Below are 52,458 nucleotides of genomic sequence, written 5' to 3' on the forward strand. Positions count from 1 at the left end.
TTTGAAAGTAAAACACAAATTATACTTGGAGAGCATATTGCTGTATTGTTTTCTCTTCGATTTTTTTTTTAAATTTTATTTAATTGGTCTTAAAAAGGTCTTAAAAAAGTCTTAAATTTACTCTCATAAAACCTGCAGAAACCCTGGTCACTGAACACATTTGTTGCGGGAGAGAGGAAATAGGAGTTGCCGCTTTAAGACGGCTATTTACGGGAGTTGTAGTCCAAAAGCAAGATGCATTGTATGTAATGTAGTCCAGTGACATGTGCGGGGTGACGAGCAATCTCACTGTGTGCTGTGCAGGTGAAAACGGAAAAAAAGTTCGTATTCTGTTTTACTTTATGTTCACTCAAGTCAGTCCACCCGGAAGCTGTTTGCACTGTGAATCTGACAACACGAAACAGAGTAAAAAAGGCATGCATCGGCAACTTCGTCCGTCTCATCTTTTGCACGAACATGAATTGACGAGCTGTTACGCTGCCGCCGAGAATCACTGAAGCGGAGAAAGTAACACATTTCACTGTAACTTCCACTACCGTTAGCTCATCTTTACACATGTTCAAAAACATGTTATTAGGATGTACATCCAATTTAACCATTTACTGGGATACCCTAGTTTTCACCAGTCTCTGTACTGAGCTGGATACAAGCTGGAAAATGCATATGTGGCAACCCGAGAGGGCTCCCAAAGGAAAATAAATAAATAAATAAATAAATAAAGGGGAAACCACCCCATATAACCTAATCACAATAACACATGCAATAGAAATAAATCCCAAATCTTTATTTGAGAAACTATACAATTATTCAGGATGGTACGGTTTCAATCAGGGGCAGCAATTTCTCGATGGGTTCATCCAGAAAGAAAACAAAACCGAGCTATCTATCAGGGGTGGATCTAGAAAATAATTTTTAGGGTGGCAAAGGGGTGGCATGGGGTCTATGAGGGGTGGCAACTCCAAAGAAAGCCCCCATGCGTAGTTTTTATGGATTTATAGTCTGACATACACAGTTGTGTTCACAAATATTACATTACCATTAAGTAATCATCTATTAAAATTTAAAATGAAAAATAAATAACATTTCAATGTCCATCATGGCAAGTCAATAAACAATATTAAAAAAAAAAAAAAACCTTCAACAGGTTATACAGTAAATGTTTCTGAGCTTGATTCACTAAAGAAGACATGCAATTCTATTAAATTACTACTTAGATGATATAAATCATGTTTTAGTGCAAATTTAAGACGTTAATGTCAATGATTTAATGTTAATTTCCTATCAAATCACTGAAACTAGATCAGTTTTGGAAACAATGTTTGATTTTCTGTTATTAACAGAGGTGGGAATGTCTGTAATCACTCATGACACACAATCAACCATATAATCTAGCAACACCCCAACAACTGCATAGCAAGAGCCTAGCAACCACCCAGAATATCCTAGCAACCAACTAGCAACACTTTAGCAAACATCTAGAACATGTAACTGACCAAACTGTTTTTAAACAAGTCTTAAGACAAGCCAGCATACATTTGTTTTTCAAACGTCTTAATCTAGTTATTACAGGTATTCTTAAATGATTACACACAATTCAAATACAACAATGACTTTCCTGCCCAGTGAACACTCATGAGATCAATAACACTAACAAAAAAAAGTCTTATTAGGAATTAATTTGCAACTCAATGTCTATTACAGTATACAACATAAATTAAATTACTAATTCTAATTCTAAATTGCTAATTCAGCAATTAACTTTCGGGGAAAAAAAAATCATTTTACTACTGTAAAGTAATCTTGCAGTAGATAGAAAGCATTAGAAAAGTTCAAATAACAAAGAACTGTATATGAACTTGGTATGCACCACAATACAGTACAGTAAAAAAATAAGATTAAAAATTAAATTTAGCATCCTCTGCACATTTGGCTAAATTTCATTAGAGTCTACAGTACTATTTGGTTTCCTGACACAAGACTATATCTCTAGGTAGTCATTTCTCAGTTCTGCAAAAATGCAGTAGACTACACAAAATGGTTACAAATAGAATTTGACAGTCACACTTCTGAAGGTGTACAACATGTACTACAGTTTACTGTACGTATAGAATAGTGAAAATTTCCATAATCTAATATACTGGTACTGTACTATAATTATATATTGTATGTGTAAATGATTTGTTCATTTCTCTCTTCTCTCCGTTGTTGCATGCAGAGATTCTGATTGGTGTGTCATCAGTTTTGCTGAATGAATGAATGAATGAATGAATGAATGAAAACTGCAATACGACCAGATGCTTACCTAACTCTGCCATTAGTTTCTGTGATCGGCATCTTCATATTGATTTCATGCTATTATTGTTTCGTCAGATACGGCAAAAAGGCCTCTATCCATGATGAATGTGGTGCGAGCGGTCAGAGAATCGGATCACCAAACAAGTACGCGATGAATCTCCAAACCGCACCTCCACTTGCAAACTTGAGTGGCCTGGCTTGAGTGAGATTTGGTAACTCATTGTCCTGTTTTCACAGGCAAGGCCTAGTCTCACTTAAATGCATGTTTGAGCTGTTTTAGCTGAAAACCGATTGCAATAACATATCTTTTTTTTTTTTTTTTTGGACACCAGTAAGTATTTAAATTAGTCATAATGCTTTATTATATGCTTTTTTATTCTCTGCACAGTGTGGCAAAACGAATATAGTATTTATTATAATATACAATGCACCTCGTTTGTCTACAGTTTCTAATTCAGAAAGGCATTTTTAACTCTGTCAGCTCTCTACTTCAAAAGTCAGGGCACTGGTCAGTGGATTGGCCATTTTAAGGTATCAATGTTCTCAATCACAAAACCATTTCACTGCATGGAAATGTTTACTCCACAATGCAGTGTGAAAACATAGGGAATATTGATGTAAAATTGTTGTGAGGTTTTGTTGGGCAGTCTAATAATGTGAGACAAAGCCAAATGTGTGAGTTGGCAACCCTGCTTATGTACATGTTTTCAGGTGTTTCTTTAGTACTGAACTATGCTTGCTACCCCCGTATAGTTGTATCTGCACGCAATAATGTTCAGACTGAAAGTACAGCTAACTCATCAGAAAGTAAGTCATTTAATATAATTACTGATACATCCATAAAGTTTCATTCATTGGTATTTGCCTCTCCTGAGATATTAAACAGTATTTTGTCACTTAGCTTGTAAGTGCTGGGGTATAAAAAGTATTAACATGTTGACATGTAACATATGTTAGGGTCTCTTAACTAGTTGCTTATTGGCATGCACTTGAATATTAGCTATTTATTAGACTAAATAAGCACATATTGTTGGCATATCTACATAAACTTATGCTACATCCCTAATCCTACCCAATACCTAAACTTAACAACTACCTTAACTACTAACCAGCTAATTAGGAATTTGAGGGAAAAGTTGTAATGAAATGTTCCTTATTATAAAGTGTTGCCGCATTAAAGTGTACTAAAGTGAAAGTATACGTATGTCACACCCCTGGACTTTCTAGTTGGTTTCTCCCATCATCTCCCCTGCAGTTCTGTGTATTTTGGTTTCTCCCTCATTGTCAACACCTGTGTCTGTAATCAGTCTGTGTTTATATATAGTAGTGTTTCTTAACGGGGGCGGTACCGCCCCCCAGGGGTCGTTCGGACAGCATCGGGGGGCGTTGGAAGCAATATTTTTGAAAGGGGGGCGTTGAGCTGTTCCTGGGGGGCGTTTGGTCAAGACAAGTTTACTCCAAAGATGTATGAGCTGAAACTTGCAAAAGAAAATGGTCTGCCACATCCTAACGCTGTCTTTACTGGATACGTAAACGCACTTTCTATATCTATTTTTCAACTTGTCGGTAGCGCAGGCGTGTGGAATCGCGCAGGCAGAAATAGAACGCGGTATCCGTTTATTGTAGCGCTCGTGCTCAGTTGTTACTGAACGACTGATTATAACGGGATCTATGTGTTTTAACACAACGCGTCGCGCTGTTCGCGGCCAGTGTAGTAGTGGTGTTCGCTGCTAGTTTACACCAGTACTCCCGCTCCTAGACTTGACGGTGTATCATTTCCTTAGCAGCGACTTCAGTACTTTAGTGTTTGCTTGACTTTCTGTAGCGCAGCTGCTGCGTCAAAACAATAACAAGCATTTAGACACGATAAAGCAAGAGATGTTTTTTCTTGTTTAGAAAAATTAATATTAATACTTTGCTGATTGGCTGCGGTTGATTTGAATACCAAATTTCTAAAGAGTTTATTTAAAGCTCACAATTATAGCCTAATTTATATCCACGTGGCTTTTTTGCTCCTTTTTTGCTTCTAATGATAATGATACTTCAAATGATAAATCAAAAATGTGATGAATGTCATGTGCCATTCAGTGACATTAAAAAAATAAATACAATTATGTATGAGCTGTTTTGGGGGTTAAGATACATGCTTTCAAAGAGGGCCTATATAAAATATAGTCTATAATATACACTACCATTAAAAAAGGTCAGTATGATTTGTTAATGGGTTCATAAAAAAGGTTGCATTTGTTTGTTTAAAAAAAAAACAGCCTACAGTAAAAACAGTAAATCTACCATTTGAAAAAAAAAAAAAAAAAAAAAAAAAGCTTTCTATTTGAATGTATTTTAAAATGTGTTTTCTTCTCATGCTAAGCTACAGTATATTACTACAGCTTTCAGTGTCACATGATCTTTCATAAATTATGCTGATTGTTGCTTAAGAAACATTTCTTATTATTATTATAGCTGGCACAACACACTGACAGAAAAAGCAAGATTTGAAATTTAATTGACTATAACAAATATATAAATCAGGACAGCACTAAAATAGTAACTATTTTGAAAATGAGGAGCATATGTTTCCCATCTTTCTACAACCCCAATTAAAAGCTGGGCGTTTTGTGAAATGCCATAAAATTAAGAATATGTCATTCGTTCTCTTTAGCCTTTATTTAATTGACTTAAGTACAAAGAAAAAATCCAATATTTTCACTGGCCAACTTAGTTTTATTTTGTTAATATAAAAAAAAAAAATCGAGCCATGATCCAGCTTTGCTTGCAAAGACTGAGAAGCTCCATTTATAGCCAAACATGATACTCTCACCTATTACCAATTCACCTGCTTGCTGTGTTTCAAAGCCGTTTATTTGGTTATTCTATAACCTTTTCACTTTTATTTTGCCTCTGTCCCAACTTTTTTGGAGTGGGATGCATACTTCAAATAAATAAATAAATAAATATTTTATGAATAAATATGTTTATATTTACAAAATACATTTAAGTTGGTCAGTGAAAACTTTGGAAATCTTTTCTTTGTACTTTTGTCAATTCAATAAAAGTTAAATAGAATGAACAAATCACAGATTTTATCATTTTACAAAATGTCCCAACTTTTCTAGAATTAGGGTTGTACTTAGTTTTTTTTAAGTAAACTTTGAAATATTCTCACAAAATCTATGAAATATAGTAAAGTAGGGTTTACATTTCTTCCATTTGCATGAGTAAATGTGGTATTTACTCACCAAAATAACAATGTCCACTGTGTCATTTTTATTTAGTTTTTTTAAATTTGGGGCAACAAAATATATCTGCATCTCAACAACACTGAAGCTGTAGCAGTGAAAACCACCAATATGCTTAAAAACTCTGTAAATGAATGTTATTACACTTATTTTAAAATAATTTACTGTAAAAAAGTACTTGACTGTCTTTTTTGATCAATTCAATGCATCCTTGAAATAAAGTAATTTCCTTTAATAATAATCAAAAATAATAATAATCAACTTTAATATTCAGTGAGGACAATTAGACTATGATTTTTCTGATGGGGGGTGGTGAGGGACCTGGATAATGGGTAGGGGGGCGCTGGGCCAAAAAAGGTTGAGAACCACTGATATATAGCGTGTGTTTCCCCTCTTGCTTTGTTGGACGTTAATGTTACTACCCTGTGTTCCTGTGTCTCCTGTGTTCCCTGTTGGATTTATTAAATACCTTTCGTTTATTTACGTCGTTGTTCGTGTGCTTCGTCTGAGCGTGACAACGTACTGTGTGCACACATTTTCTAAATAAATTACATTTTGATTATATATTTTGGTTTTGCAAAAAAAAAAAAACCTAGATGTGCTCTAATAACTGTGGTATTTGTAGCTATTTTCCATTACAAATATCAACATGAATAGTATAAATATTATGTAAATACACAGGTCAGTTTGCATAAAGACAAAGTAAAATGTAGGGCTTTTATCTTTACAATGAAAAAAAAATAAATAAATGACTGGTTATGAGGATTGAAAACCGTTGGCTTCTGACATAAGCTATTCTTCCCTATACAGAAATTAAGTTAATCGAAATGCCGGTTTCATGCCAACTTTAAAACAAACTGTTTCTTTGTTCAGCTGCTGTATTTGATGTTTTGTTGTTGTTGTTGTTGGTTTCAGGACTTCAGCCTGCAATACAGCAAACCAGTGAAACAAGAGGTTTGTTTGTACCCTTTTCTACGTTGCTATGCAAGAAATATGTAAACATTACAGAAAAAAAATGGGAAAAGATAATTGCTGGATTGAAATGTTAATTTAGATATTTCATTTGTGTAATTTGGTTCACAGAAATGTGGCTGTTAATGTGTAGGGTGTCAATTATGTATTTTGACTTAGGCCTAATTCAAGTAGGCCACATTTTTCTTATTCTGCTTTCAGCCAAGTTGCATGTTTCTGATTTCTCTTTTATTAGGTGCACCCACTTTGCAGATTGCTCTTGACAAAGCAAAACTAACAATAGAGATGCAAAAGCAAATGATTCTTCATCTTCAGGAAAAATGGACTCCCTGACAGATGAAAAAAAAATTTCTCAGAGCAAGATTGAAGGATGGTGAGTATTAGGGTCATGAACTTTCTTTAAGAACAATTCTGGCAGTCTGTAAGTTACAACGTGTAATTAGAAGTAATTTTATTTAAATTAAGTAACTTATTCCTAAATTAAGTGTGGTTAAAAAAAATGCCAAGTCTTTACCTGTAGTTTTGTTCTACACTTATTTTGTTTTTTGTCATAGCACTTCTGAGGCATGAAGCCGTAATGTCTCCTGGACGGGCACTGACTGCATCTTCATCCACTGCTGCTGCATCCAAGGAGAAGGTGTCCAGTGATTAAAAGGTATAGTTCAACCAGAAGTGAAAATTAAGGCTTTAAAGGCACAATATGTAAGATTTAAATAAATAAATAAATAAATATCCCAAAAACACTAGAGCAGTGTTTTATATTTTGTTCAGATGAGTACTTCCAATATCTCAAATGTTTCCAACTATTTGTAAATAAGAAAACCGAACTGTCAGTGGCGTCATATCCGCCTTGTAGTCGGTTTATGGCTTTTACGACTATAGAAACGACAACACTGGTAACTATGGTAATGTTGCTCCAAGACTGCTGCCGCCTCCACTGTACAAAATGCTTACACTATGAGAGAAAGCAGTAGCTGTGCAGCAATTTCACAGCTCGCTACCTCCCTTATGAAAGGTTTTTAATCTTTAACACTTGGATTCTTTACACGTAAAGTTTATGTAAGTACAGGGTTATTGCATTTGGTTTGTGATAAGTTTATTGACACTTCTTAACATGTCTGATGAAGTCTATGGCTATGTAAATTAACACAGTATATGTTATAGATAATTAAACAGTTTTTTGCAAATTATGTGGGTATGTTCAAATGTACTTTTACTATTATTGCTTTGAAAATGTAAACCTGCACAGCATTATCACACCATTGAATAAGAAATTCGGTAAGATCTATGACCCATTTATTATTCAACCTCACATTACTTCCAGCTAATACATTATAATGAGAGAAAACCATGCTCCTTCTCAGCATCAGCACACTCCACCATTGTTGTTGTTTTCAATGTGCGTCCTCTAGCAGCGAAAATGACTTACTGTGCCTTAGGGCGGCCGTACACGGTGCGAATTCGGACAGTCGGAAGACCGTATGGCCACGCACACGTCACGAGTGACTTTGTTTACGGACGCAGTGGTACATGGCACGATTTTAAAACCTGCCGATTTCCAAGGCAATCACATTCACGAAGTTCCGCGCCAAAAACATGGACTCCGAGGAAGAGATCCTTCTCAGTAAAATTTAACAGTAAAATGTTAAATCATGCAGTGTGTCTCTGTATATTTAGGGTGATCAGATTGTTTGCCCATGAAATCTGAGAGAAAGGCTGTGTATAATATACTGTGTATGTACTGTTAAATTCAACTGCTCTCTGTCTATCTCATAACTGCATATAAAAAATATGAGCCGTGACTCTTTGCTACACATGCAGGAATCGTCTGATCACCCTTGCGTGTGTACACTGGTTGCAAACTTGACAAAACTTCACCTCTACAGCAGTGCTAACAAGCATATGCATTAAAGACATTGGAACTGCAATGCTACAGCACTGTACAGTATTGTAATGTATGTTTTAACGTAATATTATGTACGTCGAGGGGGCTAGTTGGACACCACTATAGCTAAATTTCCAGTTTGCTCAACAAATTGGCTCGTTCAACAGCACACACGTCACGCTTTCAATCCGACAGCTCCTGAAGTTTTTTGACACGTTTAAAAATGATCGTGAGGTCAGGAAGTGCTCGTAAGGCACTCTGCTCGTCTCGTAATTTCTCACACACCATACGAGCCCCGACCATACGAGAAGAGACGATTTCCTCCGATAACCAAAAAAATCGCATGCGAGCTTGTACGACCTCAAAAATCACACCGTGTACGCCCGCCTTTAATGAAAAGTCTCTAATATACTTACACAATGGTTTTGTAAAACAACACCCTTTTTACCTTGCCAAAATCAGCTCTGCAAAAATCATCTCATTCTAAGGGGTTGTTCCTTTAAATGCAAATGAGCTCTGCTCAACCCGCCCCTCTCGTCTCTCTGTGGAAAGACGGTCTTGTTTACATTAGCCGCAATTAGCCGCGTTTAGCCGCTAAACTTCCTAACTACCACATTATAAGGAAAGGCGATCAAAAAGATTCATTAAAAAAAAACGCTTATACTCACTTCTGCTGTACGTTATGCTGGATCATGAATGATTCGCGCAAACATAGACGGATATATGTAGATCGGTAGAGGTGCATTCCCTTCACAAACAAACATAATCCACTGCATCTTCAGCGGCTCAGATGTCGGGAGTAAATGACGACCACTTTGTTCATTATTACATCCAGCAACACAACACCTCAATCGCTCAATCGGAGATATTCTTGTCTAACTTACATCCCTGCTCCGGCATCAAAACATGGAAAGTTACTGGGCTGTGACAGCTGGTCTAAGGTAAGAGCTCATGTCAATCAACTATCGTGGGAGCGGCCTCTGTGGGTGTGACGACACACCAACAGGCATCTGAGAACGGCTCGATTTGAAAAAGGGGATATTATTTTTACAGATTAATAAAAAACCACTGCATGGATTTTTATCATTATAAGGTAGATTTGTACATACACTGCCAACACACATTAATGTTTAAACAACATGAAAAAGTCAATTTAGCATCCGATGACCCCTTTAAGGGTAATCTGCTAACCTATCTAGTGGTTAGGGGCCAAGCAGCGAAGCTGTGTTTTATTGTTGGCCTTCTATTCAAGTTTAATATCCAAATGTTAGTGAGAAAAAAAAAAAAAAAAAAAAAAAAAACTTTTAGATATCATAATGCATATGTGATAAACATTGTTTATGCTCAATTTTTACTAGCTCCTTGCACAATATTTAATAAAGAACATACAAATGACCTTAACTGGAAGTGATGCAATCTGTTTTACAACAGAATTACATTCGTTGTCATAACCACATTTTGGTTTTATAGTCTGTTCTTAAAGCAATAGCACACACCAAAATTCTAATTCTCATTATTAAAATAATTCTCACCTTTGTTATATGGGACTTGTACAACATTATTCTTTCTTCTTCCCCTCCAGTAAAAAAAGCCCTGAAGACTCCATCAAACGCTACCACAAAGTGTTACATCTGGTAAATGATGGCTTCACTAAAGCTGAAGCGTACAACAAAATGAATGTTGACAGAAACACAACTGTCATGCAAGCCCCCATTGCTGAGTTGGCAGTTGCAAATCCTGAAGAGTACAAAGCAGTGAGAGCCACCGTTAAAATGGGAGAAAGCATCCAACAAATTTCTGATGTTTGTCTTGCAAGGTGCCTGGCTCAGCCTAATGTAGACATGATAAAAAAAAAAAAAAAAACAGAGGCACTGCCCTTCTTGATATATACTTGTTGCTTAAAGGGATAGTACACCCAAAAATGAAAATTGTCATTTACTCACCCTCAAGTAGTTCCAAACCTGTATGAGGTTTTTCTTCTGCTGAACACTAAGGAAGCTATTTGGAAGAATGTTTGCAACCAAGCAGATCTTGGGCACCACTGACTGCCATAGTAGGAAAAAATGCTATGGTAGTCAGTGTAGGCCGATATCTGCTTGGTTGCTAACATCTTCCAAATAGCTTCATCTGTGTTCAGCAGAAGGAAAAAGAAATCATTCAGGTTTGAAACTACTTGAGGGTGAGTAAATGACAAGTTTAATTTTTGGGTTAAACTATTCCCTCAATAGTCTAACAATGTTTTGTTAATATAAATCATAAAAAAAAAAAAAAAAAAATGTTGTAATGCATAGTTGTAAAGTTATGTATAATGTTACTGTTATTAGTGACCATTCTCAAACAGTTTTAAATATTGATTTTAGTTTTGCATAATATCTTTTAGGTTGAGTTTTATGTAAATAATATACAACTTGCCTGTTGATTTAAGGTGTGCTGATATTTAAACCTTTGTTAAATAAAAGGTGTGTTTTACCTTTTCATTTCTGTGTTTTTTTTTTTTTTTTTTTTTTTTTTTTTTTTACATGCTGATGAGTATGTAACTTAAACTAATCATCTTGGAAATACTGTTGCAAAATAAGGCACATTATTGCTAACTCAATATTAATTACTTATAAAGTAACATGAATTCATGACTTGTTAATGTATCATTATGTCATGACTTAATGACTAACCCTAACCTAACTCTGACATCTTTAAAAAATTATCAATTACATATGTTTTATAAGCTCATCTAAATAAGATTTGTGGTGCCTTTTGGTGGTTTGTAAAGAAGTAGAAGAGCAGAGGTTCCCATTGTGGATAGTTTTCTGTATATGTGTTTCTGTGCCTTTGTTATGCCATGTGAGCTCCGGTGCTGCCACTGCCTGATTGGACTGTGTTTTTCCCCTTGTGTGTAATTTTTGTATTTGTTTATTTTTGAACTCTAATATAAATCCAATTAACCTCTACATTCTTGAGTCCTCCTCCTTCCTCTGCCTCATCTGACCATGAATAACATATATTCAAAATGCAAGTTACATTAGAATATCCCATACATTTATCATAAACATATTTTACATACATTTCATTTTTCTTACTAATTAATTCATAATAAAACACTGACACACATTAATGACATATATGCCACATGTACATAATTTTTACATGACTCATACAAAGATATTTGTTGTATTAATGATTATGAGACATTATGTCAAAATGTATTATACATATAAACATTTATATTATATGCTACAAATGTTTGTCAATATATGAAATTAATATATATTAATAGTAATATGTTTCATAAATGGCTGTGCAAATACTCACCTCAGAATCTTCATATAATTGATTCAAGATGCCGCCGACCAGTGCAGTGGCTTGCCGTCGCTCCTCTCTGTTTTTTAGTTTGTTTGTGTTTTATGTTTTCTTCTACGTTTTAATTCATTCATGTCAGTCACTGAGGATTTATGACTCCACTACCCTGCTGCAGATTCGATCTCAAGTTGCATATTTGGCGATCAGTGATGTGAACAAGTGCGCTTTTCTTTATCACACACTGCCGCCGTATCTACGGCGCTCTCCGAATGGATGTGTGTGCTGCAGGCGTAAGTGGCGCCGGCGACGACGAGGGAGACGTGCTGGCGCTCATGTGAGGCAGAGATTCCGGCGGGGGTTTTCTGTTGAGGTGCAGTTTGCAGATGATGCCGGCAATATGGATAGGGCTGCGGATCTTCGGGGCTGGCGATGTTCTTTTTTGAGGCCTGTGCATCCAGATGGAGGTTCGTCAGGGGTGCGGTTTCTTCAGGATACGAAGATTTCATCACACCGAAGAGGTGTATGCTTGAGCAACTTGAGCTGTCCTAAGACGGTAAAGTTGGGCGCTATCACAGCAGCCCCCACGGTCTTGCACACGCTACAGATGGCGCTTGTAAATGCGCGCTCGATCCTAAATAAGACCTTTATACTAAATGATTTTATACTGCACAATGCTTTGGATTTCCTATTTATCACTGAGACTTGGATAAATGGGGATGAGTGGAGTCCCTGTGTGGATATCTGCCCACCTGACTATATTTTAAATAATACCCCGAGACAAATGGGTCGTGGTGGGGGTTTAGCTACTGTTAGTAAGCAGCAGTATAAATGCCACCGCTTATCGACCACATGTTACTCGAGTTTTGAGGTTCAGCTCTTAAGGCTTGAGTTTCACAAGCCTGTTTTGGCAATTGTTGTTTATCGACCCCCAAAGTACTCTCCAGCGTTCATTCAAGAATTTTCTGAGTTTTTATCCACCATGTTATTATTGTCCGATTATATTTTACTTGTTGGGGATTTTAATATTCACATATGTTGCCCTGGGAAGCCTTTGGTAAAGGTTTTTTCGGACCTAATGGACTCGTTTAATTTTAAACAACATGTACTTGGGCCCACTCATGAGAAAGGACATACACTGGACCTTGTTTTTTCCTTAGGTGTTTCTGTCTGTGATGTTGTTGTAATGGATGCCTGCTTTTCAGATCATATGCCTGTCACATTTAATTTAAATATGCAATTTGAACGGGTGGAGCGCCAGCCTTCTGGTTTACGCTCCCGTATAATTACTCAGTCTACACCGCAGGCGTTTGGTGATACTTTTAGCTCAATTTTAGATGTATCCTGGCTGGAGTCTGCATCTACTAAGGCTGACCCTGATGAATTACTTTCTGCTTTTAATTCGGTGTGTTCCGGAATTTTAGATACTGTTGCCCCATATAAGACTAGGTCTAGTAAAGTCAATTTCCAGCCCTGGTTGAATGATCATACTCGTACGCTTAGACAGCAGTGTAGGCGAGCAGAACGGGCATGGAAAAAGGACAAACTTATGATCTCGCAGCAGATTTTAGTAGATTCACGCAAGGGATATCAGAAGGCTGTGAAGGAGGCTAAATCAGCCTTCTTTTCAAAAATTATATTGCAGCACTCAGATTCACCAAAAACCTTGTTTCAATCTATTAATAGGTTTTTAAACTCTCACACTGCGTCATTACCATCATCTACAGAATGTTGTGAAAAGTTTTTGAATATATTTTCAGAAAAAGTTAATACAATCAATCAGAGCTAGTTTTAGTGCTTTGAAGGGCTCGACAGGAGGTATTTTAATAAGTGTTAATAATTTTGATCAATTTGATATGGTTACTACTGAGGATATTAAACTGATCATTGACAAATTGAAATGACCCGCTGCAAGTTGGGATGTTTTGCCTTCTGACTTGTTGTCCGCGACGTTTGATTATACTGGGTCTTGTATTACTGCTATTGTTAATTGCAGTCTTTATACAGGCATTTTTCCTCTTAGTTTTAAGCAGGCGGTTATTCAGCCCCTTCTTAAAAAGCCTAACCTTGATCCTTTGGATTTTAATAATTACCGGCCCATTTCTAAGCTGCCTTGTATTTCCAAAGTATTGAAAAAGGTAGTTTTAACACAGTTAAGTTCGTTTCTGGCCAATCACGAGTTGTTAGATGCTTTTCAGTCTGGTTTTAGAGTAGGACACAGTACTGAATCTGCTTTACTGCGAGTTTCAAATGACATGCTACTCATTGCAGACTCAGGGACTAGAGGAGCTTTAATTATGTTAGATCTGAGTGCAGCCTTTGATTTAATCGATCACAATATTCTTATTGATCGGTTGGAACATGTAGTGGGGCTGAGAGGGACGGTTCTAAAATGGTTCTCCTCATATCTAAAAGGGCGTTCCTGTTGTGTTAGGGTTGGGGATTTTTCCTCCAAGTCAATTGTTTTGGAGTGTGGAGTACCACAAGGTTCAATATTGGGACCTATTCTCTTTTCTTTGTTTCTTTTGCCCTTGGGCATCATTTTTAAGAAACATGGTATCTCATACCATTTATATGCAGATGACATTCAGATATATTTACCGATCAGTCCTGGCGTCCCAAGCACTAATCAATCCTTGGTATTATGTCTAGAGGTGGTGATTACCTGGTTAGAGCAAAACGGCCTGAAGTTAAATGCCAGTAAATCTGAAGTTTTGGTTTTCGGGGCAAACAATGACGACAGGGACTTAGGGGGCCTTCTTGGCTCTTGGGAAACATATGTTCAACACAAAATAAGAAATTTAGGGGTAATTTTTGACTGTGCTCTTATGTTCGATCATCAGGTCAAAAATGTGGTAAAAAATTGCTACTACCAATTACGGACAATTGCTAAAATGAAGTCTTTTCTGTCTGTTCCTGACTTAGAAAAAGTGATTCATGCATTCATCACCTCTCATTTGGATTATTGTAATGCTCTTTATGTTGGTATCAGTCAATCTCTTATTTGGAAGCTGCAGATGGTACAAAATGCTGCTGCAAGGCTCCTTACTGGTGTCAAGAAAAGGGAGCGCATTACTCCGGTTCTAGAAAGACTTCATTGGCTTCCTGTGAAACAGCGAATTCATTACAAGGTTTTGTTGTACGTTTATAAAGCTGTGCATGAGTTGGCCCCGGAATATATTAAGGACTTGGTGTGTATGAACTCTTGTAGAGCACAAAGGTACTCCAATTGTCTTCAGTTGTTTGTACCGAGAACTCGCTTAAAAACAAAAGGGGATCGAGCTTTTTCAGTTGTTGGTCCTAGACTGTGGAATGCACTTCCCCCTGATGTAAGGTCTGCATCCTCAGTTGCGGTCTTTAAATCTTGTGTCAAAACGTATCTTTATTCTGTCACTTTTAATTCCTGATCTTGTTATTGTATGTCATGTATTTTATGTTTTTATTTTATTTCATTTTACAATCGCTTGGATGTTCAGTCCTTTGGCCTACAAAGTAGCATAAAGGGCTATATAAATAAATGAGACTTGAGACTTGAGACTTGAATTAGAAAGAACAACAGATAAACTTAACACTTAAATATTAATTTCTTTTACTTTTGAGAAAAGAGGGAACACTTAACAAAATGAGTGTCATTACATGAATAATGCAAACCATTCCACTCTCCCAGACTGTATAATAATTGAGATTTTTTGTGACGGCGTGAACCAGCCCCTCCGTGCACGACTGAGACGCGAGGGCCCGCGCTCGTCACTGGAGGCTTTTTTGAACTTTGCACTGTTGTGTGTGGGTTCGCCGTGCACCGTGGGGGTCGCGCAGAGGGAACGCGACGCGCGTCCCGCTCGTAAATTGGCGGTCATGCCGGAGCACGGTCCCACAAACACGTTTTCCGCCTGGATCGCTCGTGAAATGGCGGCCATGTCGGAGCACGCTTGAGCAATGGCGGCGACAGCGGTGCCCGTTCACAAAATGGTGGCGACTGCGGTGCCCGTTCACAAGATGGCGGCAGCGCCGGCGCGCACTCACAAGATGGCGGCGACGGCGGAGTCCGTTCACAAGATGGCGGCGAGAACAGAGCTCCGTCACGTCACAGCCGCCATACCAGAGCCAAGTCAAGTTGCCAGTGTGTTTTCCGAGTCAAGTCATGTTTCCAAGTCAAGTCAAGTTGCAGCTGTGTTTCCCGAGTCAAGTCAAGATTCCAAGTCAAGTCAAGTTGCAGCTGCATTTCCCGAGTCAAGTCAAGTTTCCAAGTCAAGTCAAATTGCAGCTGTTTCCTGTGTCAAGTCAGAGCTATCGCTCCTGTCTCAAGTCAAGTTACAGCCATCTTTCCTGAGCCGCTGCACAAGATGGCCGCCGTCTCCAAGCCACTGCACAAGATGGCCGCCATTCCAGAACCTGTGGTCAGCACCCGGACGCCACCTGTGGTCATGATGGCCCACGTGCTGGACACACCCCTAATGACGGTATGGGCAGCTAAAGTGGCGCTCCTTCATGTCGCGGCGGCTACCCCTGAGTCAAGTCAAGACACAGAATCAAGTCAAGACACAGAGTCAAGTCAAGACACAGCTGCCGTTCTCCACGAGTCAAGCCAGGTCACAGCTGTTCTCCACGAGTCAAGCCAGGTCACAGCTGTTCCCCACGAGTCAAGCCAAGTCACAGCTGTTCCCCACGAGTCAAGCCAAGTCACGCCTGTTCTCCACGAGTCAAGTCACATTACAGCGGCTGTTCATACTAGGTGAAGTCAAGTTACAGCTGTGTCTCCTGAGCCAGGTCAAGCTACAACTGTTGTTCCAGAGTCAAGTCAAGCCAAAGCTGTAGCTTCCAAGTCCAGTCAAGCTTCCAAGTCCAGTCAAGCTTCCAAGTCCAACAACGTCAAGGCGGTCGTTCCTGCGTCAAGCAACGTTAAGGCGGTCGTTCCTGCATCAAGCAACGTCAAGGCGGTGGTTCCTGAGTCAAGCAACGTCACAGCCGTGGTTCTTGAGTCAAGTAAAGTCATTGATCTTCACAAGCTAGTTCAAGTCACCGCTGGGCTTCACGTGTCAGATCAAGTCACTGCTGATCTCCATGAGCCAAGTCAAGTCACGGTTGATCTCCATGAGTCAAATCAGGTCACCGCTGATCTTCACGAGCCAAGTCAAGTCACCGCTGATCTCCAAGAGTCAAGTCAGTTCACTACTGATCTTCACGAATCAAGTCAAGTCACAGCCAATCTCCACGAACCAAGTCACGTCCTGCTCGACGGCTCAGAGCCCCATCACGCCTCGTCTGACCGCCCAGAGTCAAGTCACGCCCCGTCTGACCCTCCAGAGCCCCGTCACATCTCGTCTATCTGTCTAGAGCCTCACCATGTCTCGTCTGACTGCCCAGAGTCAAGCCACATCCCGCCTGACCGCTCTGAGTCAAGTCACGTCCCGCCTGACGGCCCAGAGTCAAGTCACGTCCCGCCCGACGGCCCAAAGTCAAGTCACGTCCCGCCTGACGGCCCAGAGCCTCTCCATGTTTCATCAGACCTCCCAGTGCCTCGTCATGTCTCATCTATTTGTCTAGAGCCAAGTCACGTCTCGTCAGACCTTCCAGAGCCGTGCCATGCCTTGTCTGACATCCCAAGATCACGGCCTATCAGGATGGCCGGCGTGCTGGACCCACCACTAGCAGTGAACATCCCAGTGGCATCAATATCTTCTAGACCCACCTTTAAAGAGGTCCTGCCACCCGCCACTGCTCTTCCCGTAATGGCGGTTGCCATTTGGTGTGTGTGGTCTGCACACTGTGCTTCTGAGGTCACATCTGTTCACAAGTCAGCTCCTGAGGTCACGTCTGTTCATAAGTCCGCCCCTGAGATCACGTCTGTTCTCAAGCCTGCTCTAGTGCTCCCGCCTGGTCACAAGTCTGCTCCAGAGCTCCCGTCTGATCTCAAGTCTGCTCCGGAGGTCCCGTCTGATCTCAAGCCTGCTCCAGATGTCCCGTCTGGTCTCAAATCCGCTCCAGAGGCCTCCCCCGTCGGAGAAGCTGTGCCAATGCCTCCAGAGGTGTCAGCGCCGGCTGTAGAACCTCTTATGGAGGGAGCGTTAACCTCAAAACTCTCTGCTTCTCCCTTTCTCCTGTCTGCCTCCTCTGTCCCTGTTCTCCCCAGGTCCCAGTCCATTATGCGGGTTCCTGCTCAGCCCTGGAGGGCCCTGGCGCCTCCTGTTCCGCCCTGGAGGGCCTTGGCGCCTCCTGCTCTGCCTCCGGTTCCGTCCTGGAAGGTCCCGGTGCCTCCTGCTCTGCCCTGGAGGGCTCCTGCCCCTCCTGCTCTTCTTCTATCCCTGCTCTCCCCAGGTCCCAGCTCATGACGCAGGTCCCTGCTCTGCCCTGGAGGGCCCCGGCGCCTCCTGCTCTGCCTCCTGCTCTGCCCTGGAGGGCCCCGGCGCCTCCTGCTCTGCCTCCTGTTCCACCCTGGAGGGCTCCTGCGCCTTCTGCTCCGCCTCCTGCTCCGCCCTGGAGGGCTCCTGCTCTGCCTCCTGCTCGGCCTCCAGCTCCGCCCTGGAGGGCTCCTGTGCCTCCTGCTCGGCCTCCGGCTCCGCCCTGGAGGGCTCCTGTGCCTCCTGCTCCGCCCTGGAGGGCTCTTGCACCTCCGGCCCCGCCCTGGAGGTCTCCTGCTCTGCCTCCGGCTCCGCCCTGGAGGGCTCTTGCTCCGCCTTCGGCCCCGCCCTGGAGGGTATCTGCTCTGTCGGTCCTGCCTCAATCACCGGGCCCCCCACATGGACCTGGCCCTCCAGCCCTCGCCCTGTCTCGCTCCCGCCCCACCGCTTCCCTGGACTGTTGTTTCCTTCGAGCGTCTGGAAGCCGCTCCTTGGGGGGGGGGCTATGTCATGAATCTGGTCGGTGTCCCGCTGTCCGCTCACCACCAGATGTCACTCTCGCCCCATCATCACACTCTGACTCTTGTACCACACCCCGGACTACATCTCCCGTCATGCATCACGCTGATTGCGTCAGCACATGTGACCAATCAGCAGCACCATAAAAGCCCCGGTCTTTCCCCATGCTAGTCACGGATTGTTGTTGTATTGTTAGCGTTTCCTAGTTTCTTGTTCCGAGTTCCTAGTTCCCAGTGTTTTGTTTTTCCCGCCTGGTTATCTCGTTTGGACTGTCTAGCCGCCTGCCTTTTGGACTATCGCTTGTATTGGATTATTCTCTACGATTGCCTGTGATATTCCTGTCTGCTCCTGCTTCACCCTGCCTGTACGACCATGTCTTTGTCTCGCCCCTGTAATAAAAGCTCGCGTATGGATCCGCTCGCCTCTCGTCTCTCATTGCCTGTTACATTGAGTTTGTCAGTTTCAGGATGGCTGTTCCAGTGCTGATCTCCTCCAGACTGAACTGCTCCAGATCTCACTGTGTGTTCACAGTCCTCCTCTGATGTCCCGTTCACTGGAGCCCAGTTCTGATAGCACATGGCCTCTCCACTCACCCAGAACCAGATGCCCACAGTGCAGGAGTGACGTAAACCCAACCACACCACCGCAGTAGATGCCTGTTTAACCACATTCATCACACGACGCTGAATCTCTTCTGAATGAACCGAGACCAGATCCACATGATTCTGTCTGCAGTATCTCAGAGCTTCAAGCCATGTCAGATTCTCTGTGATCACAATCAGTTTTTCTGGAAATGAAACAAACCACAAACAGAAACCAGAGAGAGACTGATCAAAAACAACATGCAGAACAAACACTGTGGACGAATTTGTCATGTCAGACATGCAGCGGTGGACGAAGTACACAAGTCAAGTACTTGAGTAAAAGTACAGATACGTATAATAAAATATTACTCCAGTGAAAGTAAAAGTGCTCCTCTTTCAATTTTACTCGAGTAAAAGTAAAAAAGTACTTAGATTTATTTTGCAATTTTATACAGGCTACTTAATTGAATTTTATAATAGCACATATTTTTTCTATAATCCTACTGCTCAAAATACCTGGGATTTTCCCAAAATAACCACTATATGGAGTAAAAATACATTTTTGTTGTTGATATGGACTATGTTGACGAGAGTGATGTAGTAATATTCAATATGAAGCTTACACTGCAATGTCCCTAAGAGAAAACAGATTTGACCATCTAATTTTCACCAATAAGAAAAAAGTGTTTTAAAGCTTGTTGTTTGCATAACATCACAGTTATATATGACATGAGAATAAGGCCTGAAGTTAGCAAGAACATTTTAAGGAAAAAAAAAAATTATATTTTATAATTGATTTTTTCCATTCAAATATTGTCTGTGTAAAAACACCCCTGGCCAAATGCCCCCAGAGGGCATCACTTCCCACTATAATAATTACTGTAGTTACTATGATCTGAACATCACATCCTTTCTTTTTCCATCAGATGTAATCTATCTAGGTTGTTGAATAAACATATTTGGACTTTATATCTAAAAGCTACCTCAACTTAGCACCAGCAAGCTTGTTAGCTAGACAGTTAGCATCAGCTAACAACATATACTTATTTTCAGTATGGTTATGAATAAACATTCATATCCGTCTATTCTAGTTGATCCAAACAATATAAAAATGTATACTGTTGCTAAACAACATAAACAGTTAAACATAACAGTTAAACATAACAGACGTCACGTAGGGTTACATGCGTAGCATTTTAATAAAACTGCTAACGTTACATTTTTCGTTTTTGACCTAAAACAGAGACACTGATGTTGATGGGTCTGAATTCAAGCATTTCAGAAACTGATCACCCTTTACAGCAGATGTAATTCATAAACAACGGACAGCTTTGAAGTAAATATGATTTTCAGTTATAATAATTAATCCTAAAATTCGACATTAGTAACTTACTTTTCGCAGCATCAGTCGTGCGCGCACAAGATCTCCTTGTGAATTACTTGTGAATTCAGTTGACTGGAGACTCGCTCTAAACGGATCATTTGAATCAATGAGTTGTCGACTCGAGAACAGCTACAATCGGATCATTCTAATTCGTGAATGAATTGTTTGGTGCGATTGGTGAATCAATTTAACAGGTTCATTGAAAAGAATCAATTTGTTCATGAATCAGACACCGCTTCTGCGTCTCAGAGCACGTAGCAAAGGAGTAACGATATGTTTTATAAAATGTAGTGAAGTAAAAAGTACGATCTTACGCTTTGGAATGCAGTGAAGTAAAAGTGAAAGTTACTCAAAATAAAACTACTCCAGTAAAGTACAGATACTTGAAAAATGTACTTAAGTACAGTAACGAAGTACAACTACTTCGTTACTGCCCACCACTGCAGACACGTAGTGTGAAATTTAAGAGATCTGGAGGTGATGGATAGATTGTGTGTGTTTTGTGAGGATCTACTCACCTTCATGCCACACAAAAGGAAACTGGTTGGTGCAAGAGATGTCATTCCATCGTCCCTGAACGTTCAGTTCAGCAGCTGTACAGTCTTCACTACGATTATAATCATCAGGTTGACCAGACCTCCAGTATCTGAATGAGGAGTTACTCTGATCTGACCACTGCCATGAGTCTCTGAACAGACCGATCCAGATCCATGATCCAGATGAGTGTCTATCACTAATGAACTGCTCAACCTGTTTATTCTCATTCTGGTTTCTCACACTAAGCATCTGTCCAATTCATCTCCTGATTTCCAAGGATGAGTCCTGTGTTTGCTTTAAGAAAAACAAAAGCAATGCTTAAGTATCTCTCAAACACTTTATAAATGGATCCTTTAATACAAATGTGCTGAGTTTATAGTTGAGTTTATAACTGTCAGCTTTAATAGCAAGTAATTTGTACAGTACAGTTTGTAATATGGACACATGCTGAATAAAAGCAGACAAAAGTGAGAAGTGTGACCGTGAGGTTGTGTTGTTCTTGTGTATCTCACTTGCATAAATCTAAATATATATGCAAAGCATGAAAGAGAGAAGAAAAAATGTGTTTAAGAGTAAAATAAAAAGAGGTAATGAGAAATTAAAAGAACATTAAAGGAACCGTATGTAGGATTGTGGCCAAAACTGGTACTGCAATCACTTTCAAAATACTGTAGAACGGCGTATCCCCTCCCCCTCCCCCTCCCCCCTGACTCGAGGTTGCCAGCTAAGCTGCAGGATTCCGCAGGAACGTAGGCTGCTACAGGGAGCTTCCAATGGCAAGTGACGAGTCCTACACAATAAGTTTTTTTTTTCTTCTGTTACTTATGTTTATGCTTCACGAGAGATGTTTTGCGAAGTAATTATGTGTCGCAAAAATTTACTAAAGGCGATTAGCCAAATATTTTGTAAGGATGTCGGAACATAATAAGCCGCTTTTCCACTATCGGGCTGAACGGTTCTTAGAACGGTCAGGTCCGGTTCCAGTTGTGTTTCCACATGAGCCTGGTACGGCACGATTACAAACCGTTCTCGGCCCGGAATTCTCGGCACGGTTAGACAAACGTGCCAAACCGTGCTGATAGAATGTATGTGCTAAGCGAAAGCGCGCTGTATGATCAAACAGCCAAGTAAACATCTGTTACGCTGCGTTCATAGCTCATGCATTAATACTGTCAATAAATGTGTTAGTTTTCAGAAAGGTTTTACCTTCTGTGTCCGTGTCTGTCTCCGTTGGCATGCATATCCCCTCAGCATTTGTTGGTAACGTTATACCTGTCGTCGCCTTCTGTTTATTTTATTTTTTGCGTTGTTTATAGTTGTGTCCTTTTTTTCCCAAAAACAGAAATATCTGATCATATCGCTGTTTACATTATAATTGCGTTACCAAGGCAATGACTAACACATTTGTATTTACATTCCAAAGAGTTCCGTTATCAGCACCACAGTGGAAAATGAAACCGTATCCGTGCTGACTGGCCCTGATCGGCACGGAACGGAACGGTTAAGCGAAGAGAACGGTTCGGCCCGATAGTGGAAAAGCGGCTTTTCATACCGTGCTAGTGGTGCGATATAAACCTTTTTATGAACGCATTTAGCACGGGCGACCGTGGAAAATCCACTGTGTACGGAAGCACGTCTCCATCTGTCAAAGGCATCTCCTATACAAATCCTTGTTTTATTTCGGACTTTGTCACGACGTACTTAGGATTCATAACGAGGTCTTTTAGGTTTCGTAACTTTATACATGTTTTATCCGACACGTTCGTAGCTGCAGCTGTAACTAGAGCAGAGCTGGCAACCCGGATGACGAAACTCTACTGACTTCGTGATTGGTAGATAGCTGGAGGGTGGCGCCTCAGACCAAAACACAACATGACAACATCAACATCAGTTGAGGGCTGCAACTTTCACTTTTAAATGACAATATCCTGGCCGGACCACTGTTGTCAGTGATATAAGTATTTGAAATGAACATTTCTTAAGTGACATGTCAGGGCCATTTTATGATTAACTGAAATAAATTTCTTACATACGGTTCCTTTAAATAAATGAATGAATGATATTTATATTGTGAAAATGATTGTAACTTTTATTTAAAGAATCATCAGAACTTGTAAAAAATGTTTTAGTGGATTACAAATGAAATTCAAGATATGAAATATGTTTAAATATGTCACAGAAGTTATTTCCTCACTCAGCTTCTTAGTGTGTTTGATTTGGATTTATTTCACTGCTACACTGTCATAATTATGATATCTTACATCTGGAGCTGGTAGATTATAATTAGATCTCCTTTTATTTCTGTTTATTTTTAGTTAACAATAGCTTGTCAGATATGTCTGCCCCAACATTACAAAGAAGATAATAATAATAATAATAAATAATAATAATAATAATAATTATTATTATTATTATTATTATTATTATTATTATTATTATATTAATGTTTATTACATTAGGTGTTTGTACTCACTGTTGTTGCAGATAAAATGTCGGTTATTACTACATGGCAAATCATGAAATTGTCCATTTAACATCATAGCACAATCATCTTTGCCTTCTGGTTGTTTATCTCCCCAGTTCAGATAGAGCGCAGGTTCACCTGAACACCACTGCCATTTATCACGACCCGTCTTCTGCAGCCCAATCCAGACATACTCAACACTTCTATCATTCACACTCTTCTTCAGCTCGTTCATGTCGTTCATGTCGTCAACGGTGGCCAGATCTGTGTATTTCTCTCTGCAGTAACTCTGAGCTTCAGTCCAGGTCTTGTTCTCATTTATAAAGTGATACTGACGCTGAACACATTCAGAGACGGAGCAGAGAGCTGTGAAAGAGAGGCTTTGCTTTAATACTTTTAAATAACAGGATCAAACCAAATGAAACTAGAAACCACAAACACACTCACCAATGAGAAGAAGAATGAAATACAGATTTTGAGCCATTTCTGAAGAGGAAAGATATAAATAAACTCAAATATCAAACATGCCTATAGTTTCATTTTGGTGAAACATGATTTCAGTCACGGATCGCGTAACGAACCAAAATGGGGCCCAGGGGGTAGGGGGGATTCGCAGGTCTACATTTTAATATTAGAAACAGTAAGCTAATAATAGTATTAGTTAGATGCCAGATATTAGCCTATGTATTTTATTTAATTTATTTTTTAAAGCTATGACTCTTGATAATTGATTTTTAGAATATAGATCATGGTTCTCCCACAATTCTAAAAACAAAACATTAGTAAAGTAATTAGCAAAACAAAATAATATGTAGGCTAATTTACTTGTGTCTGACAAAATGTTTTATTTAATGTTATAAATGAGTCTGTTTATAAATATCCAAAATGTTATGAATGATTCAGACATCAAATAGGTGCAAAAAAATTAAAATATTGAGAAAATCACCTTTGAAGTTGTCCAAATAAAAATCTTAACATTAATCGGCTGTCAGTGAACATGTCAAACTAACGATCAGATAGTGGCCAAAATCATGTAGTGTGAGCCCAGCTTTAACAGGAACATAAATGCACCACACACAATCAATAAAACAATATACCTCAAGTCTTATTCTAGATAAAGAATGAACATGAGTTGTTCTTACCTTAGAGTTTGTGTGTTTCCGTCCTGACTCTGATGTTTCTGTCTGCAGCTTCAAACTATGTGATTATTATATCTGCTCTCTCCTCATTCAGCACGTCACATCATTTGTTTATTACTCAAAAACAAAAGGCTTTTTCATTTTTCTTCCTCTTTCACATATATGTCAGCATATTTCTTTGTGATGGTCACTGTGGCTGTAATTCTTTGGAAGTGTGTTAATTTGAATGTGGTTGAGACTGGAGCAGGGTCGGTGCCGAGAGGGGGAGATTCAAGGGTCTGTATGTTCCATAATGAAGTATTGCATTTCCACAATGGCTTAGCAGGAAAAATCCACCTCAACATTTGCATTTTCTCCCATGTTTTTTTTTTTTGGCACCTTTTTGGAAACCAACAGCATGTGTGTGTGTGTATATTTACTTATTTATTTAGTTTGTTGTTACTTTGTCACTTTGTATATTGGGTTTTTTAGTGATTACACTGTATATATTTGTTCGTGTCATCACTCATGGGCTTTTGTATACGTCTTCGGGGCTGATAAATTACACCTTGCATGTAAGTGCTATTGTCAGTAGAGCAAGCATTTTTGCATGACATCACACTATATTGTACATTTACAAGTAAACTACCACTACATCTATATTAGTATACTGCATACATACTGAACTTCACTCAAGTATATTCATAAAATCAACTTGAGTTTCCTTGAATCACATTTTCTTAAATCTTTTTTTTCACTCAAAGATTATCTTTTAAGACTTGAATTGATTGCCTTTCGCAATGAGTAATGGTTCTGATGTCATACCTGCATCACTCTATTAGTTTCGCTTTTGAAAGCTTTATGTCAGATTCAACCAATGAGAGTGTTTGGGGCGGGCCATCTGTGTTTGAAGTGTTTGGAAGACCTGGAGCTGTAATGCTGTTTGCAGCACATCTGTACAAATTAAGTACTACAGATAATTAATCAATCAACCAATCAATCAATAAAAGACAAATGTGTTAATAGCCATCACTGGGGCAGTACCCCAAAGTACAAAACCTAATAGGTATATCTTTGTACTTTATTCCCTAAATGGTACATATTAGTTCCTAAAGAGAAACCGCTGCTTTGTATATGCAAATGTACAAAAATAGCACACATTATTACTGCATGTTTACAAGCAAATATCAACATTAGGCTTTTGCTCAGAAAAACAGTGTAACTGTGTTGTTTATAAACTAACCTTGGCTTCAGAAATAAATGTTCTGAAAGGAAGAGACTTATCTGATATATTTCCAAAAAAAAAAAAAAAAAAAAAAGGTGTAGCACCATACATACACAGTACATTTACATTTAATAATTTTGCAGTTTTATCCAAAGTGACTTACAAATGAAGGCAATGGAAGCAATCAAACCAACAAGAGAGCAACAATATACTAGCAGTAAAGGCACAACTCTGTTCTGAAAAGGGGGCGGGGAGCAGCAGCTCATTAGCATTTAAAGAGACATGCATTAAAACAGTGTTTTTGAGACATCTGAGACTAATATTACATCTTGTAAAAAGAGGCATAATAGGTGCCCTTTAAAACACTTGTTTGGATTAAAAATATGTTGTTATTTGCATAAAGTGTTGTACCTGGATGCTGTATGAATTGTATGAACAAATGGTAATGTATCATTATTTCCATAGTAATAGCGATTACTACAAGGCATTATTATACAGAACAGCAAACTTAGGCGGATTAAACTTTGTAAACATTTCCAGCGCGAGCACTTATGCTAGCGGGCTAACGCGGCTGTTTAACGGTGTAATCACGCTCAAAAAGATCGCTTAATGTCATCATTTATAATCAACATCAGGATTACATACATAATCACCATCAACACTTTGTCATTTTTAAGTAAGTAAACTTACAGCTTCACAAACGTTCTCTTGCACATCAACACGGCATGAATGACAGCGTGACTGCGCTCTGACTGCGCTGTTGACGTGATGCTGGCGGAAATAAGAACGTTACACATTTAACAACTTATTCTTAAAGGAAGAGAATAGTAGTAAACTAAACTAGTAGTGGAAAATCTGATATCATGACTGTCCTAATTTAGATAATGCTTTCTTTATTAGCAACAATATCAAAGTGAATTAAATCAAAAACATTACAGTGTGAGTCAACAAAAACTGGTTCTCGGAGTTCAATCACTTGTTTCCACAGGCGTTTTATGGATTGAGGTTATGGCGAATGGACAAGAAGGTAAGAACCATCCAGTTTTTTGAGATGTTTGTTCTGTTTTGTCTGTTTGAACTGATAAATATACAATTACTTGGAAATGTACCCCTTTAGTAAAGCTCTGTTGGAGTTTGATTTTATTATTATTAGGAAAAAAAAAAAAAGCCTTTAAGAAACATTCATTCATTCAGTCATGACTGATACGGGAGACTCAAATGCAGGGCAAAAATGGGTTTATTGAAGGAAAAAAAAAAAACACACAATATTCACAGAAAATAGTCCTCCCAGCGCTCCTCCCTGGAGGTGATCTGGGGAAAGCAAAAAAAAAAAAAAAAAAAAAAAAAAAAAAAAAAAAAACTCAGTCCAAAAACGCACGGGGAGGAACCTCGACCCGTTAGGCAAAACTCACGGAGGATGACGAGGCACGGGGAGAGAATCTCGACCCAGCGTTGAACAATCACAGCAGTAACAAATGGAGAATCCTCGGGGAGCGATCTCGACCCGGCACGAGGAATCACACTGAGGATGACACGGCACAGAATGCAGAGCTGCAACACCATCAAGCTGACAAAGCGGAATGCCAGCGGGTACTATGGGCAAAGAGCAAAAAATAACAAAAGCCAAAGGCGCGGCGAAAAATAGCAGAGAATAAACAGGCCTAGACTAGACTTGGCAAGAGATCAAAACAGGCTGACACAGGACAGAGGGGACGAGAGTTTAAATAGAGAGGAAGAAATTAGCAGAGAACGAAAACAGGTGTGAATGTGAAAATGGGAAACGAGAAACAGCTGGAGGGAGACACGGGGCGGGGAGAGTGACATAGTCACAGCGCACGTGGCGAGATGACAACATAAACACAAACAGACACACAGGCAGGAAAAACCCCAACAGAGCCAGGATCACGACACATTCATAAAGCACACTGTGCATGTATTTACATAAAATAATTCAAATCAATTTTCTGGACAAATGCTTGGTTAGAATGCATTTTAAAGTTTGCATGAAGTCAAATTTCACCCTGACTCTTTTCTAAATGCATGTTAGAGGTCTTCACAGAATTAGATTCGATTACACAATTCACCCATGTGCACTGTCAGGGGTTTGGACTTGTTTTGCTTTGTGTTTCCCATCTTTGTTTCTGTGTTTCCTTTTATGGTCATTTTCCTGTTTTCATTAGTTAATCACGTCATTAATTAGATTCCTTACACCTGTGTTTAATTATTCCAGTGTATATTAGTTCCTGTTGAGTTTGAAAGGTCCCACCCACTGGCCCAAAAAGTGAAGTCCAGGAGTCTGGGTGAGGTGTTCTGCATGTATGTCTTTCCTGGTGCTTCTGTAAAAAGTAACTTGATTTATTAAGGCTTTGACTTCTATTTTAACTCTGACTCCTTCCTCATTTAAATCTGACTCAAATTTTAAGTGTTTACAAATTGCGATAGTAATTTTAGGTGCTGATCATAATATTAGTTGTGTCATAATTTAGATATCTGATTATTTCGGACTCACTATACTTTCAATTATGCGTTCATTGGGGACCTAATGCCTCTTTTGAGTCTGGCGTCGGCCAATTGCGCCGATCTCATGATCACAAAAACGCCAGTCTGATGCTGAGTCAGAGGTATGTAGGTGACTAATACCCTTTTTGACAGCTGCCAACTTCTTGCCTTCACAAAAAGTGCAGTTTAATTTAGTCTTCTCCCGTACAACTTGCTAACATCAGTGATAGACAGAAATCAGGAGGTCACAGGTGAAGTGCCAACTGCTCAATTCAGTCCTGAGCCTGCAGTTTGCTCTATCCTGGTTCTAATTTGCGGTAGCAAAAGCCTCCTCGCAATCTACTAGTAATAATGATTTCAGAAAAGTCTAAAATGAATCAAGAAATAACATTTTATTTTGCCAGGCATAGAAAAACATCAGTAAAAGATAGTAAATTCAATCAATCGATGGAGCAAATACATCAATTAAAAAGAATGCATTAACATTTAGTTGCACAACTGATCAGCATAAAACGTAAAATAAGAAATAATTTCAAAGAGTCAGCATACCGGGCAAATATAGAGACACACGGCAGTCGTGTGGGAAGTTCTGCTTACAGATGCTTCCCTGACTGTTTCGCCAATCCTCTTTAAATACCCAAATCATAACAAAACAATCATAAATTTAGCATAATAAAGACTTCACAGGACTTTGCTGGGACAGGAGGTGACCTGAAAGCCATATTTTACCTGGGGTAAAAAAAAGTAACATCTGGCAAAGACCTTATCAGAGGCACAACCCACACCAGTGGAACCGAGTTCTCCTCAGATTTGAGATCTTTATTTTTGGTCTGTTCTACTGATGTGGGACTGAGATCATATTTCCAACTGCAATGAGACCATAAAAATGATTCCAAACATGAAAAAGTTATGATCATGGATTTTGAAGAAAGAGTAAATGCATTATGCAAGTGTCTCCCAACACTTCTAAGCCACCTTTTAGTGACCTGGGCCATATGCCCAGGGGGCAAGGAGGGGGCTTAAGGATGGGTGAAGGGACAGATGAACAAATGGTCTTTCTTCCAGATCTTCCTGTCAGATTAGAAAGTTTGTTTTGTTGCATGGCATGTGTTGTGAGAACTTCTTGAGTTTTAGCTTCACGAAGAGATCAAGGCACCCTTTCAAGTTCTCCTTCTTCTTGTCTACAAGTTACATACGTTTGTTTTGCCTGCTCCTGGATTTTGGTTTCATTTGTGTCTTTATTCAATTCTATTTTCATTTATCTCCACGTCTTCTGTGTCTCTCTTCCAACATGCACTTTTTTTATTTTATTTTTTATTTATTTATTTTTTTTTTTATCTTGCAACAACAGACTTGTTCTCTTTGGTGATGTCCTGTATCTTCGGATCATTCAGTGCATCTAAATGTTGTTGGTTTAGACACAGTAATGAGTTTATTTAACTCTTCCTGTCCTATAGCGGTAAAGTACTGCAGTTTTTCTTTGGGTGCGACAAAAGAAGTTGACACATTAGACGCAGTAGAATCTACATTGGTTATTGTATTTCTGATGTTATCTATTTTATCAGTGAAGAAATTCATAAAGTCATTACTATTAAACTGTAAAGGAATATTTTAGATCGAGTGGCGTCTGGTTATTTGTTAATCTAGCCACTGTGCTAAATAAAAACCTTGAATTGTTTTGGTTGTTTTCTATGAGTTTGTGGATATGTTCAGCCCTAGCAGCTTAAAAGTCTTCTGTATCTGGACATACTGTTTTTCCATGCAATTCTAAAAACTTCCAAGTTAGTTTTTCTCCATTTGCGCTCAAGATTACGAGTTTCTTTTTTGAGAGAATGGGTAATTGTCACATTCATGTCATTGGTTTCTCCCATTGTCTCCCCCCGTCGTTCTGCTTACTTTGGTTTAGTCCTCATTATCGTCATCACCTTCACCTGTCTGTAATTATCTATCGCCCTTTATAAGTCTGTCTGAATCTTGAGTTCTCTGTCGGTCTTTGATGTTGTTTTGTGTGCGTGGATGTATCGCCCTGTTCCTGCCTGTTCCTGCCTGTTCCTGCCTGTTCCTGCCTGTTCCTGCCTGTTCCTGCCTGTTCCTGCCTGTTCCTGCCTGTTCCTGCCTGTTCCTGCCTGTTCCTGCCTGTTCCTGCCTGTTCCTGCCTGTTCCATATGAAGATTTATATTAAAGTAATTGTTTGTATCGTATCTTGTTTCCCGTCTCGTCCATCCAGCACTACGCGTAACAGTAATACTGTTGTACCATGGCGCAGTACGTTTTTCTTTAACTTTTTTTCAATTTGATGGGGGCAACAGCTTCTAACGTATTGGAGAAGATGGTGCCCATGTTGCTAGTCATTTTGTCTAGATCCTGTGTATTAATGGGTACACAGAGCAGTTGTGATAAATCAGGCAGGTTATTTGTGAATCTATCTTTGGTGGCTGGAACAATAGTTCTGCCGATTTCAAATGAATTAAATCTGTACCCTGTTTTCTGAGTAACATTGAGAATATCACTATATATTGTTGCAACACCACCACCACGACCACTCTGACGGGGCTCATTCTTATAACAGTAGTTTGGTGGAGTAGACCCATTTAGACCAATATAATCATTAGGTTTTAGCCAGGTTTCAGTTAAGCAGAGTACATCAAAACTATGATCTGTGATAATTTCATTCACAATAACTGCTTTGGGTGCAAGTGATCTAATGTTTAGAAGCCCAAGCTTTAAAAATGGTTTATGTTCATTTATTTTGCATTTTTCTGGTTTAATTACGATCAGATTTTTCTAGATCCTGCATTAAATTTGTCACTATTCAAGGAACAGACACAGTCTTTATAGATTGGACAGTGCAAGTACTATCATTTAAGCGTTCAGAACAAAAGCCATCATAGCAGTTATTTGAGAATTCGCTTACTAGTCAAATGGAGCACAGAAAAGCCTAGGACGTTCCCAGAAAAGATTCCATTTATTAACAATTATTCCAGTTCCAATTATTGTTTCTGTGTGCTCTACTGTCTACTGTATTAAACCATGCCCCTCTTGTTACCTGAACTGGTTGATCTATAGTGTCATATACATATCTATGTATACAGTCTTATACATATATAAACATATATATTATATGCTACAAATGAATATATGAAATTGTCCCAATTTCTAATATGTTTCATAAATGGCTGTGCAAATACTCACCTCAGAATCTTCATATAGTTATAAAGAACACCAGATAGACTTAACACTGAAATATTCATTTCTTCATTAATTACTTTGCTTTCTGGTCTTGAGAAAAAGGGGAAACTTTACAAAATTAGTGTCATTACATAAAAGTAACTGCACACAATTAGTGTTGCTTAAACTATGTTTATGCATAAACCTATTGAATAATTAATAATTTTGGGTTATTCAGGACAATGTGGTTTTAAATAATAGTGTTGCTGCATGTAAAGAACCTTTAAAAAAAAAAAAAAAAAAAACATTTTAGAGTGTAGCTATTTATATTATGTGAGCATTAAAGGGTCCAAATAGCAAAGGAATCTCTTTGTTTAGAGTTTTTTTTTTTTTTCTGATCTAAAAGTGTCCAAACATCAGAAACAGTAAAGCAGAATCAGATGAGTGTACAGACACCTGCATGACTCTAGGTGGCGCCATAATACAGTACACTCATTTACATTTATCTGTATAAGAACACCAGCTCTCCTTACACAATGTTATACCTCACTTATCTTCACTTCTGCCATTTGAAGAATAAATCAGATTTATTTCTGCTGAGACACAAAGAATATTCTTCTCAAGAGCTGCTGCTCACAGAATCACATTCAACCATTTCCAAAGATGATTATAATACATTAAAGTCTTCAAACATAAGAGAGAGAAGTAGCCACACCAGCATACAGAGATTCTTAAAACACACATTATTGAAATTTTTTTTTAATAAAAAGCAAAAACAAAATCATTTTTCAGTTACATTAATGAATTTAATTGTACATGATAAGAGCACATTATCATGATGAAACTGAAAGGAAAAAAAAAAACAGTATAAAGATTTTTTTTGTTTGTTTCCTCCTAATGATAAGTAAATATGATGCCCATATGAATCCTCATAAAATTAAATTGGTACACAAATGTCTCATAATTCTGAAGTTATTAAATAACAGAAAGTACATTTTGAAAGTGTCTGTAAAAGCAGTTCTGACTGATGAGGCTCTTAAAATGGAGCAAAGAGATCAACAGAATATCAACAGGAAACACAAGCATTTGTTATATTAAATGTAAGTATATCCATTCACTCTTAATATCTGCTGCAGATGAAGTTGAGTTTGTCAGTTTTAGGACAGCTGATCCAGTGCTGATCTCCTCCAGACTGAACTGCTCCAGATCTCACTGTGTGTTCACAGTCCTCCTCTGATGTGCCGTTCCCTGGAGCCCAGTTCTGATAGCACACGGTCTCTCCACTCACCCAGAACCAGATGCCCACAGTGCAGGAGTGACGTAAACCCAACCACACCGCCGCAGTAGACGCCCGTTTAACCACATTCATCACCTGCTGCTGAATCTCTTCTGAATGAACCGAGACCAGATCCACATGATTCTGTCTGCAGTATCTCAGAGCTTCAGACCACGTCAGATTCTCTGTGATCACAATCAGTTTATCTGGAAACAAAACAAACCACAAGCAGAAACTAGAGAGAGACTGATCAAAAACAACATGCAGAACAAACACTGTGGATGAATTTGTCATGTCGGACATGTAGCGTGAACTTTAAGAGATCTGGAGGTGATGGATGGATTGTGTGTGTTTTGTGAGGATCTACTCACCTTCATGACACACAAAAGGATAATGATTGGTGCAAGAGATGTCATTCCATCGTCCCTGTGTGTTCAGTTCAACAGCTGTACAGTCTTCAGCACGATTATAATTATCAGGTTGACCAGACCTCCAGTATCTGAATGAGGAGTTACTCTGATCTGACCACTGCCATGAGTCTCTGAACAGACCGATCCAGACATGTGATCCAGATAACTGTCTATCACTAATGAACTGCTCAACCTGTTGATTCTCATTCTGGTTTCTCACACTGACCAGATCAATGTGATTCTGTCTGCAGTAACTCTGAGCATCTGTCCAATTCATCGTCTGATTTCCAAGGACGAGTCCTGTGTTTGCTTTAAGAAAAACAAAAGCAATGCTTAAGTATCTTTCAAACACTTTAAAAATGGATCATTTAATGCAAATGTGCTGAGCTTATAGTTGAGTTTATAACTGACAGCTTTAATGGCAAGTAATTTGTACCATTACAGTTTGTAATATGGACACATGCTGAATAAAAGCAGATAAAAGTGAGAAGTGTGGCTGTGAGGTTGTGTTGTACATGTGTATCTCTATCTTGTATAAATCTAAATATATATGTAAAGCATGAGAGGTTGAAGAAAAATGAGTTTAAAGGAGAATGAAAAATAAAAAGAAATAAATAAATGAATGAATAATATTTATATTGTGCAAATGATTTTAACCTTTATTTAAAGAATCATCAAAACTTGTAAGAAATGTTTTCAGTGGATTACAAATGAAATTCAAGATATCAAATATGATTAAATATGTCACAGAAGTTATTTCTCACTCAGCTCCTTAGTGCGTTTGATTTGGATTTATTTCACATTCTACACTGTAATATTATGAAATCTGACATCTAGACCTGGTAGATTATAATTTGATCTCCTTTATTTCTGTTTATTTTTAGTTAACAATAGCTTGTCAGATATGTCTGCCCCAACATTAACATTATTATAATAATAATATATTATTATTATTATTATTATTATTATTAATTATTTTAATTTATAGCATTCACATTTTTTTTTATTATTATTATTTATTGTTTCATATGAAGTATATTTTGTTAAATTAATGTTTATTACATTAGGTGTTTGTACTCACTGTTGTTGCAGATGAAATGTCGGTTATCACTACATGGCAAATCATGCCATTGTCCATTTAACATCATAGCACAATCATCTCTGCCTTCTGGTTGTCCAGTAGCCCAGTTCAGATAGAGCGCAGGTTCACCTGAAGACCACTGCCATTTATCACGACCCGTCTTCTGCAGCCCAATCCAGACATACTGAACACTTCTATCATTCACACTCTTCTTCAGTTCGTTCATGTCACTCATGTTGTCAACAGTGGCCAGATCTGTGTATTTCTCTCTGCAGTATCTCTGAGCTTCAGTCCAGTTCTTCTTCTCATTTATAAAGTGATACTGACGCTGAACACATTCAGATACGGAGCAGAGAGCTGTGAAAGAGAGGCTTTGCTTTAATGCTTTTCATAACAGGATCAAACCAAATGAAACTAGAAACTATAAATAAAACCACAAACACACTCACCAATGAGAAGAAGAATGAAATATAGAGTTTGAGCCATTTCTGAAGAGGAAAGATATAGATAAACTCAAATATCAAACATGCCTAGTTTCATTTTGGTGAAACATGATTTCAGTCACGGATTACAAGCGTAATGAACCATGGTGGGGCCCAGGGGGTAGGGGGATTCGCAGAACTACATTTTAATTTTAGAAACAATTGGCTACTAATAGTATTAGTTAGATGCCAGATATTAGCCTATGTATTTTATTTTATTTATTTTTTAAAGCTATGACTCTTGATAATTGATTTTTAGAATAATCGATCACGGTTCTCCCACAATTCTAAAAACAAAACATTAGTAAAGTAATTAGCAAAACAAAATAATATGTAGGCTAATTTACTTGTGTCTGACAAAATGTTTTATTTAATGTTATAAATGAGTCTGTTTATAAATGTCCAAAATGTTATGAATGATTCAGACATCAAATACATTTTAACAGTCACTGGTCTGTATTTGCAGAGTAACATTAGTTTCAAAGGTCGTTAACACTTTACAATACGTATGCACAAATATACATTAATTCATGCTTAATTAATGCACAGATAATCACGAGTTAATGTATAAATCATGAAGAACTAAATCGTTTATTAATGATTACTACATCAGCAACTAATGAACATTCTATATGAATCATAGATTAAGTAATCAATAAATTGTTATTAGTTAAATGTGTCATGATGCATTAATTCCCTAATAACTCATTTTATTAACTAATAATGTAAATTCATATGTTAATTACCACAGTGGTCAAACCTATTTATTTCATCTTCCAGTTGTCTGCTTTAAATACTCATTAGTTAATGATTTGCAAATGTATCATTATGTTGTGACTTTACTTGTTGAGGCACAGAACTATTAACTAATTGTTAAGTAATATGTGACCCTGGACCACAAAATCAGTCATAAGGGTACATTTTTCCATTGATGTTTATTGATTTGCGTGATTTGGGTGAGATACAACTATTTGAAAATGATTGAGGGTGCAAAAAAATTAAAATATTGAAAAATATTTGGCTGAACATTACTACAACAAAAATATTTTTTTGTATATTTAAATCTGAAATCTTCTGGTGCAAAAAAAAATAATAAATAAATAAAAAATGAAAATATTATTTTTGGCTATTGCTACAAATATACCTCACCTTTGACTGGTTTGTCCAAATAAAATATAGAATTAGTCAGTTAGTCATTACATATTGCTAATTTCAAAAATTAATGTTTTGATAAAGATATTATTTTACAGTTGAGGCACATGACTAACTAACTAATTCTAAATCCATAACCACAATTTACATAAAAATTAATTAATAGTTTGGAACAACAAGAAAGTCTTTACTTATTTTAATACAAATAAAACCCAAAAACATGATTTTTGGTAACCACAAATTAACCATAGTTTAACCCATAGTTTAACCATGGCATTTGTAGTAAAACTATGGTTATAGAAATGATAATTAATGTGCCAAAAAAAACATGGTTACTACACTTTTACTATAATAAAACCATGGGTAATTTTCATGCTTCCAAGGGGAAGCCTGCTTTGAATTTGAATATATCATGCAAACTTTATGACAAATGTCAAGAAAAAAAAAAAAAATATTTGTTGCAGAATGCTGAACATGATCATGATCGTGGCTTGTCTTGGAAAAACAAAGACAGTTTGATGTTCATTTTAGGAGAAGTCAGACTGCAGGACATGTGCCAAATCGGAGGTCAAATTTAATCACAGCGGTCATTAATCAGCTGTCAGTGAACATTTCAAACTAACGATCAAAGACTACAGATTTTAGTCTAGAATCTGAAGAATCTTTTAGGATTTGCAAAATTGGTCTCAGACGGCCAGATAGTGGCCAGAATCTTGCAGTGTGAGCCCAGCTTTAACAGGAAAATATATGCACCACACACAATCAATAAAACAATATACCTCAAGTCATATTCTAGATAAAGAATGAACATGAGTTGTTCTTACCTTAGAGTTTGTGTGTTTCCGTCCTGACTCTGATGTTTCTGTCTGCAGCTTCAAACTATGTGATTATTAGATCTGCTCTGTCCTCATTCAGCACGTCACATCATTTTTTTATTGCTCAAAAACAAAAGGCTTTTTCATTTTTCTTCCTCTTTCACGTATATGTCAGCATATTTATTTGCATTGTTCATTGTGGCTGTAATTCTATGAAAGTGTGTTAATTTGAATGTGGTTGAGACTGGAGCAGGGTCGGCACCAAGATGGGGAGATTCAAGGGTCTGTATGTTCCATAATGAAGTATTGCATTTCCATAGCGGCTTCACAGGAAAAATCCACCTCAACATTTGCATTTTCTCCCATGGTGTTTTTTTGGCACCTTGGAAAACGACAGCATGTATGTGTGTATATTTATTTAGTTAGTTTGTTGTTACTTTGTCACTTTGTATTTTCGGGTTTTTAGTGATTACACTGTATATATTTGTTCACGTCATCACTCATGGGCTTTTGTATACGTCTTCGGGGCTGATAAATTACACCTTGCATGTAAGTGCTATTGTCGGTAGAGCAATCATTTTTGCATGACGTCACACAATATTGTACATTTACAAGTAAACTACCACTACATCTATATTAGTATACATACTGCATACATACTGAACTTCACTCAAGTATATTCATAAAATCAACTTGAGTATCCTTGAATCACATTTTCTTAAATCTTTTTTCCTTCACTTAAAGATCATCCTTTTAGACTTGAATTCATTGCCTTTCACACTGAGTAATGGTTCTGACGTCATACCTGCATCACTCTACTACTTTTGCTTTTGAAAGCTGTATGTCAGATTCAACCAATGAGAGTGTTTGGGACGGGCCGTCTGTGTTTGGAAGACCTGGAGCCGTAAAGCTGTTTGCAGCACATCTGTACAAATTAAGTACTGCAGATAATTAATCAGTCAACCAATCAATCAATAAAAGACAAATGTGTTAATAGCCATCACTGGGGCAGTACCCCAAGGTACAAAAGCTAATAGGTATATCTTTGTACTTTATTCCCTAAATGGTACATATTAGTACCTAAAAAGAAACCGCTGCTTTGTATATGCAAATGTACAAAAATAGCACACATTATTACTGCATGTTTATTACAAGCAAATATCAACATTAGGCTTTTGCTCAGAAAAACAGTGTGATTGTGTTGTTTATAAACTAACCTTGGCTTCAGAAATAAATGTCCTGAAAGGAAGAGACTTAAGATCCAGTTATGTGTGATTGTTAACTAACATGTGTAACTTAAACTACTATATTCTCTGTGTTTGTAAAAGAAAACACAGCAGGTGCAGTGAAGAGAGAGATGGGTGAGTGTGATATAGAAGGATGGGAGGAGAGACAATGTGTGTCTCATGTGATGTGCATTTAAATGAGCCGTCCGCTGTAAAATGTATAAAACTCAGTCTTCATCCTAAAAAAAAATGAGTGTATGTATGTAAATGGTTTGTTTGTGTATGTAAATGGTTTGACAGTCTTTATGTGTCAGGTATGTGTTTCCACAGAAATATGACCTTATCTGATATATTTCCAAAAAAAAAAAAAAATTTAAAAGAAAAGTATTAAAAGGTTTAGCAACATACTATACACAGTACATTTACATTTAATAATTTAGCAAAACACTTTTATCCAAAGTGACTTACAAATGAGGGCAATGGAAGCAATCAAAACAACAAAGAGCAACAATATACTAGCAGTAAAGGCACAGCTCATGTTCTGGAAAAAGTGGCGGATTGAGCTTTGTCATTAGCATTTAAAGAGACATGCATGAAAACAGTGTGTTTTCTACTTTACTTAAAATAGGCTTTTTTAAAAAAATATATAAAATAAATGATCTGTGGGTTTTTTTGAGCTGAATAATTTTAGGGACATCTGAGACTTATATTACATCCTGTAAAAAGAGGCATAATAGGTGCCCTTTGAAACACTCGTTTGGAGTAAAAATATGTTGTTATTCGCATAAAGTGTTGTACTTGGATGCTGTAGTAAACTAAATTTGTAGTGCAAAAAACTGATATCATGACAATGATATAATTTAATTTAGATGATGCTTTCTTTATTAGCAACAATATCAAAGTGAATTAAATCAAAAACATATTACAGTCATTCAACAAAACCTGGTTCTCTGAAAATGAATTCAATCACTTGTTTCCACAGGGGTTTTATGGATTGAGGTTATGGCAAATGGACAAGAAGGTAAGAATCATTCAATTTTTTGAGATGTTTGTTCTGTTTTGTCTGTTTGAACTGATAAATATAAAATTACTTGGAAATTTACCCCTTTAGTAAAGCTCTGTTGCAGTTTGATGTTACAGTCCCTGAGACCATTTATTATTATTATTATTATTATTATTAACAGCCAATATTTCCCTTGAAAAAAAGGTCTCTAAGAAATATTTATTTATTCATTCATTCATTCATTCATTCAAACCTCATAAAGCACATTGTGCATCCATTTACAAAATAATTCAAATCAGTTTTCTGGACAAATGCTCTGTTAGAATGCATTTTAAAGTTTGCATGAAATGAAATTTGACTCACTGTGTTTTGCATGCATGTTACAGGTCTTGACAGAATTAAATTCAATTACACAATTCATCCATGTGCACATTCTTTTTTTTTTTTTTTTGATCTTGTATTGTTTGATCAAAATGTCAAAACTGGTTCTTCAGGTGAAACAACAGACTTGTTCTCTCTGGTGATGTACTGTATATAGATCCTCCGATCATTTAGTGCACCTAAATTTCCACCCCTGCAAGCTTGTATTTAGATCCACCTCCACTTGCCCAAATGTAAACATCCAGTCAACACCTGATTGTATGCATTGTACCAAGTCCCTATATTCATTCTTTGTCAATAATCTGTTTCACTCAAATGTACATCACAACAGAAAAGAAAAGACATGTCACTTCCAGTTCATTGCAACTTTAAATTCTTGTCCAGTCCTTATATCAGATTATAATGGCAATCACAAACCAATCAGGGCTTGATTAGATTATAATTATATGAAATAACAAATGTTGGATATCTGATCAAATAAACAATGCTCATTGTAGGATCATTCCTTTGATCCATTCTTCATTGGCATTTGTTTGCAATTCTTAATTTCTAAACCTGTGGTAGACATGTTGCTGATGAGGAATAATAAAGATGAATTCAGTAAAAGCTTTCTGCAAACTCTAACGCTTGATGACAATAAAAAGATGGTGATTCTTACTGGCCATTATCTCTGAAACATTTTCCAGAGAACGCAGCACTGTGGGGCAAAACTAGTCAGTCATCAATTTACTTAGACTCTATACCTGAATTGGCTCTTGATGGATTGTTAAACTCCTGGACCCACACTAACTCTGAGACCGACCCGTGGTGGAGAGTGGATCTGCTGAAGGTTTACAGAGTGAACAGAGTCACCATCACTAACAGACCGACTAATGGCTTGAGGATTAACAGGGCGGTGATTCGTATCGGGAACTTCCTTGACATTTACAACAACACTGTGTGAGGATATTTCTTTGACTGTCTTGGTTAATATGACTGCAGGTGAACAGAAACATATAACTGATGATCTTTCTGTCTGTAGATGTGCTACAATTTCTACTCTTGCGGACGGTGCTACAGACACTTTCTCATGCGGTGGGATGAAGGGACGTTATATGATTGTTCATATTCCTGGAGATCAGAAGATTCTTAGTCTTACTGAAGTTGGAGTCTACGGGTATTTGGCAGGTAATTGAATGCTGTAGAGAACTTTTTAACATTGAATGTAATAAATACTTTTTAAAAATGTCTAATAAAGACATAGTTTGCCAAATCTAAATAGCCATACTTTATTCATGCTCATGTCCTTGCAAATTATGACATTTATTAAACTACGTCAGTACTAATCCCTTTCATTGTACTTATGTTGTACCAAGATTATCATGACAAACAAAACGTGTCAGAATCATAAACATTTGTTGGTTTTTTTATAAAATGTGAGCATATACCATGACCAACAAAAAGCATGGAAAAAGCAATGTAGGAAGTAAAAAAAATGCATCAACTGTGTTAAATTTGCATAAATTACGATTTCCCAACACAAAACACAGTTTTCATTCCAAATGAATGTTTTGAAGATGAGAGATGGGTGTTGTAAAAGAGGGTTTTAGTTTTCTGACAGGTTGTTGAGGTACAAAGAAGTAATTATTGTGAATATAGTTGTGAGGGCATCGTTAGACACAACGTAATTGTGTTTATAATTTTGTTGACAGTAGTTGATGTAGAAATGACTCACTTCACCTCAAGTCATTTTTATATTCTTCACAACCACTGCAAAGTTTGTGAATTAAGATGTGTCATGTTTTGACACACGTGTCATGCTATTTCTCATAAATTTTATTAGGAAATGTGGCAGTGGATGGAGCCGCTACACAGTCATCAACATTTATGAGCTGGTTTGCTGAAAAGGCCATTGATAGTAATCGAGGTCTCCAGCAGTATCCGTTATGCTCATCAACCCTTAATGAGACTAACCCGTGGTGGAGGCTGGATCTGCGTGATGTGTACAAAATTAGTAAAGTGGTCGTCACTAACAGAAACGACTGCTGTGCAGAACAAATAAACGGAGCGGAGATTCACATCGGAAACTCTTTGGAGAACAACGGCAGTGACAATCCCATGTGAGAAACTTGAGTTTGACAGAATGAGAGACATTGAGCACAAATGTGAAGGATTAATGCAGATATGACAGTATTTCTATATTCTTTCTCTCTGTCTGTAGATGTGCTGTTATTCCTGCTATTCCAGCAGGTGAGTCCTACAACTACTCATGCGGTGGGATGGAGGGACGTTATGTGAATCTGATCATTCCTGGAGACATGAAGATACTCACTCTGTGTGAGGTGGAGGTTTATGGACAAGGTGTAACACTGCCACATATTTTGTCAACAAAACAGTAAGAAGCATTAATATGTTTTAATAAAAGCAACCTTCACTAAATCATACTACATGTATCTGTGTATCTTTGTTTAGGTCCAGTTTTAAAGAGATCATTTGTAAAGATGCAGTTTAACTCCAGAGTTGATTTAACTGACCCTTCAGTGAGAGAAAATGTTCTGAAAAAAACAAAAAAAAAAAAAAAATTCAACTGTTGTGAGTAAAATATCAGCAGCTCTCATTTGGTTTCCCTCTTTTGAAAAACAGACACTCATAGTCCTGAAGTTGAGATGCACTTGAAATTAAGTGAAGTGCTTACATGACTTTGTAGACATTTTAAGTCTTGTTGTGTGTTTGGAGATTTACATGAAACCTTCATTATTAGTGAAGATTTTACTGATCGTATATAAAATTAAAGTTGTTTCAGGAAAATCACCAAATACTTTAATAATAAATCGCTCCAGAGCTGCTTCATGAGGGATATAATGGCATTGTTTTAATCAGGGTTTACAGTGGTACGATAAAAGTCTCTATGAAGATTTGAGTGTATTGTTATATTTCAATCTAATCAGTTTAGTATGAATATGTTATTTTCAGTTGGGATCTGTTCTGGCTGACAAAGGATTCACAAACGTGACTCTACGTTGGTCTCAAACCCCTAAACGGGTGATCCAGAAGGTGAATGCTGATAAAAGTGAGTCTGTTCTCATAATTGTACAATAACATATGAAATAAGCTGCACAAATAGGAATGATTTTATAGGAAATAATTTATTTACAGGTCATTGTGGCAATGGAAAATAACACACTGGAAATCATCACTGTTTGTATTTCAGTAAATTTCTGTTTGTTAAAGACATTAATTCTGATTCTAAATGCATTGCCTGGAATTTCTTTATAATTATGATTACAATGAAATGATTCACTTTTACTTGCTTTCTTTTTAGTGTTGATTCACATATTTCAGAATTATAAAGCATCTTGTATAACTGTTTATTGTAAATAAAAATTTACAAAAAATAATTAAATAAATATTACATTTACATTCACACAACCCACAAGTGTAATTAATTTTAATATGTTAGTTGTGTATTCACTGTTGCCCCAGTGATATAAAAAGGCTGAAGACAGTTTATTCTATGGGAAAACGGTCAACATGTAACTTTATGTGTTTTGAAGAAAACTGGAGAACAGCAGGAAAATAAGGTGGCTTTACATGATGTGATAATTTTTCTCTGTCGTTTAAAATGTAAAAAAAAATAAATGCAACAAATCTAAAAAAAAAAAAAAAAAAAAAAAGACAAAGCAGAACAGATGCCGATTGATAACAAAAAAAAATTCAAGTATAAAATTACTGGATAAATGCATCTAGATGATTAAATCAAATGTACAGAATTTTTACATTTCCCTGGTTAATGTGGTTAATGAGTCTGTTCATAAAATCATCGACAGTAAAAGTGAATCTCAAACTGTAGTAGATGTAACACAACCGTCAAATATATAGTTCATTTGAAACACTGTCTAATGCAATCAGGTTATTTTTCCTGATTTATTTTCTAGATATTGTGTTATTTCCATTACTCTAATAAATGTCTGCAGTATCTCAGAGTTTCAGGCCACATCAGAGTCTCTGTGATCGGAATCAGTTTATCTGGAAACAAAACAAAATACAATTTGAAACTAGAGAGAGACTGATCAAACACAACATGCAGAACAAACACTGTGGATGAATTTGTCATGTCAGACATATAGAGTGAACTTTTAGAGATCTGGAGGTGATGGATGGATTGTGTGTGTTTTGTGAGGATCTACTCATCCACACAAAAGGAAACTGATTGTTGTAAGACCTGATGATAAATTTCTTTTCACTAATGAATTGCTTAACCTGTTGATTGTCATTCTGGATCCTCACACTGACCAGATCAATGTGATTCTGTCTGCAGTAACTCTGAGCATCATTTGAGCGGAGTAAATGAACCAAATCTTAAGGTTAATCAGTGTAATGCCAAAATCACTAAATAGAAATAAAGCTCATCTCCAAAATACAAACATATACAGCAAAGATAAATTATTATCAATCAATTAAACATAAATCAGACACAAAACAAAATTCAACAATTGAACAGTTTCTCAACCTTTAAAATAAGCAACCAGTCAACTGCAAACTCTGAAAAAAATCAGTCTTACAAATAAACCAAACCAATTAATAATAAAAGCTGATATAATTTAGCAAATGTACAGACAAACTATCTTGATAAGGAATCTCAATGTCAAAACATGTATAAACATCCAACAAGGTCTGTCAATTCCTGTAGTAAAGTGAAGGCGCTAAGTGTATGAATAGTAATTTTATAATTATCCCATAATTTTATACATTGTATAATAATCCCATACAGAAAAGTAATATATGACATTTATGTCATGAGCATCATATGTTGCCCTGAGTATTTAAACAAGGACAAATAAAAATTGCCCCCCATATTTTTTGATTTTGAATAATGACTGTAATTTGGGAACAATAAACATTATTTACAGATTCATTAGTATCACTGGTCTCACTATCAATGTTTTGAGGAAATTACCCTTGTTCAGCTCAGGTTCGTCAGCAGGGGGCACCCAAACTTTACACTACGCGTCAGTAGTTGATTTACAGAACGGAAGTAGTAGTTTGTACGTGATGAGTTTCAGTGTATACAGCGAGAAATGCTCCTTGTCTAAACCTGTGTTTTCACATCTTTCACAGGTGAGTTGACAATATTTATTGCTGTAGTGGTGCTCGGCGGTGGTGTATTCTTATAGAGCTAAAATTTATGCCTGAGATGTTAAGAAATGTCGACTTTGACCATGGTTTAGAGTGTCGTATCTAAAATGGCGGATGAGAACGTTGTCAATTCCACTGGATGCTAGTGGTTTTCAGTGTGATAAAAATGAAAAATGAATGCCTTAAATACATATAGTTAAGAATGCAAGACAAAGAATGATGAACTAAATATATGTATGGACATTGATTTGGTTGTGTAGTGACGTGCAGTCTTAGTTAAGAAAACATGTGTCTGTGATTACTCCTTAATGTCACAACCTCATTTGGCATCATTGTGTGAAATTGTTATGAATAAAACAGTAATTGTTTTTGGTGCATCTGGTATGTGGAAAAAACATAATAATGCAGCTTAATGCACTTACCAAAGTTGGAGCATACTTAATAGTCATTTACATGGTTATATTTATGCATGACTCGCTCATGTTAAAGGAGTTTGCAACACCGTAATGAAGTTATTTGTCATACTTTTCTTACCATACCACGTGAGAGTGGGCACCAAACACGTTCAGATCCATTTTGTTACAGTGTTTATGGATTTGCGTCAGGTATTTCTTGAGCGCTGAATGTGATACGAAGATAAGATGTTATTGTTTGTAGTACTGTGTTAAGATATCTGACATTAACAGAACAGAAGTAGTAGTTTGTACTTGATGAGTTTCAGTTTATATGCAGCGAGAAATGCTCCTTGTCTAAACCTATGTTTTCACATCTTTAACAGAAATAAATGTGTTAGCCCAAGAACGGACATCATCCTTAAAGGCGTAACACACTATGTTGTCTTATAGGACAATATATTATTATTATATACATCCTCAGGATATGAAATTATAAGTTCACACCATATATTAAACACTCATTACAATTATTTTAAATGCATATATTAAAAATATTTATTTGATGAATTTTTATATTGTTGTCACAGCCTCACCGGGCTCTTCCATCACTTGGAGCACTCAATCACCCCAATACTAATCAGCCACACCTGTCATGGATCACCTCATCACCCAGCCCAGACTATAAGAGCACACACTTCCCACCATTGGCGTAGGAAGCAAAATGAATGTGGGTGGGTCCTTCCCCTAAAAAGTTCATGTGACAACACTGCAAAGGACGGTTATTTAAACATGGTTCCAGTGGTGTAAATGGTAAAACAAATAATTAGTTTGTTTTGACGCAAACGACCCGAGTTCGCGTCCACCTTTTGCCAAAATTGGTCTTCTGCCTTTTCACATCTTATTTTACATCGGAAAGGCATTTGTTTTTAATAAAAATAAAAATAAAGGAAATAATCGAAAAGTTTGAATAAAGTGTCGGGTAGGTGTATCTGAGCAGCAGATACGCTCAGATGCTTTGTTTACTTTGCTGTGTTTTGGGAGTGCAGCAGGCACGAATAACTAGTGAAAACACAAAATGGAGTTTAATTAACATGCAGTGGTATAATGCAGGGTACTCTAAGTATACCCACTTCTTTATCAGTCGGCTTTGCGTATACCCATATCTAAATCCCCTCTGATGCGCATCATACAGTTGTATCCTGTATTAGCCAAAATCATGACAGTCCACCAGTAGCTAATCAAATCGCATGTGAATAAATGCAAATATTCCGTAAACACACCAAGACAGCGATGCTGTCTTTGAAATTGAAATCCTTTGAAATTATGTTTGAAGATTGCGCCTGATGCGCCCGCGCCCCTCTCCGTCTGCTCCTCGACCCCAGATGCTGCCTATTCATATGCGTGAGCATAGAGCTTAATCTATTATCGCATTTGTTATGTGGAATGGATTGGACTGATGGCGCTCTAAAATGTGCACAGACATATTCGCTGAATTAGAGACGGTAAAAGTGGGTGGGTCTGATATCATTGGTCTTCAAAAGTGGGTCCTGTCCCACCCACAATCAATGGTTCTGACGCCCATGCTTCCCACACTCTCATTCTTTGTGGTCTCCCATGTGAATTAAAGATTCTAGCACTATGCTCTACTTACCGGCAATTTCCTACATACCTCCTTCCAAGATCTCCTTTATCTCTCTCGATCCTCACCTGTAATACTCACCTGTCCCCAGCTCCAACCTGCATTATTGCATTTAAACAAAATGCATGCAAATACTCTGTATGCTTAGGATTTCATATATGAAATACTGATAGTAAAATCAGTGTATATAGGCCTATATATATATATAATAGAAATTTTATGATACTGTATGTTAACAATATATTCAATTCAGTTCAGTTCAATTCAAATTTATTTGTATAGCGCTTTTCACGATACATATCGTTGCAAAGCAGCTTTACACCAAATTGACATTTTTACAATATATGTAGTAGTAGCTTGATGTACATATGGCAGAGATGTGTGGTAAAGATCAATTAATGATGTAATCAAACAGACAAAGAACACTATAAATTAGTAGCAGAATTCGGTAGTGCTGTATGTTTTCAGGGTTGGCATCATCTGAAGTCCTCTGTGGGGTTGGCATCATCTCTTCTTAAGTGTTCTGGATCCACACTGGAGCTTGTGAATTCCTAGTTACCATGGGATGTCAATCCCATGGCAAAAACAGAGAACAAATAGGAACATAATTAGCGTAGCTGCTGTTCAAACTAAGAAAAGGAAGGTTTGTTAAACCAGAGCTAAAAGATTAATAATGAACATTTGATCAGATATAGCTGCAGGAAAAGTTTATGAGATGCATTATTTGAATGCTTGGCTAAAAAGATGTGTCTTTAATCTAGATTTAAACAGAGAGAGTGTGTCTGAACCCCGAACGTTATCAGGAAGGCTGTTCCAGAGTTTGGGTGCCAAATGTGAAAAAGCTCTACCTCCTTTAGTGGACTTTGCTATCCTAGGTACTACCAACAGTCCAGAGTTTTGTGACCTTAGGGAGCGTGATGGATTGTACCGTGGTAGAATACTAATTAGGTATGCAGGAGCTAAACCGTTAAGTGCCTTATAGGTAAGAAGTGCTATTTTGTAGCTGATGCGGAACCTAATAGGTAGCCAGTGCAGAGACTTTAAAATTGGGGTAATATGATCATATTTTCTTGACCTGGTAAGGACTCTAGCAGCTGCATTTTGGACTATCTGTAGCTTGTTTATTGAAGATGCAGGACAACCACCTAGTAGTGCATTACAATAGTCCAGTCTAGAGGTCATGAATGCGTGAACTAGCTTTTCTGCATCAGAAACAGGTAACATGTTTCGCAGCTTGGCAATGTTTCTAAGATGGAAGAATGCTGTTTTTGTAACATGAGAAATATGATTTTCAAAAGACAAGTTGCTGTCTAATATAACACCCAGGCTTTTGACTGTAGTGGAAGTAACAGTACATCCGTCTAGTTGTAAATTGTAAGTCAAAAGATTCTGTGTATTGTTTTTAGGTCCAATAAGTAATATCTCTGTCTTATCTGAATTTAATAGCAGAAAATTGTTGGTCATCCAATCTTTTACATTTTTAACACACTCTGTTAACTTCGATAATTCAGAAGTGTCATCTGGTCTTGTTGAGATATATAGTTGAGTATCATCAGCATAACAATGGAAACCAAGCATTAGCTCACTCTCACTGTCTGCCAGCTTTCATGTTATGTTATGTGAGAGCTCTCATTGGCTGTTTATTTTTGTGTCATGTTTTCTTTTGACAAATGGCTTTGTTTTGTTTGTTTCACTTGTTGTGCTCCACTGTCTACTGTATTAAACCGTGCCCTTCTTGTTAGATGAACCGGTTTATTTGCCCCACCTGCTCTCCCTCATTACCCTCCTCCCCCATACCCTTAAATAAGGCACTTTTTGAGAGGACATCCATTTTTATTGGGGTCTAAAACATTATTGAGTGCACTCATTCAATCCCACAATGCACAGCAATAACAAGTGTCGACTGATGTCTGCTCAACTGTTAGAGAATACCCATAATGCACTGTGAGAGTCACACGATGAATGAAATGTTGCGTCTCACCAGATGAATTCTATCACATGACGCCGCTGAATCATCCATCCATTCATTTTATAGAGCGCTTATTAATGGTGCACAGCGTAATACAGTAGACGTATAAATTCATAATTTTATTCATAATTTCCATGAAAGAGGTCAAGACTCAATGTGCACTCAACGTTCGATTTCACTCACTCATTTTCATTCAGGTGAACTGTATTATTGACCTAATGTAGGGAATAATGAATGAGGTTCTGGGGATGATTTCAGATTCAGTCCCCTTGTGTTCTCAGTCCTGTGTTAGTTTTTTGTGGATGGTTTCCCACTGTAGATAGTTTTCTGTATATGTGTTTCTGTGCCTTTTCCATGTGAGCTCCAACTGCCTGCTTAGAGTGTAATTTTTGTATTTGTTTATTTTTGAACTCTAATATAAATTCAGTTAACCTCTACACTCTTGAGTCCTCCTCCTTCCTCTGCCTCATCTGACAATGAATAACATAAATTCAAAATGCATGTGCACACAATGTTTTTCTTAAGTCACATTAGTATATCCCATATATTTATCAAAAACATATTTTACCTACACTTCATTTTTCTTACTAGTTAATTCATACTAAAACTCTATTACACATATATTACAATGACATATATGCCACATGTATGTGTAATTTGTACATGAAACATACAAAGACATTTGTTTTGTGTATTAATAATTATATATGAGACATATTATGTCAAAATATGTATTATACATATATAAACATATTATATATATATGATACAAATGTTTATGTCAATATATGAATGTTGTAATATGTTTCATAAATGGCTGTGTAAATACTCACCTCAGAATCTTCATATAATTAAAAAGAACACCAGATAGACTTAACACTTAAATATTACTTTCTTCATTAATTACTTTTACTTTCTGGTCTTGAGAAAAGAGGGAAAGCTTTACAAAATGAGTGTCATTACATAGAAGAAACTGCACACAATTTGTGTTGCTTAAACCATGTTTATGCTTAAACCTATGTAATCATTAAATAATTAATAATTGTGGGTTATTCAGGACATAGTGGTTTTAAATAGTAGTGTTACTGCATGTAAATAACCTTTAAAAAACATTTTTAGAGTGTAGCTATTTGTATTATGTGAACATTAAAGAGTCCAAACAGCAAAGAAATCTCTTTGTTTAGAGTTTATTTTTTTTATTCTGATCTAAAAGTGTCCAAACATCAGAAACAGTAAAGCACAATCAGATGAGTGTACAGACACCTGCATGACTGTAGTACACTTATTTACATTTATCTGTATAAGAACACCAGCTCTCCTCACACAATATTTTATTCCCAATCTTCACTTCTGCCATTTGAAGAATAAATCAGATGTATTTCTGCTGAGACACAAAGAATATTCTTCTCAAGAGCTGCTGCTCACAGAATCACATTCAACCATTTCCAAAGATGATTATAATACATTAAAGTCTTCAAATATAAGAGAGAGAAGTAGCCACACCAAGATACAGAGATTCTTAAAACACACATTACTGAAAATTAAAAAAAAAATAAAAGTTACATTAATTAATTTAATTTTACATTGATAAGAGCACATTATCATGATAAAACTGAAAGAAAACAGTATAAAGGTTTCTCTAATGATTAGTAAATATGCTGCCCATATGCTTCCTCATGAAATGAAATTGGTACACGAATGTCTCATAATTCTGACGTTATTAAGTAACAGAAATTACATCTTGAAAGTGTCTGTAAAAGCAGTTCTGACTGATGAGGCTCTCAAAATGGAGCAAAGGGACCAACAGAATATCAACAAGAAACACAAGCATTAGTTATCTTAAATTAAATGTCAGTATATCCATTCACTTTTAATATCTGCTGCAGATGAAGTTGAGTTTGTCAGTTTCAGGACGGCTGATCCAGCGCTGATCTCCTCCAGACTGAACTGCTCCAGATCTCACTGTGTGTTCACAGTCCTCCTCTGATGTGCCGTTCCCTGGAGCCCAGTTCTGATAGCACACGGTCTCTCCACTCACCCAGAACCAGATGCCCACAGTGCAGGAATGACGTAATCCCAACCACACCACCGCAGTAGACGCCCGTTTAACCATGTTCATCACACAACGCTGAATTTCTTCTGCATGAACTGAGAGTCATATGGGCAGCAAACTTTATACTGTTTTTTTTTTTTTTTTTTTCTCCAGTTTTATCATGATAATGTGCTCTTATCAAGCATTGGCAATATAATAAAAAAGAAAAAAAAAAAAAAAAAATGTAAAAACGTTACCATTTGAGAAAGCATAACTGGTAAGTTAACCTCAGTTTGTTAATATTATAACCATCAGGTCTTAGTTACAGGTAGTTACAGCTTAGTGTTTGCACAGCTAATTGGTAATTAATTCTCATGTGGTAAGGCTTTGGGAGACATTGCAAGACATGAGGGTGTGTGAAGATCTGAAGCAGTGGAGGCCAGCTGTTATTAACCACCTCTACTGGACTGCAGCTTCCACTCCTAATGGAGATGCAGATGTGATGGAGACCAAGTGGGAAAGCATGGTCAGCAATGAATGATAGTGGAATTCTGCAGGTCACCAAAGGCTCTACAAGAACTCAGCACTGTGTTGTCTTCCACTACACCTGCTCCCCATTCCAGATCCCTCCAGAGGATCAACAAGATGAAGCTGTTGGCGTATATCTAGCACAGCATTCACAATTTAACATGTTAACAACCCATTAGTGTGATACCCACACTGAAAGATTGTTAAATGTTTTTTAATGGGTCAGATGGTATTTTTGTACATCTATGTGTGTGTGTATGTATATATATATATATATATATATATATGGTTGCAATGCTGTGTTTTGAGTTAGGTATTAACAGTGCTATGATAATAAGATAATAGTATTTATGATTTAGTGCTGTATAAATAAAGCTGAATTGAATTTGCCATCAATGCAGATCTGCTTGATATATATGTGATGTAAACTTCATGAACACGTTTTTATACAGTAAGACGATTTGTGATTGTGATTATTTTTTATTGTCACCCAAATGGGGCCGTTCAAAACCTTTATAAAGTCATCATTCATCTGTAAACTGTCTACTAATGACTGACACAACACATGAATGTAAGGGTTTACACATGCAGAATACCATAGACCCAGTAGACAACTTGCCAAATGGGTCTGTGATATAATAGCAAAAGGAGCGAACTGAGTGCAAAGACTGCTTTGGTTATTTGTAAGGATTTTCTCGTGCTGATTGGATAGGGAGTGTGATTGCAGATGAGGAATTGGCCGTGTTAATTATCTGTGCGTGCTCCTCCCGAAGTTTGTCAGTGAAACATAACTTAGTGAAATAAAAAAAAAGAAAATAATTAATTAATTAATTGATAATTAATTAATGAAACTGTACATTGATAAGAGCAAATTATCATGATAAAACTGAAAGAAAATAGTATAAAGTTTTTTTTTTTTTTTTTCTAATGATAAGTAAATATGATGCCCATATGACTCCTCATGAAATTAAATTGGTACACAAATGTCTCATAATTCTTAAGTTATTAAGTAACAGAAAGTACATGTTGAAAGTGTCTGTAAAAGCAGTTCTGACTGATGAGGCTCTTAAAATGGAGCAAAGGGGACAACAGAATATCAACAAGAAACACACAAGCATTTGTTATCTTAAATTAAATGTCAGTATATCCATTCACTCTTAATTTCTGCTGCAGATAAAGTTGAGTTTGTCAGTTTCAGGACGGCTGATCCAGTGCTGATCTCCTCCAGACTGAACTGCTCCAGATCTCACTGTGTGTTCACAGTCCTCCTCTGATGTGCCGTTCCCTGGAGCCCAGTTCTGATAGCACACGGTCTCTCCGCTCACCCAGAACCAGATGCCCACAGTGCAGGAGTGACGTAAACCCAACCACACCGCCGCTGTAGACGCCCGTTTAACCACATTCATCACCTCCTGCTGAATCTCTTCTGAATGAAC

General features: G+C 37.5%; 3 protein-coding genes across 4 annotated transcripts; 1 reads left to right on the top strand and 2 right to left on the bottom strand.

The window, feature by feature from the left end:
* Positions 1-18,580: 18,580 nt before the first annotated feature.
* LOC127159526 (macrophage mannose receptor 1-like) lies at positions 18,581-24,671 on the bottom strand. 2 transcript variants are annotated; one of them, XM_051102335.1, is made up of 4 exons: positions 24,651-24,671; positions 23,956-23,994; positions 23,518-23,874; positions 18,581-19,326 (listed from the first exon to the last, which is right to left on the bottom strand). In XM_051102335.1, exons 2-4 carry the CDS (start codon positions 23,990-23,992, stop codon positions 18,893-18,895), a joined length of 828 nt encoding a protein of 275 aa, XP_050958292.1. In that variant the 5' UTR covers positions 23,993-23,994; positions 24,651-24,671; the 3' UTR covers positions 18,581-18,892. The 2 variants fall into 2 exon arrangements, with proteins under 2 accessions (XP_050958292.1, XP_050958291.1); XM_051102334.1 differs by lacking the exons at positions 23,956-23,994; positions 24,651-24,671 and adding an exon at positions 21,026-21,338 and having other exon boundaries at positions 23,518-23,638.
* A 7,640-nt stretch (positions 24,672-32,311) lies between these two features.
* LOC127159525 (C-type mannose receptor 2) lies at positions 32,312-34,786 on the bottom strand. Its single transcript, XM_051102331.1, has 4 exons — positions 34,735-34,786; positions 34,286-34,642; positions 33,166-33,513; positions 32,312-33,000 (listed from the first exon to the last, which is right to left on the bottom strand). The coding sequence occupies exons 1-4, from the start codon at positions 34,769-34,771 to the stop codon at positions 32,639-32,641; spliced, it is 1,104 nt and encodes a 367-aa protein (XP_050958288.1). The 5' UTR covers positions 34,772-34,786; the 3' UTR covers positions 32,312-32,638.
* A 4,176-nt stretch (positions 34,787-38,962) lies between these two features.
* On the top strand, positions 38,963-41,807 carry LOC127159520 (uncharacterized). Its single transcript, XM_051102329.1, has 6 exons — positions 38,963-38,981; positions 40,031-40,283; positions 40,366-40,511; positions 41,167-41,443; positions 41,545-41,686; positions 41,796-41,807. Exons 1-6 carry the CDS (start codon positions 38,963-38,965, stop codon positions 41,805-41,807), a joined length of 849 nt encoding a protein of 282 aa, XP_050958286.1.
* Positions 41,808-52,458: the final 10,651 nt, after the last annotated feature.

This window comes from Labeo rohita, unplaced genomic scaffold (genome assembly GCF_022985175.1).
Source record: "Labeo rohita strain BAU-BD-2019 unplaced genomic scaffold, IGBB_LRoh.1.0 scaffold_224, whole genome shotgun sequence".
Taxonomy (NCBI): Eukaryota; Metazoa; Chordata; class Actinopteri; order Cypriniformes; family Cyprinidae; genus Labeo; species Labeo rohita.

What these genes read in the sequence shown, in the direction of transcription:
- LOC127159526 (XM_051102335.1), bottom strand. Translation starts at nt 23,992, where the DNA reads ATGGCTCAAAATCTGTATTTCATTCTTCTTCTCATTG. An exon ending in TTTCATTCTTCTTCTCATTG is followed by an intron (nt 23,875 to 23,955) that starts GTGAGTGTGTTT and finishes TCTCTTTCACAG; the next exon opens with CTCTCTGCTCCGTCTCTGAA. An exon ending in ACATTTTATCTGCAACAACA is followed by an intron (nt 19,327 to 23,517) that starts GTGAGTACAAAC and finishes TTTCATTTCCAG; the next exon opens with AAAAACTGATTGTGATCACA.
- LOC127159525 (XM_051102331.1), bottom strand. Translation starts at nt 34,771, where the DNA reads ATGGCTCAAACTCTATATTTCATTCTTCTTCTCATTG. An exon ending in ACATTTCATCTGCAACAACA is followed by an intron (nt 33,514 to 34,285) that starts GTGAGTACAAAC and finishes TTTTTCTTAAAG; the next exon opens with CAAACACAGGACTCGTCCTT. An exon ending in TCCTTTTGTGTGTCATGAAG is followed by an intron (nt 33,001 to 33,165) that starts GTGAGTAGATCC and finishes TTTTGTTTCCAG; the next exon opens with ATAAACTGATTGTGATCACA.
- LOC127159520 (XM_051102329.1), top strand. An exon ending in GACATTTACAACAACACTGT is followed by an intron (nt 40,284 to 40,365) that starts GTGAGGATATTT and finishes TTCTGTCTGTAG; the next exon opens with ATGTGCTACAATTTCTACTC. An exon ending in AGTCTACGGGTATTTGGCAG is followed by an intron (nt 40,512 to 41,166) that starts GTAATTGAATGC and finishes AAATTTTATTAG; the next exon opens with GAAATGTGGCAGTGGATGGA.